This window comes from Tachypleus tridentatus, chromosome 6 (genome assembly GCF_004210375.1).
Source record: "Tachypleus tridentatus isolate NWPU-2018 chromosome 6, ASM421037v1, whole genome shotgun sequence".
Classification (NCBI taxonomy): domain Eukaryota; kingdom Metazoa; phylum Arthropoda; class Merostomata; order Xiphosura; family Limulidae; genus Tachypleus; species Tachypleus tridentatus.
This window is the reverse complement of record NC_134830.1, coordinates 133,980,381-134,052,469: the sequence shown is the minus strand read 5'-3', so window position 1 is coordinate 134,052,469 and position 72,089 is coordinate 133,980,381. Positions and strand designations below refer to the sequence as shown.

General features: G+C 34.9%; 1 long non-coding RNA gene across 10 annotated transcripts; it reads right to left on the bottom strand.

The window, feature by feature from the left end:
• Positions 1-26,105: 26,105 nt before the first annotated feature.
• On the bottom strand, positions 26,106-52,462 carry LOC143253718 (uncharacterized). Of its 10 annotated transcripts, none has more exons than XR_013029817.1 (7): positions 44,944-45,398; positions 42,185-42,304; positions 41,609-41,808; positions 37,570-38,043; positions 36,579-36,744; positions 36,024-36,140; positions 26,106-27,627 (listed from the first exon to the last, which is right to left on the bottom strand). It is a non-coding gene; the product is annotated as an uncharacterized LOC143253718 (long non-coding RNA). The 10 variants fall into 10 exon arrangements; XR_013029813.1 differs by having other exon boundaries at positions 44,948-45,398; XR_013029814.1 differs by having other exon boundaries at positions 37,570-37,871; positions 44,948-45,398.
• Positions 52,463-72,089: the final 19,627 nt, after the last annotated feature.

The window sequence follows — 72,089 nt, the reverse complement described above, 5'->3', positions numbered from 1 at the left end:
TTTTTGTAACTACTTTAATAAACAGTTTTTTATTTCTACAATGAAATTGAGGGGTCTCAGACTTAGAGTAAATAATGTCCCTTTCCCTCAGAAAGTCGCGTCCCCTTGATAGAATCGTTTGTGTGAGCAAAATTTGAATTCTGCAAAATAAACTGAAAGGATGTTTGGCTATTCTTTATGGCATTAGTCATCACTAGAGGGCGATGCATCAATGTGCTACACATTCACCTCCTCATGATTGCTAGGGCGCGCTTTGAGCTTTTCAAGGTCAAGGGGTTCTTGGAAGGAATAAGGTGTGTGTGAGGTTAGGTAAGTTTATAATCGGAGAGAAACAACGTGTACAAGTTTTTGTTGTTGTTGGATGAAAGTAAGAAAGAATACGTTACCATATAGTGTAGCTACAACAGCGCCATCCATGGAATATACTCTTATCTTTTATCTTCTCTGTCACAACGAAGGTCATTGGCTTATTGGCATAGCAGGTGGGTCGCGGATGTGAGGGCGAAGCTGTAATGATTGAAGGATAGCCTGACTGCTAGAACAAGTAAGGCACGGTAATGCTATTTCTGGTGTTATGAATGGTATTAATATCACCAGAGAATGGAACCACACGACTCCTCTAACTATATAAAACTGACACTCGTGACATACACAGAATGTTTTGTTGATCGCTATATTGGTCGTTGAAATATGTCAGCATTACTTTATCCATGAACTACTTATACTTAAGTCGGTGGTTTCTACTTGACCTGGGGCTACCTAAGTCAGTGGTATCTAATTGACCTGAAGCTGTTTAAGTCAACGATCTCTACTTGACCCAGGAATACTTAAGTCAGTGATCTCTGTCGGCTGTAATTATGGACAACATTTCCTGCTTAGCACAACGTAAGTCGTTTCAGGGGATATATAGAGATATAACTAGGCTCTTGGATGTCGATGTTCTTTACTCACACTTAGTGACAATTATTGTCAGCTATAACTGGATATCTGGTTAACAAAGCCATTAATTCATGTACACGATAACTGATTCAAGAAATACACTCACCAAGATTACAGACTATTATTTTTGCTGTTGAATTGTAAAGTAGTACAAACGATTTTGCAACGTTAACATGATAAAAAACCATGTGATGGGTCATATTTACAGACTGTTAGAACCCACGAATTATTATATTGTCTAAGATGATCAGGTTACAAATTGTTTTCTAATACTTTACATTTATTTTTTACCAATTATATGAACGTAACTAGTCCATGAAAACAAACAACAATCTTCTGGTCTATCACAATAAGGGACAATCTGTCTGATTTTGTATCCAATCGCTATTTTGATTATTACATATTAAGAATAGATTAAAACAATCACTTCTATTGCTCGCAAAATTAAACACAGATCACAAACTACTACATATACACGGCCAGGTAGTTAGGGCGTTTGACTCCTCGTTACACCAAACATGTTTGCTCTTTCAACCGTGAGGGCGTTATAATGTTACGATCAGTTCCACTATTCGTTGGTAAAGAGTAGCTCAAGAGTTGGCGGTGGATGGTGATGACTAGCTACCTTCCCTCTAGTCTTACACTGCTAAATTAGGGACGGCTAGCGCAGATAGCCCTCGTGTAGCTTTGCGCGAAATTCAAAACAAACAAACAAACCTTTTCGTAATGACGGGAGTCATTCCTATAAGTAAATGACATTACACAAATAAAGTTTAAAGTATTGGTTAACAAAAATGGAGTTTTATCTTCAGTAACACGTCAAGATAATTATTATCAGGTAGAAACCCACTTATATATTTAGAAGAAGAATATACACATACGTGAATATACAGGATCACAAAATAAATCGGAATAATATGCATTATCCTGTTGGTGTCTACTTAACAAAATGGAGTTAACATTCCATCTATATTCATTGATAAAAGCACGAAGCACGAGTAAAAATAAAAAGTAAAAGAACAGCTTTAAGGTTGTGTAGAATTTTCCAGCGAAGCGTAAACATTACTATAAGTGGTCCAAGACAAGTATTGCACCAGAGTTTTGTATTTTAGCATGTTGACTTGTTGACTGTAGGATAGGGTTACATCTTCAAATCTGTTTGTTGACGCATGACGGAATGAAAAAAAATATATCCATTTAGCTTCTTAAGTATAATTATTTTTAATAATTTTATTGTAATTTTAAACCAAAATGGTGTATTTACGCTATTTCTATACGATTTATATTGTTTTTAAGCTGCGTTATGAAAGAGGAACATAACCAATCGTTACGTGCGCATGCTCATCTTAGGTTGTCTATCATGGAATTTAATTTTTATTACAATTATAATAATTTATCATTTCTAACATATTTCTGGGAAACAAACCGACTATTCTCAAATATTGCAAACAAAAGAAAACCAACAAACAAAGTGAATTTACTCCGATTAAAAGATTTTATAACATGCCAACACAATCCTGTTTCTCAATTTTAATTTTAATATTGTGATATAAATATATTATTTGAAACAGAAATGGTTATGATTTCAATCTAATGAAACTATTTATCAGCTCTAACAATTTTTGTGTGTTGATAAATGTTTTGTATAGTTTTAAATGATAAATGAGTATCAAATACAAAGAGCACCTCCTCATATCAGTTGTACCTTCTTTTATGTTTAATGCACATTTGTGTATCCTTTGCTAGCTTATATCAATTGTATTGTTTACTATACAAACGAGTAACTTTATGTTTTGTATTCAACTCATAAATAAGTATCCTTAACAAGATGATATCGGTAGTATTTTGTTTTATGTTTAATACACAAATGAATATCCTTTGCCAGCTTATATCGACAGTTTTGTGTTTAATACAAAAATGAGTATTCTTTGTAAGTTAATATCAGTAGTATTTTTACCTTTTTAATACAAAAATGAACATTCTTTGATGGCTTATATAAATTGCATTTTGTTTTACGTTTCCTACACAACCCAGTATTCTTATGCGTTGTGTTTTATGAGCATCCTTTAATGGCTTACATCAATTGCATTTTTATATGCAAAAACGGCTCGTTTGGGTTGAGAAAATATTTTACATAGAAGAGCGAACAACGTTTCGACCTTCTTCGGTCATCGTCAGGTTCACAAAGAAAGAGGTAACTGACCGGAAGCTGACCACATGTTTGAAAGGGGTTGTGTAACTGTGTCGAAATATAGAGGGCGGTATTAGATGTTTGAATATATAATTTTATTTATTTTATTATATTAATATAGGTATAAAGGCGTTCCTTTATATTGGTTTATTTTGGGTTTAAGTTGTTGTATAAGTAAGGCTTCTTTAATTTTGCGTTTGTTTATGTTTGTTTCTTTATTTAGTATTTGAGTGTTTTCTATGGTTATGTTGTGTTTATTTGACTTGCAGTGTTCGAAAACGTGTAAAGGTGACTTTTTATGTTCTTTGAATCTGGTTTCCATTTTTCTACTTGTTTCTCCAATATAGAAGTCGTGGCAGTTATCACATTATATTTTATAAATAATGTTGGTGTGGTGTTTGTCAGTGTAGTTTTTACATAGTATAGACCTCAGTTTTGTGCCTCGTTTTTGAATAAATTTGGTATTAACTGGAATGTCATATTTTGTTACTAATTTTTGCCAAATGTTGGTTATTTGTTTGCTGATGCCAGAAATATATGGTATACAGCAGTATATGGTTTCGTGGTTTTTTGATTCGTGAGCTGATGAAGTATTGTTTTATTTTGTCTAATTCATTGTTAATTTTATCTGGAGGTCATAGTTTTATGGCTGTGTTTATTTGGTTTCTTAGTATGTTGAGTTTTTGTTTTGTTTCATGTGCTGAGTCCCAAGGAATGTATTGTCCAGTATGCGTGATTTTTCGGTGGATTTCTGTTTTGAATTGTGTGTCGGTTCTTGTAATTTTGAGGTTAAGAAATGATATTTGATTGCTTTCTTCCTGTTCACATGTGAAGTTAATGTTGGGATGTATAGAGTTAATGTGATTGAAAAAATTAAGTATGTGTTCTGTAGATTTGAATCCCGCAACCGTGTCATCTACATATCTGTACCAGTATAGTGGTGGATGTAATGCTGTGTTAATTGCTTGTGTTTCAACTTGTGTCATAAAAATATTGGCTAGAACTGGTGATACTGGGTTGCCCATGCTTAGGCCATTTGTTTGTATATAGTTTTGGTTGTTGAACATGAAGTTTGTCTTTATCGTCGTGAATTCTATGAGGGTTGCTAACTGGTTACTGGGAATTTCTATAGTTGGGTTAGGGTCTCGGATATAGAGTTCTAACGCTATCTTGCAGGCTTCAGTGGTTGGAACTTCTGTAAAGAGGGATATAACATCGAAACTGGCCATTAAGGCTTTATGATGAAGTTGATTTATATTAGACTTGAAATTAAAAGAGTCTTTGATGAATGAGCTGGCTGATGTTACATATTTGGAGAATGCCCATGCTATGTATTAACCAAGATTGCATTTTGTTTTATGTTTCTTATACAAGCCAGTATTCTTATGCGTTGTTTTATACATAAATTGGTATGCTTTGCAAGCTAATATCAATAGTTTTTTGTTTCATGTTTAATACACAATCGAATATACTTTACCAGCTAATATCGATTGTATATTGTGTTGTATTTAATACAGAAATGAGTATCCTTTGCCAGCTTATATCGATAGTATTTTAGTTTTGTGTTAACTGTACAAACGAGTATCCTTATGTTTTCTGTTAAATGAACAAATGAGTATTCTCCACCAGCTTACATCAATACTAGTTTTTGATACTTTTATGTAATCGATTTGCGTCAGAAACAGTCGTTTAATTGACATGATTGATACTGAAGTAATTACATAAAAATATATCGGATGATATTAAACAAAACTACTATATTGGATAAACAAACGTTTCGAGAGTAAAAATGATGAATATTTTCATGTTTATATTTTTGTATATTTCACAAATGGATTTTAAATAGACAAAAAGTAGACAATATACAAAATTAATACTTTGAACGATTTGCTGTGCTAGGACTTCAAGCTATATCACTTTGTTGGATACATATAAAGAATTAACCTGTTAATTTCAAGCTTTGTCTGCAACACAAGCTGCTGGATTAGGCGTTTCAAATAGCGAAACGAACAACCGAAGAGTAATGGCCTTACGGAATTAATACATTGAACAGTTTGTTTTGCGAGGACTTCAAGCTATATCACTTTGTTGGACACATATGAAGTATTAACCTCTTAATTTCAAGCTTTGTCTGCAACGTAAGCTGCAAGACTAGGCGTTTCGGATAGCGAAACGAACAGCCGAAGAGTAATGGCCTTACGGAATGGTAAATGCTGGTAAATTCGAGATACAAGAATTTATCTTGGTTAGTGGGTGGAGGCGAATGGCTATCAACTGTAATCATAAACCGAGCACGCTAGATGGCCTGGTATGACCGTTACAACTTCATTAAATTGGTCTTTGTGGGAAAAGGCGTACGTGTTGTCATGGAAGCGAATGAAATTGCAGAGTATAAAATTGGTACTGTTCAGTCCCTGAGGAAACACGGACTCTGGTGTTGATGGTAACCGCTAGAACATGATCTTGCAACTGACCGATAATTACCAACAATGATGGTTGGATAGATTCCAGTCGAATTTTATTGTTGTTCGAAGTCACGACAGCGGTCTCTAGTGTTGCGACAAGTGTTGAAAGTATGTTAGAAATAGACATGACTTCAACCCACGTTTGTGCTCTACATTACAGACAAGGTATGAGAACTTGTTCCACATCATGGTTTAAATATGTAAAAACGACAAAATTAATTAGATAATCAGGTAAAGATAATATGCCATCGGTTCCCCTCCAATACAGAACAATGGAATATTAACGAAGTCGTGAACTTGCTTGTTTTTCATTTGTTTGAAATGTATGAACTATGATACAATTATATGTAATTTCAATAGAAAAGATGTTACAAAATATAATTTAGAATCAAAGCTTTCACGACTTCGAAAACAATAATTCTATAACCCTCACTCTATAGCATATGAAAGACATGCTTAAAAGTATATTTATACTTGAAAAAGGAACACTTGGCAGTTTCCCAGTTGTTTACAAGATTACATCGATAATACCCTTGAAGACAACCAGTAGGGAAATTGCAATTCCAGATAGCGCCATCTAGTGACTAGGCTATTTTGATGATGAGTTCTATTAAAAATTGAACGAAAAAAAACCCACACTAAATGGAACAAGCTACTAGAAGACTTGAAGTTAGAGAAACTGGTTTCCACACATTCGTACGTCCTATTAATTTTCAACATGTTTTCTGATGACTATGTGAGACTTAAGAAAACTCACGAATATGCAAAATTAGTTTTCTAGTTTTATGTCTCATGATAATTTGTTCATTTTAGCCGTTTAGTTTTGTTCTTTTCATTAACATTTTCAACTCTTACACACGATTGTGTTTGATTATTATTGTATTAGAGTTGGTGCCGTTATTTATTTTTGAAATTGTGTTGGTGTTTTTATTATAATAATTTATTTTGATTTAATTAGTAAAGTATTCTTGTGTTACAGCACTTAAGCCCAGCTTAAATTTTCAGTTACATCAGACTTTCCAGTTATGTTTCATTTATTCTTTATACATTAAAACCATTTTATACTCTAAGTTCTCAGTAGTTTTATGCTACTAAAGAGAAGAACAAAACGGCCTTTTAGAACATACTATCAAACTGAGGAGCAAAATACCGATTTAGCACATAAGTTTTGTAACGGATTTACTATATATATTTATTGTATGTGTTAGTTTTATCTTAATATATATTGTAACGGATTTAATATTATTTTAATAACTATATCTGTTCCAGCTTAATATATATTTAGAAATGCAACTAACTTATTTTGTTAAATGTGTATAACCTGTTCTCTAAATTTGTAGAAGATTCTAGAGGTAAGAATCAACAATGTACGGTGTGTGTATGTAAAATCCTACTGATAGCCACTATTATTGCCAAATGAAATTTCTAGAGCCTCGCTTAATAATTATAAAAGGTAGCTATCGCAACACTCGAAAAGACAGTTTTATATTGTTGGTTTCTGCAGTTAGCATACTATAAACCTCGGAAGCTATAACTGTGATAAACGCTTATTAAACAGGAAACTATAGATATTTGACCAGAAACATTTATAGATTTTGATCATTACAAACTTCAGTAAATTAACTTTGGGAGCTAATATTTCTACGAGGACATTACACATCTTCGCCAGAGAAAAGTCAGCTTGTAAACGGCGTGAGACTAGCCATTAATTGAAGTTTAACAATATAGATTGAGAATTATTTCGCTCATAGTGAGCCGTCGCTAAAAGATCCAGTTCTAGATCTAATAGAAGACTCATTATTGTTTGTAAGTTTGTAAAGCTTTTGTATGTAAATCATTGTTTGTAATAACGGTTATTATAAATTGTACTATTATTTATATGTTGAAAAATTGTGTGCATCAATCTTATCGGCAAACATAATAATTTAGATACATATCGACATTCATTTAACTTCTAAATTAAAATAAAAAAAACGGTTATTTGAAATCGTAATACCTATCTAATAAATCGGAAGCTAGTTCGAGATAAATTATAATACGTAACAGTCTATTTATTAATTGTTATACTACTTAAGGGAAAAACAGAACGATTTATACACTTTCATGTAATAATCGAGTTCTCAGTAGGTCATTCACTTGAAGAAATTACTAACAATATATTCCTTAATAATGAAATCCACTACATTCATAGTGATGGAACCTTGTGAACAATTTTAAAATCAAGTAAACAGATTTACTTTTCTGCTGGCTGTTGTTTTCATTTCTGTACCAACCAAACTCCTCAACACAAAGAACGAAAACAATTTATCAAACGATAAAAATCATACACCTGGGAGAGAAAACTTGGCAGAATTTAAGTAAACCGACCTTTATAGTTCCAAATAGCTTTGTGTTTTCACGTTGAACAGCAACTTATGCAACACATGGGGTGAACAACTACGTCATAGCCCCCTAAGATACAGACATAGCCATCCCTAATATGGAATTATTGACCAAAATGAAAGCAACTGTGTGGTCAGCAGTATCCATCGAATAGTGGAATTGACTTTAATAGTTGTAAGTTTGACACAGCTTAAATTGCGTTTCAAACCTTGAACCTAATGATTTATTACCCAGACGATAGATATTAGATCACGCCTGTTTGTTTACAATTCCAAATGAATATTATCTGCTCAAGGCTTTGCCCAAGATTTTAATACAGTAGTAGTATTTCATAGTTTTTATATTTTGTTCTCATATTTTCCGCAACTACACGGTTAGGGACCATTTTCTTTTCATGAAACCGCATACTTTACCAACATAATTAAACTACGTTCACATTAAAAATTGAATTCTTTCAATCAACACAACTTACAAATATGTTTTGTAAATAGAAACAATCAAGCTCATTGTACACAAACTATTCTTCCCTTGCAGCTGAAGTCAAACATTTCTTCCTTTAAAACCAATGTTGATATAAATGAAATATAGATGGTTGGGTGCATTATGTTAACACAAGTTTAAATAAGTCACATACGAAACCGCAGATGATATAAAGTCGTGATAGAACAAAATTGATCAGAACTATATTTTAACACTATGGAAGATTTCTAGTTAAGATGGTGCCACTAAAATAGATCACTTTTGTGAAATTTATGTAACAGAACTTTCTGGCAGAGAAATATACATACACTCAAGTCATAAAGACCCATTCAGTTTAGTCATTCTGAATTTCTGAGACGTGAATATTCCTTATACTAATTGGCTTTGGAAAACAAATGAGTTTGGACACTTTGGGGTACTATGACCACTAAAAAGAGACCTGCAATAATTAACAGCGTGGACGTGGTAATCAAGGTTCGGTGACTTGTAATTGGTGACAGAACGAAGAAGGATGTCCATCTAAATATGATGGCAGCAGTGTATAGGTTCACCAACATAAGACTTACTTACAGTCACATCTCACATTTAACCATAGCATAACTCAAACAGCTGGATAATGAAATACTTATTTATGGTGTTCGATATGAAAACATACTGGTGAAGTCGTAGTGCATAGCTCCTACGGATTTCTGTGCAATCGGACAGTTGAAAAGGGTTCTATGAAACCGTTGTCTTTCTACACTAGATGATTATGGAAACCATCAGGAGGGAGTAGTCTTCTTTATCTTGACATCCTTACAAAGGACCTTTTTACAAACAAAACTACACTGCATAGCTATTAACACAGTGTATGATGTTCGGACAGAGCACGAATGAATGTGTAGACATGGGCTGTAACGACCTAGTGAGGCTTCAAAATCATCTTTTTAGTAAGTATTCGTGGTTTTAATACTTATGGTTAATGTGAATAACATGGCGAGACAAAAACCTTTTCATAGGTGTAAAACGTTGTGACAGAATTACAGTTTTTCAAAATGCTAGTTTTGAGAGAGAAAACAACTCAGATTTCTAGGATAGATTTTTACTCAATTGAATACACATTTTTTGTGTTATAGGACCGAATGGCGATGTCCATTCATTAATATTATCATCAAATTACAGTGTGAACGCATGACAGAATCAAGTTCGTGATTAAGATAATCAGATGGTGATATAGATTCGTCAAATGTTTTACTGTATCGAAGCATAAAACGATCAGATAATGGTATCTAATCATGAAATGGCCAAATGGTGGTATCGAATCATGAAATGGTAAAATAATAATATCTAATCGTGAACTGGTTAAATGATGGTATCGAATCATAAAGTGGTTAAATGATAGTGTGGGATCATGGAATGGGCAATCAATGGTAGTGGACGATGTTATGGTAGAAAATAATGATGGTTTATAGCATGCTGATGGTGGTTTACATACAACTGATTGCCGAGGTCAGTCTATCAAACGAGACAATCTTATCACAATTAAAGGAAAGAGAAATACCACCGATAAGTGGTTATTTTGTATCTAGTTTTAATAACTGTCAATTTGGCCCTTCTACAACTTTAAAATGAAAGTTATAAAATGGGGGTATAATTTATGGAAATTAACTTCTGCCTTTCAAGCAACCTAAGTTAGGAAAACGTACATCTGTGACTATTTCATGTGTGTATAGGTTTGTTGTCAAACAAGTTAACTTTGGTCCTGTTCACCTTGAATGTGATTACAAAATAACTACAGACTGTAACGTGTTTCTTTCTTTTTCAAGTTAGTCATAGTTGGGTTTCAGGAAGTTGTTGTTTTGAACTACACAAAATAAGTCATTCTCAGTCATTTTAATTTTTCTACTCACGTGGAGAACCAGTAAGATAAAACAAAACAATACCCAGTCAAACGCTGAATAGAACTGGGCTCATTACACCACCTCAAGTTAACACGTGTCATCATCCATTCCTTCTATTTCTAAGCGTGACTCCATGCTGCACAGTGGACGAATTTGTATATTACACCAGCTCCTGTCTATCGTATCTTGTCATCCATTTTGTTAACATGACCCAACGCCGTACAGAGTAGGTCTAGGTACGGTACACCAGCTCTTATTCAGTGCGTATTATGGTGTCAAGTGTTATTGAACGGTGCACAGAACGAGACTTTGTATGGCACGCCGCTTCAGTTGAACCCTTTTAATCCTATTCAACGCACACCTTCGTTCATTTCTATCTTCAGTCATTATTTGTAACGCGAGCTAGTGTTTACAATAGTAAACAGTCATTGTTTGTAACGCTAGCTAGTGTTCACAATACTAAACAGTCATTGTTTGTAACGCTACCTAGTGTTTACAATACTAAAACGAAATACTGTCCTAAACCTTCCTTCTGTACTATTTTTCATACTCTATTCTTACGGTTTCATTCACAATATTCCGGCATCTTCATATGTACTGCTTTGTTACTCTGTTTCCACACGATACCCAGGCCCCCCCGGAACTGTATACGAAGACGTTTGATTCATGGCATTCGATTTATGCCATTCTTAAAGGTATAAACAAAAAAAAAAAAAAAAAACTGAGCTATAGTTGGAACAATAATTCAAAATTATAGATAATTAAAAATGTAAGTTCCTAAGTTTGGTTTGTTTTGAATTTCGCGCAAAGCTACACGAGGGCTATCTGCGCTAGCCGTCCCTAATTTGACAGTGTAATAGTGGAATTGACATTCACGTTATAACACCCCAACGACTAAAAGGGCGAGCATGTTCGGTGTGACGGAAATTCGAACCCGTGACCCTCAAATTACGAGTCAAGTGCCCTAACCACCTAGACATGCCCGACCATCAATCAATAATAAGGGTTTGGAGATGACTGTGCTTGAAGCGTGTTTTTCTAATTGAACGCCCTGGTCACCTGACTACGATGGGCCAGTTTATAAGATTTTGAAGTATTACTAATTTGGTGTAAAAAAATAGAAAAATAAATGTTTTAACGTTCTAAAATAGGTCGCTACTTATTAAGGGTTAGAGCAAATTTGTTGTAGTTGTGTTTAGGAGATTTGCGCAAATCTACATAAGAAAGACCTTTGACAGACGTTCCTATTTTTTCCCTTGATAAAAAAAGAGAGGAGACAGTTACTTGATAACACCCACCGCCAACTATTGGGGTAATGTAGCTTAACAGTGCGAATTGACTGTCACTCTTATAGCGCACTCTCAGCCCCAAAGTGCAGAGAGCAATTTTACAGCAGCAAGACGAAGATCATGGACCTTCAGATTCACAATTCGGCACTCTAATCACGAGGCCACTCACGACCCTCAGATTAAATGTAACCAAACGCTCATAGTTGTTTTAACATACTCTTTAAAAAAAAAGTGATTAATCAACCAATCATGGACCGTACGGTTATTAGAAGTAAAAAAAAAAAAAAAACAGTTTGTATATTTGTTTGAGAGTTAAGCTACATTTGGCTACCTGCTGCGTCCATCATGTTTCAGAGCTAAGCCACATTTGGCTACCTGCTGCGTCCATCATGAGAAAAAAAAAAGACAAATAGAACTGATAAGTTATGAATATAAAAATAGCCATTAACACAAAAGAGTACGGATATAAATAATATAGAACTGTGAGAGAAAGGCCAGTTACTACCTCATTTAATTTCAAAACTTCAAAAAGAAGGAGAGAAAAAACCCGTTAAAATTTACGTTGAGGCAAAGAACAAAGAATTGGAACGTCAATATTTAATTGTAGATATTATATCGTTTTAGCTTAAAATAGGATTGTAAATATGGCACACAAAGGAAACCACTAACGTAGTAAGTCGCTTCATGTATAAGTGTAGTTAACGTTACGTTTTCTTAAATATGTGTTTCTCCACTGGATTACTGGTTATTTCGACTCCAGACCTATACTTAACCATATTCGTTGATAAACCTTTTGTATAACTTGTCTATTTATATATGTATGCAACTGCCTTTTTAAAAAAGTCATCTGAATTAGCTTAGGTTGTGCTGAGTTGACGCCTTTCATCAAATACTGTGTTAAAGATGGCCTTTTATAGAATCAGTCATTTCAAATATATAATTACAAGTTTTAGGTATTGAAGACTTTGGTTTTATATAAATATATAATCAAGGGGCGACGATTACTTATTCACTACAATGTACAAATTGGAAGAGTCTGATAACCGTCTTTTGTTCGCCACCGCTCTTTCATTATCAGATTCATACATCATTTTCAGAGGACAGTAATTAATGCTGTGAATAGTGATAACTTACAATGTCCGTGACCAGTTCATCACGTGGCCTTCTCGTGGCCAATAAAAGTATGTTTAGAAAATACAAAACGAGCCCAACCCAAATGTCCGTTTTCTTTCGAGCTAGTTATACTTTGTTTCCAATGCATCGGACCTTGAAAGAGACTTCAATTTTTCCCGCTCTTAAACGTTATTAAAAATCTTAACCAATAGTAAAGACATCAATGTCAAAACTGATCGATATAAAACAAAACTTCCCGTTAGTCTAACGTTTGAGATTTAACAAACTAGATGTTAACTACAACACAACAACAAATCATGTCATTCTTACTTAAGTATTTTCACATCTCTAGAGGTTCGTAAAGAAGTGAGTGACTAAAATAATACGATTTAATATCCAAGAAAGAAGAAGAAAGAGACACGGGGTATAGGTGTTCCATACATGTTGCCATACTCGTCAGTTTACAGGATGTATTGTATAAGCAAATGCATGTAATGCCAAGGTTATATAAACGAGATATATCATACATAATAATGTACATAATACTGTCCGTTACAGGAACAAGATTTATAATACGAATTGTACATAAAATATACATGATTAAATCCAATTTTCTATAAGTTTTTGTTTTTTTTTAATTTCGCGCAAAGCTACTCAAGGGCTATCTGCGCTAGCCGTCCCTAATTTAGCAGTGTAAGACTAGAGGGAAGGCAGCTAGTCATCACCACCCACCGCCAACTTTTGGGCTACTCTTTTACGGTTGAGTTGATCGTAACATTATAACGCCCCCCACGGCTGAAAGGGCGATCATGTTTGGTGCAACGGAGATTTGAACCCGCGAGTTGAACGCCTTAACCCACCTGGCCATACTGAGCCTAAGTTTGTTTGTTTTTTTGACAAAAATAACAATAATCAACTAAATGCAAAGTGTATACAAATAAAATATATAAACATTTACATTGACGACCGTGAAGTTAAACCGGTCATGACGGTTCTCTTTATAACTCATGCTAGACTCGTAAGATTGTTAAACACAACATTTGCCGTTTATTTACATACAGACAGTGGCGAATGACCAGAATCTGAAAACAACGCATTTGTATTTTGAAAATTAGTACACAAAATAATACATTCGTGTATATGGTAAGTGTTTATCATGCAGAAACGTATAGTATTATAAGACATCTTTCATTAAGTCCATAAATAATTCATTCATGAACGAATTTGCAAATTAAACACTCAAACTACGAGTTGCTCATCTTGGTAAAACCGAAAAATGGTAATACCCCTCTTTAGCTAAGGAGGGGTATCCCCAACATGTTTTATTGAGAAACTACGACTAATATATTTGTATAACTTGACAGAAAGATGGCGTCAACAAGTCCTTAAAAATATGTTATTCAAGATTACTACTTCTCCACTAATCCTACCGGTACTATTCAACCACCTGACTCAAACCATAGTTGATCAGTTTTACTGGTACTACTCAACCACCTGACTCAAACCATAGTTGATTAGTTTTACTGGTACTGCTCAACCACCTGACTCAAACCATAGTTGATTAGTTTTACCGGTACTGCTCAACCATCTGACTCAAACCATAGTCGATTAGTTTTACTGGTACTGCTCAACCACGTAACTCATACCATAGTTGATTAATTTTACTGGTACTGAACCACCTAACTCATACCATAGTTGATTAGTTTCACTGGTACTGCTCAACCACCTGACTCATACCATAGTTGATTAGTTTTACTGGTACTGCTCAACCACCTGACTCATACCATAGTTGCTTAATTTTACTGGTACTGCTCAACCACCTAACTCATACCATAGTTGATTAGTTTTACTGGTACTGCTCAACCACCTGACTCAAACCATAGTCGATTATTTTTGCTGGTACTGCTCAACCACCTGACTCAAACCATAGTCGATTAGTTTTACTGGTACTGCTCAACCATCTGGCACAAACCGTAATTGATTCGTTTTCCTGGTACTGCTCAACCATCTGGCACAAACCGTAATTGATTCGTTTTCCTGGTACTGCTCAACAATCTAAAACTAATTTAAATTCCCAGGAACTATAAATATTTATACCACATTAATAATTTCTCATTTTTACAATAAAAATAAACTCACATAAATGTCATGTCAAACAAAACATGTTTAAACCATAATTCAATCTTCTCACATGTAATTAAAATTACTCTAGCTAACACCAAGGCTCAGTTTTGCCCTACGCTTCGGCTTCATCTTTTTTTGTGTGGATTAGCGTTGTCAGGAGCATTAGCCACCTAGCAACTGAATACCACTTGAGCATAACCTTTTTTAATGCTTCACTCTGTAAACAGAAGAGCTGTTGAAGTTCATCCTGTTGACGGACGGTTGAGTTATATAATACCAGAGTTTACATGGAAATGAAATAAAACCATTTGTTGTTACCGCTGCATTTTGCTAGATCGTTTCTGTGTTGTTTCTTCAAGACTGTTATTGTAGGTAAAAAGTGTAAAATATTCATATACGGAAAAGTGTGCTTTTCTCGTCGTATACGATTCTAATTTTAAACTTAGACTTGTCACAGTACTTTACACGGATAACATGCTTTGCATACACGTTCAGTTGCTAATTCGAACCAACATTAGCAGCACCAATCACTAATGACAGCTGGTATGGGTGTTAAAACTTTCATTAAAGTACAGAACGACGTTTCGACCTTCTTACGTCATCTTTGTTAATGTGAAGATGACCTAAGGTGGCCGAAACGTTGTCTGCACTTCATTTTAAGTCACAGTGTTAATACCCATACCAGCCGTTTTGAGAGTACATCTTTTACTTCAAGTGGGTTTCTCCTCATCATGAATAACCAAATAGAGTTAGTTATGTTTATCTTTTCACCCCACAATAAACTCTTAAACGAACTTTAGAAGTTGTGGTTAAATGAGAAAAAAATATCTCATGATTCAAAATCATCTTAAGTTTGTGGATTTTTATCGTGTGCTTTTTTCTAGTTTTTAGTAGTATCCACCCGTTATAAGTGCTTTTGTATTTGAACTTGAAGATGGTAACTATTTATTTGTTTGTTATTAACATTGTCACTGTCTTCAGTATTAAAATTGATATCCCTGTAGTTCGACTGACACGTTGGTGTATCGTACGTGATACTCAAAACCGATATATTAACTATGGATTTTATGAAGTCAAGTGTACTGTTTATGATCTATTATTGCCACTAGTCGTGTAAAAAGAATGTAAGTGTCCCTTTAAACTATTACATAGACAAATATCGCCTAAGTAACAATGATGACGCAATACTCTAGAAGGTTGAGTTGTTGTGTCAATGAATCATTTATCATACTCGACACTTAGCAAGAGTAAAAAGCACCTTCGTCAGTTTGATTTTCACACGTGATAAACAGGTTTTGTAAATGTCATAGTTATGAGCATTCTGTAACTTACAAATGTATAAAAACTTTTAGTCCAAATTTTGTAATTCATATAAAAGAGTAAAAAGCGTCACAGGCTAAATCATGAACTTGTGTCAAACGGTGAAGGGTTAAACACGAATCAACACAATGTGTTATCTGTGCGATGTCCATCACGGAATCGAAATTCGGTGTTTAGGGTTATAAGCCTTCACACTGCACAATACTTTTTCAGAACATGTTCTCCATAATACAATGCTTCTTCCTAATTATTTATGAAAGTGTAAACTTTGACATAATAATAATCTAGAAGCAAGTCACAGAATTACGGTATTTCTGTGACCTTTAATAAATGCTTTAAACTTTTGATTATTTTTGTACGGTGCAATATTTATTTTCGAGATAAATGTCATTGCATATCTGTAAACGTGAAATTAGATGTAGTATCTTCAAAACAAATGCCATTGCATATCTATAAACGTAAAATGAGGTGTGGTATTTTCCAGATAAATGTCATTGCATATCCGTAAACGTGAAATTAGATGTGATATCTTCAAAACAAATGCCATTGCATATCTATAAACGTAAAATGAGGTGTGGTATTTTCCAGATAAATGTCATTGCAGATCTGTAAATGTAAAATGAGGTGTGGTATTTTCAAGACAAATGCCACTGCATATCTGTAAACGTGAAATAAGCTGTAGTATTTTCAAGATAAATGCCATTGCAGATCTATGAACGTAAAATGAAGTATGGTATTTGCAAGACAAATGCCATTGCATATTTGTAAACGTGAAATAAGGTTGGTATTTTCAAGATAAATGCCACTGCATATCTATGAACGTGTAATTAAGTGTGGTATTTCCCAGATGAATATCATTACCTATATGTAAACGTGAAATTAAATGTGGTATTTCCAAGATGAATATCATTGTCTCTATGTAAACGTGAAATTAAATGTGGTATTTCCAAGATGAATATCATTGCCTCTATGTAAACGTAAAATGAGGTGCATTGCTTCTTTAGTTGTAGCCATTGTAGGCTGTTTCAGTTTTGTAACTGTTTTGTTGGTCTTGTGACCAGTAAGGTTGGCGACTTAATGGTTACTTTGGGAGAAACAACTGTCATTTACCACATTTTCTTGATTACAAGTGGCTCAGCTACCAGATGTGACAGTATCTGTCAGGTCAGTAACGCTTTTAGAAGTCCGATGTTTTTCTTGTTAAAACAAACTGAATTTATATATAGGTCACATTAACCTTGCAAACATTTATCAGTGTGTTTGTGATTTACTTTTGTGTCATTCTAACAACGTCCACTTTAGTTTCGTCCAGTTTGATTTTGTAATTATTCGTTATTTGATTCGTTAACACACAACCTCGTGTGTCATTTGCGTGACCTGAAATCTATGTAGGCTATTTCCCATGACATCTATGTAGGCCATTTCCCACACTCACTCAACAACATTAAAATCACTAACCAAATCTAGTATATATCCTATTATTTTACTTTATCATCTACTGAATTTATCACACGTGTAACTCAGCTTGCCATATTGGACGATATGACACAACACTGACCTTTATTCGGGTTACAGTAAAAGAATATTTAAAGAAGACATTTAATATGATTTATGGGGCAACTTGCCTAAACGAATAACCAAATGATCTCTACTTTGCTCTACACAGAGATAAAAACACATACATGAACAAGTTTCTATTTATAGTTAATATACCAGAGTTTAGTCAGGGTGTGTGTGTGTGTTTTTATATAGCAAAGCCACATCGGGCTATCTGGAAATGGAAATCAAACCCCTGATTTTAGCGTTGTAAATCTGTAGACTTTCCGCTGTACCAGCAGGGGACGTTTCTATAGGAAATGACAAAAAGAAATAATGTCCAGATCTTATCTGACCAATTTTACTGTTGGAGTACTAGGAGTTAGTTATCCATATCAATAAAGGTTTCATGTTTAACGATTTCAATAAATAATTCAGGTTTAACACTCACTCTCTATAAAGAAATTATGTTTAATGTATTTATAAAAGAATTTACGTTTAATGGTTTTAGTAAATAATTTATGTTTAATAACTGTTTTTCTACATAACTCTAACAGTTATAAAGTTGAACAGACAAACGTTAAATCCGAATATGTTGGACTGAAAAAGAATTTTAAATTATATTTTATGGCAAGTGTAGAAGATAGAAAACAAAGGTCTCCTGGGAAATTAATGGATCAACAGAACAAATTTTACTTTTTATTGTTCAAAATTCGATCAATTCACAGGATCTATGTGCATTATAGCTTGGAAGTAGCACTTCTGAAATATACAACCAAAAATAGTAAAAAAAAACCAACAAAACAGACACATACACGCATGTAGCCATATTAACAGATAACGTGAAACGTGTACACTCACATGTCGAATAGCCACAAAAAGAAACTTTTAGTTGAAGTTAAGCTAAAGAGTAATTTTCAAAAAAACATTCAAGCCTAAAGCTCTGTCGTTTTAGATAAGATTGAGTCATTAGGGCGGAGCACAGAAGACTACTTAAAAAATACAAAGCGCAAAAGAAAATCGCACATTTTAGATTATTATAGGGCGCACTCTTGCGGGTAATAAGTATTCAGTCAAACAATCTAATGGCTAGAGCTTCTTAATCCTACGTGCGACATCTCTAGTTAAGAACTAAAGAGAGCTTTTTGGAGTGATTGTTGCAGATAGTGGATTAACTAAAACAAGCGAATCATTTGGAATAAGAAGTTAAACACATGTAATGGCACAGCAGATCTTTAAAACTATATTACATGTTAACTGTTTCTCTGTTAACTGCTTTTTACGAATGCAAAATAAGCTTCAACCGATACGAAAACCGAAAAACTATTGAGCTGAAAACCTACATACAAACAATATCTATGAATTGAGCTGAAGCGTCCAATATAATCACTAGCACCTTGAGTTCAATAGACACACCCGAAGTACATGCATAATTTATATTTAAAACTTAAACGTCTTCAAATTTCGAAAATAAATAGTTTACGTGATCTAAAAGCGCTCCAAACGCAAAAGTATATCAAACAGAGGAGTTTGCAACATTTAGTTCTACCAGTTTCTCTCAAGCACAAACATAAGTTGTATTTTAAATCAGACTTGTTTGAAAGTAGGCTCTAAAATTTCAGTTTCTCAAATAACAGGTTTTATGTTGGTTTTTTGTAACGTGTTAGCACACATGAAAACAACGCCAGTTAAGTATTTAAAAAAGAGCAAAGATTTATGTTTATCACATTAAGTGCAACGTTAATTATACGTTCTTATCCTTTCTAAGCTTTGATTGTAAATTAATACATCTATTAGTAGCCACTTGAAACAAGCATCGAGTAAGCACCAGTTTATATTACCTTTCTCTTCTCATGGATATAAGAGACTTTGGTGATTATATGGGTTCAATAAGCTTTGACAGTTAATACAGGTGATATCTTTAGCTCATGGGTCCCACATTCTTATGGAAAAGTATATTTTCAGTGCTTTTTCCTTCCAAAGTATAGTTTCGATAGTAAGTCCAGAGTTTCATCAGGACATGGTGTTGTTCTATAACAGTCGTTTTCTGTTTGTATATATAACTAAAGTTGTATGGTATAAACTATAATGAACAGTAAAGTGTAGGATTAAGTAAGTTCAGAGTCTTATGACGACATTAACGGCATCACATGTTTTCATTCATCTGCAAGTTAGATCCTTTCAAAACTCTTCTCCGTGGTGGCGGGATCTGCTGACCTGTCTTGATATCCATCCACGAATACCATGTACAACGCTTCAAAGAAATTAGTGTTCAAAGAAGGGTTTTCACGTCTCATTTATTGTCCTCTTTTTGATAATATGGTAAATCCAGAAGGCGATGATGTTTCATTTCTTATAATAATATTTTTTTACGACACTTAGATAAGCTTAGAAAACAAAACTGAAACCACGGATAAGGTATTTCTTGTTTACTTTTTTTATTCAAAAGTTACAATCATATTTTCCCTTCTCTTTGAAGCTCATTTTCTTTATTTTACACTTTCTGTGATCTCATTCTTCTTAATGTTCCGGTTTTTATATCGAGCTTTTAATGAATATTCCGTCAACTTGTGATAGTACACAGAATTATAACGATTCATTTTCCAACCTTAAATAGAACCTGCTGAAGTGACAAGATAACAGCTAACGATTTTATTTGGGAGTGAAACCCATTAAAAATTATATGAACTTCCTCTTGTTGGACGACAGTAGGGCAACACATTTTTTTTTTTTTTTTAGTTTTAATAATTTGAAGACGTTTAATATTCAAAGAAATGTCTTTAACAGTCGCAAATTATAAACTCTCCAAACGAGTGGCCTATCGTTCGATAAGCAGGTGTAGAACGTGCAGTATTTGTAATGCAAGTTGTCTATTTCAACCGGAAACTTTGTTCAATTATGTCACAACATTGATCCACATCTGGCAAGCCTCATCGCAAAACGTTTCTACTTTATTTGCTTGAAGGCTGTGTTTTTTTATTAGAAAATAGCTGCCAAACTTCGAAGACAAACTATATCTTTTACGACGAAAGCCTTAATCAATAACACTCACACGATGACGAACATTATATGATACTATATAATCTTTCTATTACACGTTTTTCGTTCCATAACTCAATACACACTCGAAGTAGGTCTAAACAGTTTCTTCATACTTTTATGGCTTGTTGCAACTTACTACATTAAAACCAAAACCTAAAACCTAATTTGCAAACCAGCCAAAGAAATCTGTGATTTATAACAACAGAGAGAAGGAATTGTGATGAAAATAGTACACAGACGAGATCAAACTTAAAATATGTAATAAATGGAAAAGAAAAAAAGACCCAAAACTCGATTGCTTTCGACAATTGGCTGTTCTTATTCACAAAAAAAGAATATTCAATTACTCGAAAACGTTCAAGTTTGTTGTTGTTGTTTTTTAAATTATGAGAGGAGAGAAAGTTGTTTTTTTTCTAGTTGATGACAAGTTAAACTCACTTAGCGAGTTCTAAAATACAAAAAAAAATATTATTTTACGTTTCAAATGCCTCTTAATCATAAAATAAATGCATACCTTACAAGCCTGCGCTAGCTATCCCTAATTTAGAAGCGATAGGCTACAGGGAAGGCTACCGACCGTCAACTCTCGGGCTACTCATTTACCAACGGGCAGTGAGATTGAACATCACGTTGTTACGTGTTCGGGAATTCGACCTCGCGACCCGTATATTGTAAGGCGAGTGCCCTAACCACCATACCATGTCAAGACTAACCTTTTAAATTCATCAATAATTCTGCATGTTGAAACAATTCGAATATTTTTCAAACTTGACAGAAAACACGAATACCTTTCTGAGTAAAACAAAATGTTAATATTATTAAGTAAGCACGTAACTGGCCCACAACGCTTTCGTCTGGGTACGAGTTATGAGCACATTCATGTATGGTCGTTTGGTTTGTTATGGATTTCGGACAAAGCTACACGAGGGATATCTGATCTAGCCGTCCTTAAGTTAACAGCGGTAGACCTGAAAGAAGACAGTTAGCCAACACCGCCTACCATAAATGTTCGGGCTACTATTTGACCCAGGAACAGTGAGATTGACCGTTATATTATAAACGTACTGAAGGCTATAAGGGCGAGTGTGTTTGGTTTGACGAGGATTCGAACCAACGAACCTCAGAGTGCGAGACAACCGTCTAAATTACCAAACCATAAGTATAGATAAAGGAATATTATTTCTAACAGCTGGCGATAAGGGATAGTATTTCTAACAGTTGGCGAGCCCGTGATAAACAATAAAGAATATTCACGCGTTAGGTACAATGTGACAGGGTTCCATAGACTGCAGAATCTAATATCATCCAAAAGTCTGGATATAAGTATATATACATGGATATGTGGGTATTATGACCCAGCAGAGCGTTCGACTCGCAATCTGATAGTCGATGGTTCAAATCCCTGTCACAACAAAAATGCTCGCCCTTTCAGCCATGGGGACGTTATAATTTGACATCAATCCCACTATTCGTTGGTAGAGGAGTAACCCAAGAGCTGGCGGTGGCGATGACAAGCTGCTTGTTCTCTAGTGTTTCAGTGCTAAATTAGGAAAGGCTAGCACAAATAGTCCTATGTAGCTTTGAGTGAAATTCAAAACCATATGTATATTGCATATAGATGGGCCGACGACAGTCAACACGATGTCTACCTATAGGATGCTTCAATGTCGTAGGACTGGAGGCAACGTGCCGGGAGTTTTAACCTTCTTTCAAGATTTATCTTACATGTCATAGACAACCACCGACAGAGAAGATGTGTAATATATCCTACAAGGTCCTCTATGTTTTTATCAACCACTAGGAGGCTTTGATCCACTTGCTTGCAACGTTTTTCCTGAACGTTATTTATTGGTTTCTTTCTTGTTCTTGTTATGGTTCGAGTTCAGTTAGTTACAAAAAAACTTAAATTTGATTTGCTGTATTTTTTTTCTTACAATAATATTTTTTTAAATATTAATTTGAAAACTAAATATTTTTCTATCACAAATTATTAATATTTAGCGTTCATTTTTTTCGCATTTTTCGAGAATCCCATATTTGAAATGTGAAAGAGACTAGGAAGGTAAAAGAATATATGGAAGGACATCCTGAGACACATACACGCATGGTTCGTTTAAACTTAGGATCCTCAAAACAAACTAGTTGTCTTGCCAGGCTTGCAAGAATGATTTACCGTTATAAATAATTCTGAACCTGGCTAGTCTTCAGTACATTTGAAGGTAGCGTTCAAATTCCAGTTTTGCTTTGATTTATGCGAGCTCCGTTATATTGAAAACTATATTCCAGGACCCTGCTTAAATTTAGGTTTTTTACGCGGATAATGTCCAAAGGCTGGTGAGAAATTGCAAATTTTAATACGTGAGATGACGTGAGACTATTGAGAAATAAATAAATATATTTAATATACATGACCTTCTATGAGCATTGGAAAACTTTAATAACCTTTTGAAAGCTAAGAGATTGATTTGTCGTTTCAAAACAGATCCTTACTTGTCCTATAATTTCATAACCACTGTGGAATATACGTTTAGTAAAGTATATAAAATTAATTTTTCTAAATATTTATGTAATGGGTTCTGCACCCAGTTAATGATATCTTTGTAAACTGGTTGTCGAAAAATAGTAAATATGAACATTTATTTTTGTTTATTTGAAGGTAAAGACGGTTGTACCAGTTCGACCCTGTGTCATCTTATTCTGGGTTCAGTTCAATCTCGAGGGAAGACACAAATATTTCTACAAGTTGTTGAACTTGAGGCTTTCTCTTTTGTGTATTGTATTAGAAATATTTCTAAACGGAAATGTTTCAGAACTGTCGACTTATGTTTATAGAACACACTGTTTAAATACATGAATATTTTAAAAGATGGATTTACATATTCGTATTAATCGAAGTATGTAACGCAGTATTTTTTAAAACAAGTTGACCTCTAATTGACGAAAAAGAGAACAATTATATTTTCAGAACGATCCAGTTATGTTAAAAACTATTTTCAAAGCTACAACTTCAGTACCTGAAAAGAGGAGAACCATATGTTTTAAATAAAAGATTTCTCTATTTTTAAAACAGAATCAATTACTATATCTTCTATCGGATGTCACTTGTACTTGGATATTTCTTCGTATCCTGTAGAACTAACTTAAACAACAAGAGGTATAAACATGCTAATGTTATGTCTGTATATTACAAACTTCGTTCATAATTACTTCATGGTGAAAACGTAAAGTCTACTTTAATAACTACAACCACACTTCGCTACTTTACATCTAGAAATGTTTCAAATTTTCCAACGCAAATCTCTGTATCTTTATATACATATATATATTAATTTTTAAATTCTGATTTAACAAAAAGTTTTCTAAGAGTGAAAAAGTAGCCTGTTAATAACCATACCTAATTATGTTTTCCTTACTTGTAATAACTGTTTTTTTCTGCAGTGTGAAGTTCAATCGAATTTTGAGCGAACGATCGCATTAAAGTGAATGTACAAAATATGGCTAATGTAGCAATAATAATGTCTTCACTAACTAAACATTTTAACAATAATGATATCCTAACTAAACATTTTAACAATAATGACATCCTAACTTACCATTTTAACAATAATAATGTCCTAACTAACTTAACATTTTAACAATAATACTATCCTAACTAACTTAGCATTTTAACAATAATGATATCCTAACTAAACATTTTAACAACAATAATGTCCTAACTTAACATTTTAACAATAATAATGTCCTAACTAACTTAACATTTTAACAGTAATAATGTTCTAACTTAACATTTTAACAATAATAATGTCCTAACTAACTTAACATTTTAACAGTAATAATGTCCTAACTAACTTAACATTTCAAAAATGATAATATCCTAACTTAACATTTTAACAACAATAATGTCCTAACTTAACATTTTAACAGTAATAATGTCCTAACTAACTTAACATTTTAACAATAATAATGTCCTAACTAACATTTTAACAATAATAATGTCCTAACTAACTTAACATTTTAACAATAATAATGTCCTAACTAACTTAACATTTCAACAATGATAATATCCTAACTTAACATTTTAACAATAATAATGTCCTAACTAACTTAACATTTCAACAATAATGATATTCTAACTAAACATTTTAACAATAATAATGTCCTAACTTAACATTTTAACAATAATAATATCCTAACGTAACATTTTAACAATAATAATCTCTTATCTAACTTAACATTTTCCTACTAAAATTGTAAACTTTTATTATGATTTCATGAGCTACATACAGGCTCTAATAAGAAAAAAACTGAAAGCCAATTTCTTGGAAAACCTTATTCACGCGCTCTACACACACAACATTTTCTAATGGTACAATAGATCGAAAAAGCTATCCACCATAAAACACGCAAATAAAGTTTTACTTTTATTAACGTTGAACTTCTCAAAACACAGTTTGAAATCGATACGAAATTGAGACGTCTGTGTCGAAACGACTTCAGAGCTCCAAGCAGATATTTAGAGATACATTTAATAAAAGTTAAATTTCGTATTAAATTGGCAAGTGCTATTTAATTCTATTTCTGCAATATAAAAATAAAATTGTTATATGAAATTTTAATGTGTTTGCTATGGTACTTTTGTGATAACGAAGGTAATTCGCGCAGAATTTTGGTTTGGTTTATTTTGAATTTCGCGCAAAGCTGAATTTTAATAATTATTTATTGTGTAATATTTTAACGGTGTATTGCTATTAATTGTAACTAAACAGTAAGCTTACTAAGTGTTTGATAAGTGTTTTCGGATGTATACGCTTGAACTGTTTAACTGTGTTTTATCTCCTCTGAAATATGTGGTTTAGTTTGAATTTCGCGCAAAGCTACACGAGGGCTATCTGCGTTAGCCGTCCCTAGTTTAGTAGTGTAACAGTAGAAGGAAGGCAGCTAGTCATCACCACCCACCGCCAACTCTCGGTCTACTCTTTTACCAACGAATAGTGGAATTGACAGTCATATTATAACGCCCCACGGCTGAAAGGGCGTGCATGTTTGGTGTGACGGGTATTCGAACCCGCGACCCTCAGATTACGATTCGAGTGTATTAACGACCTGGCCATGCCGGGCCAATAGGCGCAGAAGAATCTTTAGATGAGTGAATGTGGTTTCATCATGTGAACATACAATACAATACGTCATATATAAATATCAAGAAATGAGAGTATGACAAAGTAATTCTATTGTTAACGACAATAACTAGCTTTTAGAGTCTACATTCGACTCCATATTCATTGGAAATTACTGGAAGATCGTCGAACGACATAATAAGACGTATAAGAAAAAACAAGCAAACAACAGTTTCTCATTATTATTCAAAGTGATCATCAGGAAATTAAGCATAATTGTAAGCTGCGTTTATAATGGGAACTAAAGAAGAGACAGTAAACATAAACATAAAACACTTAGACCTGCTTGGAACACTGAACTCACTTGAGAAAGGTAATAGTTTTATGGTAATGTTTCTATAAAATTGAAGTCTGTTTATGGGAAATTTTTATTAACACACATACGCCAGAAACTCCCAAAGTCAACAAGTTCATGAACTCGTATTTCCAACGTTTACAGTGGTGGAAAGAAAATATTAAAATCAACTGAAATATTAATATGCGTAAATAACTGCTTGTCACAACGTGCGCCTTTTCTTCCTTAAAGACACCATAATGTAGGTGTTTAATGTGTTTGTTTAAAAATGTTCGCACAAAGGTGTTTAATGGTTATCTGCACATAGCCGTCACTCGTTTATATTGGAAGGAATTTAGTTAGCAGCACCCACTGCCGACTCTTATATGACCTTCTATTGGAATTTGACCTTCAGTGTTATATCACGCCCTCCGCTTCAAAGTTCGAAGCAAGTTTTTCCGATAATGGAACGTGAACCATGAACCATTGAATTGACAGCTTCACGGCCAGACGCTGTTCAGATACGTTTGTTTTGTTTTTAATTCTGTGAATAGCTACACAAGGGCTATCTGTGCTAGCTATCCGTAATTAAGCAGTGTAAGACTAGAAGGAAGGCAACTGGTCATCATCATCCACAGCCAACTCTTAAGTTACTTTTTTACCAACGAATAGTGGAATAGACCGCACACTATAACACTCCCACGGATAAAAAGGCAAGCATGTTTGGTGCGACAGGGATTCGGACCCAGGATCCTCGGATTACGAGTCGAGCGCCCGAACTACCTGACCATGCCGGGCCGTCAAATACGCTCCAGTAATAAGTGTGTGTGTGTGTTGTGTTTTTCTGATAGAAAAGCCACATCGGGCTATCTGCTGAGCCTACCGAGGGGAATCGAACCCCTAATTTTAGAGTTGTAAATCCGAAGACTTACTGCTGTACGAGCGAGGGGCCAGAAATAAATATATTTACAAATACGATAATACAAGGAATCGCGTATACAGTACACGTGTACTACAAGCGTACTTACAGACTTTTCGATAAATGGTTAAAATCACATTTATTATTTCCATTATTGACTTCCCTGCTAGGTGAACGAAACGCTCTACTGTATTTCTGTAAAGTTACTTCATTATGTAAATATCTCTAAGTGAAGTAGTGTAGATAACACAATAAATAATATGCAACGACCATAAAGATTCAGGGATAAATGTAATAGTTATTCGACGTTTCGCTTTGCAGTTTCTACGTGGTCATTCTGATACTATTCATTGGTTGACAATTCGCATACGGTGGGTTGCTGGTTAGAAGAAGGGGTCTTGTAGCCCTTGAGGATATTTAAGGGCAGCATGTGTAGGCTGCGGGTTAGCTTAGGTTGCCCGGCCATCATTGTTCTTTATAAACTCCACTTGATAATCTGTAGAGAAAAAATCTGAGTAAATATAATATATTTTATAATACATTGTTTAAGATAAGCTTCGTACTACAGAAGAATACTTTCATCCGTACTAATACATTATCAATATTATCTTCATGCACTGTCGAAATACAAGGCAACATCTTGATGTATGTGACAAAACTGGTCCATATGTCTCATTGAAAGACCTGATGTTTGTTTGGTTTGTTTTGAATTTCGCATAAAGCTGTACGAGTGCTATCTGTGTTAGTCATTCCTAATTTAGCAGTATAAGACTAGAGGGAGCGAAGCTAGTTATCACCACCCACCGTCAACTCTTTGGCTATTCTTTTGACAACGTATCGTGAGATTAACCGTCAAATTGTAACGCCCTTACGGCTGAAAGGATGAGCATGTTTCGGTGTGACAGGAATTCGAACCTGCAACCCTCGGATTACGAGTTTAGTGCCTTAACCACTTGGCCATACCGGGCTAAGACGTGATTGGCCTTTTCCATTGAAACTGTCATTCGCCTTTCGTTCTACTAAATTACAAGGTTAAATCCAGTTTGTTTGTTTTTGTTAGTGACTTAGCATGTTGGTGATGCATAAAAACAATCACTAAGAATTATTACGTGTCATGTTGTTGATACTGAAACAAACTTACCCCAAATAGAACATTTCTGTCACATATAAAATACAGTTTCGAACATTTAACTTAGACTTACTAAATTTTCATAAACAATTTTAATTAATTCCGTATTTCTAGACATGAATTAAGACAACAATCACAAAACATTACAGAAATGTACAAATAATTAAACGAATACATAGTGTACGTGGTAGCTTCATAACAGAAGTGTGAAAATATGTATATATTAAAATCCACGTGATTAGAATAGCTTCTTCCATCAACCAACAAACAAGAACTATAATTTAATCTTAGTGAAAAAATAACAAAAAACACAAAACAAACCTTGACTCGTTCGACACTAAACTTTAGACTTGCATTGATAACGTCCCCTAGTTAAATTTTAGCCATACACTAGTGATGTCCTCTGGTTAAATCTTAGCTTTATCGTGACATCGCCCCTTGGTTAATTCGTAGTCAACAGTGACAACATTTTTTTTGTTAATCGATAACCCTATAGTATAATATCTAATAGCTAATCCTTAACCTTAAATCAATAAATTTTTCTGAATAATTGTTAACCCGACAGTGATAACGCCCCCTGGTTAATCCCTAACTTTACATTGGTAATTTCCTATGATTAAACCCTTGTCTTACAGTATTACAGTATTACCTTCATGTGGTTAATCTCTAGCCACGCAGTGATAATACCTTTTTGTTACTTCCTGTAGTTAACCCCTCGCCTTACAGTATTAGCTTCGTGTGGTTAATTCGTGTGGTAATCCCTTTAAGATATTAGCTGCCATTTGTCTTTTGTTTTAAAAATTTTGAATGATCTTTGTTGTTAGGTTTTCAAAAAAATTTAAACGTTTTTTTTTCATTCCTCAGCTTTACATATTTGAGTTACGGAAAACTCTTATTAATCTGTGAAAGGTGTTACAAGGTTAAAAAAGAAGAAATAAAAGAAATGCGCTTTTGATTAATACAACATATTGCACTTCGAGTTAGTAAAATAAAGACCATAGGAGTGTAAATACTAGGTTTTACTAAGTTAAAAAAGAAGTAAAACAAATGCACTTTTAATTATTTTAAAGTATTATATGTTTTACAACGTTAATTCTTGATTTGTGATTAAAAGAAATTTCTTTTTAAAACTTTCGATTCTGCAGTTTTGTCGACAGCATTATAATTTCATTACATACTAAAACAATTGGAATATAAGTGGCAAAGTACGAGGAAATCGACTGTCAGGAACTTATGCAAAAAGTCGTTCTGCCATCTTACCACCAAGATATTCCTCAGTATCTAATATGTATATGACCTCTAAAATATTTTCACATTAAAAAATAATATAATAGTAAGTTTAGACTACTATGGTCTTTTATTTTACCAACTCTGGGTGCAATATGTATTATCAACTATTTAATAATAAAGACAAGTGACAAAGCTTAAATTAATGGAACGATTATCAGTCTGTTTGCCAGAACACACGAAGCAAGATTGTTTCAAAATACAGAAAGCATACAGATAAGCATTCTGTCGTCCACTGTTATTACAATATACATAGATGACCAAGCAGTGTAACAAAAGTAGTGTATTTCTGTATTGTCAAGTACACTTTTAAGGTGTTTATACTTTAACGTCACTGAAAAGAAGACTTGATAAAGTAAAATGTAATAAACGTTGTGCGGTTCGTTGTGCGAAATTTTTCAAACAGTTTTGTAGTTTTATTACTTCTCTTTCCGTAGGAACTAAAGCAGAGCTTGGAACTAACGTCGTAGCAGACGAATATGTGAGGTAAAGTGAAAAGCACACCTGACAGAAAGCCTAGTTCGTGGGGTCAGGAACATAGCGTGAAAGAGTTGAGGTTTGTGAGAAATATTACCTAAAGTATTAAGTGTTAGGCAATGAAAACGTAGCAACAGAAAGAAAGGATGTGCTGGGTTGTAGGAAAGAGCACAAAACACGTGGCTGTGAAAACAATAACAACAAAACAAACGTATTCGGAGAAGTAAGTACCTTTAAGAAAAGAATAAGAAACGATTTTTAAACACTTAAGAAATGAAGAAATAAAAGAGATGCGTGAAATTTAACAGCAGTCTGTGTATTTTTAAAATTACGTGCAATATATTACATAAAATGAAAATTAAGCAGATTTGACTGACTGTTTGTCTGGTATAACAGGTTGTTGTTAGCAATTAGCTGAATTAACTTCCACGAAATTTTGTGTGAAAAACGAGAAAAATTAAGATAAAAACTAGGTGTAGCTTTTTCGCAGAAGTCGAGTTATACAGACAAGCAATCGCACCAACAATTCCACTTTGGCAGCTATTTCAGTTTCATCACGTTGCTGCAAGAGAGGGTTCAACTGAGCGATGATGTCGGTAACAAAATACACGATGCCGACATCGAAAGAAAGTGACGTTAAATGCCGCGCGGAGCACGGGTATTTTGAAGTAGTAGAAAGCCCCCGCCACATTTATAGTACTACTTTCAATGAACGTTTTTTGGTTCTTTAGAGTAAAATAACTTAGTACTATGTACTCTGTTCACTGCAGAGAATCGAACAACTTTAGAACAACACTTGACCTTTAAATCTGTTACTAATACTCTCTCTTCAGAACAACACCACACCTTTAATCCTACTACTGATACTCTCACTTTAGAACAACATTTTCCCATTAATCCCATTACTCAAACTCTATCTTTGGAACAACACCTTACCTTTAATTCTACCACTAATACTCTCTCCTTAGAACAACACCACACCTTTACTCCTTTTACTAATACTCCGTCTTTAGAACAACACCACACCTTTAATCCTACTACTGATACTCTTTTTTTAGAACAACACACCTTTAATCCTACTACTGATACTCTTTTTTTAGAACACCACACCTTTAATCCTACTACTAATACTCTTTTTTAGAACAACACCACACATTTAATCCTCTTACTAATACTCTATCTTTAGAACAACACCACACATTTAATCCTCTTACTAATACTCTCACTTTAAAACAACACCACACCTTTAATTATACCACTAATACTCTCTATTTAGAACAACACCACACCTTTAACCATGTTACTAATACTCTATCTTCAGGACAACACCACACCTATAACCCTGTTACTAATACTCTATCTTTAGAACAACACAACACCTTTAATCCTGTTACTAATACTCTATCTTTAATCCTACTACTAATACTCGTTTTTAGAACAACACAACACCTTTAATCCTGTTACTAATACTCTATCTTTAGAACAACACCACACCTTTAATCCTACTACTAATACTCGTTTTTAGAACAACACAACACCTTTAATCCTGTTACTAATACTCTATCTTTAGAACAACACCACACCTTTAATCCTACTACTGATACACTTTTTTTTAGAACAACACCACACCTTTAATCCTACTACTAATACTCTTTTTTAGAACAACACCACACCTTTAATCCTACTACTGATACACTTTTTTTAGAACAACACTACACCTTTAATCCTACTACTAATACTCTTTTTTAGAACAACACAACACCTTTAATCCTACTACTGATACACTTTTTTTAGAACAACACCACACCTTTAATCCTACTACTAATACTCTTTTTTAGAACAACACAACACCTTTAATCCTGTTAGTAATACTCTATCTTTAGAACAACACCACACCTTTAATCCTACTACTAATACTCTTTTTTAGAACAACACCACACCTTTAATCCTACTACTAATACTCTTTTTTAGAACAACACAACACCTTTAATCCTACTACTAATACTCTATCTTTAGAACAACACCACACCTTTAATCCTACTACTAATACTCTTTTTTAGAACAACACAACACCTTTAATACTGTTACTAATACTCTCACTTTAGATCAACATTACATTTTTAATCCTGTTACTAATACTCTATCTTTAGAACAACACCACACCTTTAATCCTACTACTAATACTCCTTTTTAGAACAACACCACACCTTTAATCCTACTACTAATACTCTTTTTAGAACAACACAACACCTTTAATCCTACTACTAATACTCTATCTTTAGAACAACACCACACCTTTAATCCTACTACTAATACTCCTTTTTAGAACAACACAACACCTTTAATACTGTTACTAATACTCTCACTTTAGATCAACATTACATTTTTAATCCTGTTACTAATACTCTTGAGTCCTATTACTAATACTCTCCCTTTACAACTACAGTAGACCTTTAATTCTATTACTAGTGCTCTCACTTTAGAACAACACCACATCTTTAATCCTGTTACTAATACTCTTGAATCCTATTACCAATACTCTCACTTTAGAACAACACCACATCTTTAATCCTGTTACTAATACTCTTGAATCCTATTACTAATACTCTTGAATCCTATTACTAATACTCTTGAATCCTATTAGTAGGTTAAAGATATATTTCAACTTCCTTTTTCTTGACCATCAAGGTATGAATGTGAATATTTACAACTGGTAATGGTTAATTAACATCCAACTGGGAAAATTACAACGAGAAATAGAAACAAAATGCCAAAGGTCAAATGTAATTCTGTTTCTTAAATAAAAATAATATTGTGAAGAAAAGTATCTAACTTGTTATATTTATTATGTTCAGATTAAAATAAGACGTTTAAACTATCCAGTATTACTCAACTAGGACCTCCAAATGCATGACACACAAATAAAGTCAGATAATCCAATAACAATCGTTCATACATAATGATTATACCTGGTCACCAAATAAACAATTGTTTGAAAAGTTGATTGGTTTTATTATCTGTGTTGTCACCGTGTTTAACTAAAGAAGTAGTACACTCCGTCTTATTATCTGTGTTGTCACCGTGTTTAACTAAAGAAGTAGTCCACTCCGTCTTATTATCTGTGTTGTCACCGTGTTTAACTAAAGAAGTAGTCCACTCCGTCTTATTATCTGTGTTGTCACCGTGTATTACTAAAGAAGTAGTCCACTCCGTCTTATTATCTGTGTTGTCACCGTGTATTACTAAAGAAGTAGTCCACTCCGTCTTATTATCTGTGTTCTCACTGTATTTAACTAAAGCCACTTCGTCTTATTATCTGTGTTGTCACCGTGTTTAACTAAAGAAGTAGTCCACTCCGTCTTATTATCTGTGTTGTCACCGTGTATTACTAAAGAAGTAGTCCACTCCGTCTTATTATCTGTGTTCTCACTGTATTTAACTAAAGCCACTCCGTCTTATTATCTGTGTTCTCACTGTATTTAACTAAAGCCACTTCGTCTTATTATCTGTGTTCTCACTGTATTTAACTAAAGAAGTAGTCCACTCTGTCTTATTATCTGTGTTGTCACCGTGTTTAACTAAAGAAGTAGTCCACTCCGTCTTATTATCTGTGTTGTCACCGTGTTTAACTAAAGAAGTAGTCCACCCGTCTTATTATCTGTGTTGTCACCGTGTATTACTAAAGAAGTAGTCCACTCCGTCTTATTATCTGTGTTGTTACTGTATTTAACTAAAGAAGTAGTCCACTCCGTCTTATTATCTGTGTTGTCACCGTGTTTAACTAAAGAAGTAGTCCACTCCGTCTTATTATCTGTGTTGTCACCGTGTTTAACTAAAGAAGTAGTCCACTCCGTCTTATTATCTGTGTTGTCACCGTGTATTACTAAAGAAGTAGTCCACTCCGTCTTATTATCTGTGTTGTTACTGTATTTAACTAAAGAAGTAGTCCACTCCGTCTTATTATCTGTGTTGTCACCGTGTTTAACTAAAGAAGTAGTCCACTCCGTCTTATTATCTGTGTTGTCACCGTGTTTAACTAAAGAAGTAGTCCACTCCGTCTTATTATCTGTGTTGTCACCGTGTATTACTAAAGAAGTAGTCCACTCCGTCTTATTATCTGTGTTGTTACTGTATTTAACTAAAGAAGTAGTCCACTCCGTCTTATTATCTGTGTTGTCACCGTGTTTAACTAAAGAAGTAGTCCACTCCGTCTTATTATCTGTGTTGTTACTGTATTTAACTAAAGAAGTAGTCCACTCCGTCTTATTATCTGTGTTGTCACCGTGTTTAACTAAAGAAGTAGTCCACTCCGTCTTATTATCTGTGTTGTCACCGTGTTTAACTAAAGAAGTAGTCCACTCCGTCTTATTATCTGTGTTGTTACTGTATTTAACTAAAGAAGTAGTCCACTCCGTCTTATTATCTGTGTTGTCACCGTGTTTAACTAAAGAAGTAGTCCACTCCGTCTTATTATCTGTGTTGTCACCGTGTTTAACTAAAGAAGTAGTCCACTCCGTCTTATTATCTGTGTTGTCACCGTGTATTACTAAAGAAGTAGTCCACTCCGTCTTATTATCTGTGTTGTTACTGTATTTAACTAAAGAAGTAGTCCACTCCGTCTTATTATCTGTGTTGTCACCGTGTTTAACTAAAGAAGTAGTCCACTCCGTCTTATTATCTGTGTTGTCACCGTGTTTAACTAAAGAAGTAGTCCACTCCGTCTTATTATCTGTGTTGTCACCGTGTTTAACTAAAGAAGTAGTCCACTCTGTCTTATTATCTGTGTTGTCACCGTGTTTAACTAAAGAAGTAGTCCACTCCGTCTTATTATCTGTGTTGTCACCGTGTTTAACTAAAGAAGTAGTCCACTCCGTCTTATTATCTGTGTTGTCACCGTGTATTACTAAAGAAGTAGTCCACTCCGTCTTATTATCTGTGTTGTTACTGTATTTAACTAAAGAAATAAGCCACTCCGTCTTATTATCTGTGTTGTCACCGTGTTTAACTGCAGAAGTGTATTATTCCGTCTTATTATATGCATAGTAACTTCTCGTAAACAACAACAACAAAAGAAACAAAAAACATATATTTTTTAGCTGTTATATCAATTTTGAAAATCTACAGTGAATAAAGACTTATTGTTTGTATGCTTACAGTTCTGGTATTGTAGAATAGTGTGAAAAATGCGTGAGGAATAAAACATATTGATTTGTTGTTTCCTGCTTTATCAATGATCCGTTGTTTCCTGCCTTATCATATATTATCACCAGTTTGATTATCAGAGATACAAAGAAAACAGAAATAATATTATTCAAGGATTACCGTGTAAGATTGTGGTTATGTTGGAAAAAAGAAAGGTTAGGTTAAGTTAGGCTATTCATCACTATGACAACGGTCAATTGTGTTTTAACACTTTCTTTGTAAATTGGTCTATGTGGAGAGGACTGTTACAGAACAGACTTCTCAACTAGCGTTTACCAATAAAATTCCGCACCCTCTTAATGTCAGTCCATAGTTATTTAGCAAGGTTAAAACTGGTCCAAAATGACATCCAAGTCTTTTAGCAATGATCTATCGAGTTGCGAGCTCAGATTTAACGTCAGACCTTGCCCTGGGTAGAGGGATGACTTAGAAAAGACATAGCTAGTGTGTTAGCGTGGGTTCCAGCTGACTCTATCTTCACGTAACGATGATGATGTTATATACAACTGTTGCCAATCAATCCTATTTGTCTCTGTCAGTTTTGGCAGATGTGTCGTCAAGAGGTTGTATCGTCGAACATTCCTGCTCAAAAGAACATTCCTTTGTCTATATATAAACCTCAAGGCGACATCTTATTTTATCAGTTATTTGCTGCCCTGGGATACTATATAAAATCTACATAAAGGTTAAACTGCGCCCAAAAATACACATAAACGAATACTGTAGTTCATTTCATTCTTGTCTAAATTACTAGCTTGATTGGAAGTAGCAACAACGAAACATTTATATATACATACCACAAACTGCTTAGACACGGGATCAACTCTAACTAAGTGGGTTCTACTGGAAGCCACATTTTGCTCATTTTTTTGTACAAAATGAGGGATTTGAAGAGGGAAAGAAGTATCTGAAAGCTGTGGGAAGAAGAAGAGAAAAACATGGAAAAATACAAAACAGAAATAATGAGAATGAAATAAAACGAATTTCTGTTTAATAAATGATTAAACTCTGGATGCACCATATAGCTAATTCTGTGTGTCAACAAAAATTTTAATTATAGTTTTAAAGGATTAGCAGCAATAATGGCAGAATTTGCTTCGTAATGGACAGACACCAAAGTGTAGTTAGTGCTATTCTTTCTACATTCAACAAAGAGTGCACTGTCTTTGTGCGCATGTGCACAAATGGATGTTAATCTCAACTTCAGGAAACTTTTATACCCACTTTTGTACATATATGAGAATACCAGCAATAGAAAAAGGTCTAGGATTATCCACACAAATTGAAGAATACTCTAGACGACAGACGTTGATCTAAGACACTCAAATTAAAAGTGACTACGAATTACTTACGGGATCTTGCACACACACAAATATTAATGTAGCATTTTCTTATTTCTCTTTCACCCTTTTCTTTGGCTCAGCAGTGCACTTGAGCGCTTATAATTATAAGATTCGGAGTTTGATCCGTGCGGTGGGCGTAGCGTAGATGTAGATAACTCTTTACGAAACTTCACACCTAAATAAAAAAAAACAACAAAAAACATTAACATTGCCCAAGAATTCTAGGGAACCGAAGTAAAAGAGCTTATAATTATTTACAAGTCAACTCAAGGTAGAATACCAAGGTGCATACGACAGACCATAAACTACATAAAACCAAAAAGAAGGAAGAAAGAAAACCGCTAGGAGACACCCTGCTCTTTCCCTCGCCTGTGACCCTTTCTTCCCGGATATTGACATATCGTCAACAAACAGGTATACTACATGCACGTGCTTATCTTGATAATGCCAGTAGTTTCGGGAAGATCTTTAAATGATAAGAAACGTTTTACATTACTCCGTCTGCCTAGACCGGTTGTTTATCACGACGCTCACGTTACCAGGTCTGCCTCCTCCCGAGGAGAACCAGAAAGACTACGTGTGATTTACACAGAATTAAGTGAAATAAGTTCATTCCATTGTTGTGTAGTAAAGCTAACCTTATAGTGATAATTATACAGCAGGAGATAAAGTATGCACAGTTTGCAAGACGAGTAGAGTTTGTTGTTTCACACTAACGTGCAGTACGAGTTTAAACCTTTGTTGTAACGTTTCATGGCACTGGAATAATGAACAGTTCTTATACGAAATTAAGAGATGAATCAATGTAATTTATTTCCTAAATGAATTAATTACATACAATAAATTGCCACTCAACAGATTTACGATTTAAACATCACATGTTGTTACCAGTTTCCCAAATAAAATTCATAAAAAATGAGTTATTAATTCTGAACATAATAAAAATGCAAATAACAAATTCTGAGTACTGGCATAAAAGTATTTTTACGACGTTTCTTACTTGTATTAAAATGCCTCCCTTGTATTTGGTGTATCGAATCTGACGACACACTTTCGGTGCAACATGGCCCAGATGGTTGATCCATGTGCCCCAAGACTTAAACATGTACATCCATCCCTGATTTAGAAATCATGACAAGGAAGAGCAACAAGTCATCAGCATATTCTGTCTTTGTGGCTACTCTGGATTAACAGTCACAGTTACAACGTCCAAACGGGTAAAATGTATGGAGCTTGCTTAATGGCGCGTCTCGAATCTTGGACCTCTAGAATTAGTTTCCCACCCTGATTCAGTCACAAACGCTGTTGGAATAGTTAGGAAACAGGCTTGTTCCATTACTTTTTTTTTTTATATCGCAAATGTTTGTTTGAAGTTAAGGACGAAGCTACACAATGGGCTACCTGTGCTCTGCCCACCACAGGTATGGAAACTCTGTGTTTAGAGTTATATTTCCGCAGACATGCCGCTGTGCCACTGGGTGGAGCGTGTATGAAAAGAAAAAAACATACGCAATAAGACACTAGTCTATAAAAAATAAAAGCTCAGGTTTCCAATGTCGTGAAAAGAAAACTCTTTCACTTCAGCTCAAGGTGACAAACAAATTAAGGTTGTGAAATGATAACAAAAATAATCACAGGAGAAACGCCAAAACCGAAGAAAAAGTTGATTCTAAAGAAGATTGAACTGGAAAAATAATGATGATTAGTTTAAATAAAGAACATTTCCGTTTTTCACAATAATAAAAATACAATGAGGTCATCCTAAATTTAGAATAAAGATAGCTATGATTGATTTAACAGAAAAAAAAAACACATGCTGATTCGCTTTCTGTCACTATAGCAACACTGGAGTTTCTCCTTCCCCATGCTATTTTGAAGGATGCTTTAGACCTGGCCATGTTCCAAAGCGACAACACACTACATTATGGTACCTATTAAGACTGGATAATATTAGACAAGGCATTTAGAGGCTAGATGTTTTCGGAGTTTGCAGCCATCACACTGCAATAGTTATTGATTAACTATATAATACAGTGTGTTCTTACAAAGATATCATTCATTATTGATAATGTCGACTCTATAGATTACAAAAGAACTAAGTTTAAAGGTCTGTTGTTGTTGTTTGATCTAATTAGGTGTTATTAGGTCCTATTTGACGTATCTTAACATTATAAACTAAGGAAATGTGTATCATATTGTGAATTTTGCATTATGGGTGTTTCCACATCAGGCTAAGATGTGCACGCTTACAAATATGCACGGTTAAAAAAAAGGGAGAATTTCTTTCGGTGAGGAGGACAATGACCTTTGCCCTATCGGCACACTAGAGAATGTTATCCTCCTAGGGAGAGTTAAAGAATAGTTGTACGTATTAAGGACAAAAAGAATAAAAGAAAGTGATGTAAAGATAAAACAGGCCGGTTATGAGATACACCATAACTTGTAGTAAACCCTCCCTCCTCCAATAACATAATAAATCAGAAAAAAAACAGGAGAGAAATGTACTTGATAAAATTCACTAATAAAAGTAATTCCAGCATATTGTCGGTTTAACTGTAGTGTTAATGCATTACGTTACTTGGAGTAAACGATTATTGACACCTTAAAAATAAACGGATTGTTAACATTATTTCCAAAGTGGCGCCCCCAGTGGCACGGTTGTATGTCTGCGGACTTACAACGCGATAAATCGGATTTTGATACCTGTCGTAAACAGAGAACAGAGAGCACATTGTGCAGCTTTGTGCCTAACTTCAAACAAACAAATAATCTAAAGAGACCTTATTATGAGCCAAATTCTGTTCAATAAATTGTAAATTTTCACGTGAACTTATTTTTTGTGTTGAATTCTGAAGTAAAAATATATATTTTTCTATACATAAATTTCTCGAAAGTTTCATAACTATTTGAATCAATCATAAAAGGTAAATCTAAAAAAAATTGAAACGTTAGTGTCACTTTGATTCTTAATATCAATTTGTTATATTCATGTCGATGTCACTTGGATTCTTCGAATTAATCCCACAAGTCATTTGGATTCTTTGAATTAATCCCACATACCACTTGAATTCTTCGAATTAATCCCACATACCACTTGAATTCTTCGAATTAATCCCACATACCACTTGGATTCTTCGAATTAATCCCACATGCCACTTGGATTCTTCGAAGAAGCTTCACATGTTCAAGTTAAATGTTTGATGTATCTGGTGTGTCACTTAAACACCTAACTTACTTGTAAACTCCTCACTGCACTTGCTCTGATAGGTAAGATTTTAACGTGGTCTCGATTGCCTTACCACAATTATCGTTTTCTGTATTACTTTTGCTTCCCATTGAAACAAGATGTTTTATCGGATTTTCTACAACAACAACACCTAATGTCTATCACAACATATTTATTACGTATTCCTGAATTAGTTTTTAAATCCGTATGTCTTCTTGCAATGAAATCCAAACCGTACGTCAATGTATTTTTGCACTGCTTTTTTTTTGGGAGATACAAGAATGAAAAGTAATCTTTAAAAATCAGAAACAGCTTCTCACCATGTTTATTTGAACTTTATGTTGTGTTACGTGTTGTTAGGTCTTACAATGGTGTTTATTTCTCACCATGTTTATTTGAACTTTATGTTGTGTTACGTGTTGTTAGGTCTTACAATGGTGTTTATTTCTCACCATGTTTATTTGAACTTTACGTTTCGTTACGTGTTATAAGATCTTACAATGGTGTTTATTTCTCACCATGTTTATTTAAACTTTACGTTGCATTACGTGTTGTTAGGTCTTACAATGGTGTTTATTTTCTTTAATACTTTACGAAGAAGCTGTTTTAAGTTTTGCTTTACAAACAGATTATGGCACAAATAAAAGAAGTTTAGTCGTTTCAATTAAAAAGGAAAGAGCTCTTTCGGGTTAAGAATATCACAGCCCCATGTAACCAGGAATCGAGAATAAGTGCTATATTAAGAAGCTAGTAACCATTTATGGTGTAAAGAGTTCGCAATATTCTCTCAAAAGGAATAGACACTTTTGTATTAAGAGCAACCACAAGAAGTGCTACCAAATTAAAAATTTATAATTTCTTTAGAAGCTAGGCCCGATATAGCCAAGCATGTTAAGGCGTGCGACTCGTAATCTGAGGATCGCGGGTTCACATCCCCGTCGCGCCAAACATGCTCGCCCTTTCAGCCGTGGGGGCGTTATAATGTTACGGTCAATCCCACTACTCGTTGGTAAAAGATTAGCCCAAGAGTTGGCGGTGGGTGGTGATGACTAGCTGCCTTCCCTCTAGTCTTACACTACTAAATTAGGGACGGCTAGCACAGATAGCCCTCGAGTAGCTTTGTGCGAAATTCAAAAACAAACAAAAACAATTATTAGCTATGTTTACAGTTTACGATTAAAGTATAACTATTATCTTTATCCAGTCTTATTTTATTTTTATATTTTTAATGAAACTGTTGATAATTCATGAGGAAATTTCTCCCCCAAACTAATAACAACAAAAATGCTAAGCCATTTTGAAAAACGACTGATAAGAACACACAAAATTAATAACAAAAATTATCAGATATTTTCTTCATTAATTTAGAGTTATTTTAGAAACACTATTGTTAAAGATATAAACCGCAAAGTTTGGGTTCTCTGAAAACTGTAGTTTTTCTCATGTAGCTACAGTCCTTTAATAGTAAACCTACGCGAGATATCTTCCCGAGTTACACACAAGAAAGTGGGTCAGTTAAAGTAGCGCACAGGGAAACGAAATGTTATTTTCGATTTTTACAAATATAAGAGCAAACACAAAATTATAATGTGAACAAATGAGAAAGCTGTTTATAGAGAAAATTGGTATGTTTTCCATACTCTGAGCACCAGTAGATTATAGCCAACGAACGATTACATTAACAAGTTAATATCTGTTAGTTGCCAACGAAAGGTGGCGTTCAACGCAACTATAAATTAATACTTTGATATATGCCATTATTTTAGAATAAAGTGTTGTATCTCGATCAATATCAGCTCATATCCAACTGTACCTGTTTTCATTTTGTTTTGACGCTATCCAGAACAGACTTCATGGGGAAGAAGATTATCAAATAACAGACTTTTAGATGCATAAAAGTCAACAGTGTTGGGATACATGTTTAAAACATGGTAGTGGTAAAATTATGCCTTGTTGTACTGAATGGGTAATTTCTTCAGGTTTGTTTCACCACGTTTCACGAGGACATCTTTTCTGGAAAGGAAAAATCAAACGTGTGGAAATATCATTTTCTTTCCTTTTAATTTAGATCAAAAGTTTTGTAATTATTAATTATTAATCCATTATTTTAGCTGAATTATGTATTGTCTTGAACTTCTACATTTAAAAAAGTTGTAGCTATTATGTGTCGATACATGCTAAAATACCATAAGTTATACACATTAAATCTGTTAGTTTACACGTGTCATTGACTATGTTTATATCAGTGTAGTCTTGATTCCGACAAATACTACAACAAGTTTCTACTCATATGTTTGAGGCCCTTTGAGAACAGTGTCTAATGATGAAGGTAAAATAATAAGAATGGATAAAAAAGTATAAAATTAACTTTGATAAATAATGAACTTACCTCAAAATGAGGGTATAGAGAGAATGTTTCTCTAATTCTGATCCAGAGCTGGAGATACAAGTATCCGAAATGGAAACAAAGGGCTTCAACTGCGGTGTTCTTCGGTCTCATCAGGACAGTCTACCATTCACAACCAACACACTTGGCATTAATTACATACAAGAGAAACCTGCCAGAAGTTCTTCGGTCTCATCTGGACAGTTGTACCATTCACAATCAACAAATTTGGCATTAATTACATACAAGAGAAACCTGCCAGAAGTTCTTCGGTCTCATCTGGACAGTCTACCATTCACAACCAACACATTTGGCATTAATTACATACAAGAGAAACCTGCCAGAAGTTCTTCGGTCTCATCTGGACAGTTGTACCATTCACAATCAACAAATTTGGCATTAATTACATACAAGAGAAACCTGCCAGAAGTTCTTCGGTCTCATCTGGACAGTCTACCATTCACAACCAACACATTTGGCATTAATTACATACAAGAGAAACCTGCCAGAAGTTCTTCGGTCTCATCTGGACAGTTGTACCATTCACAATCAACAAATTTGGCATTAATTACATACAAGAGAAACCTGCCAGAAGTTCTTCGGTCTCATCTGGACAGTTGTACCATTCACAACCAACACATTTGGCATTAATTACATACAAGAGAAACCTGCCAGAAGTTCTTCGGTCTCATCTGGACAGTTGTACCATTCACAATCAACAAATTTGGCATTAATTACATACAAGAGAAACCTGCCAGAAGTTCTTCGGTCTCATCTGGACAGTTGTACCATTCACAATCAACAAATTTGGCATTAATTACATACAAGAGAAACCTGCCAGAAGTTCTTCGGTCTCATCTGGACAGTTGTACCATTCACAATCAACAAATTTGGCATTAATTACATACAAGAGAAACCTGCCAGAAGTTCTTCGGTCTCATCAGGACAGTCTACCATTCACAACCAACACACTTGGCATTAATTACATACAAGAGAAACCTGCCAGAAGTTCTTCGGTCTCATCTGGACAGTTGTACCATTCACAATCAACAAATTTGGCATTAATTACATACAAGAGAAACCTGCCAGAAGTTCTTCGGTCTCATCTGGACAGTCTACCATTCACAACCAACACATTTGGCATTAATTACATACAAGAGAAACCTGCCAGAAGTTCTTCGGTCTCATCTGGACAGTTGTACCATTCACAATCAACAAATTTGGCATTAATTACATACAAGAGAAACCTGCCAGAAGTTCTTCGGTCTCATCTGGACAGTTGTACCATTCACAATCAACAAATTTGGCATTAATTACATACAAGAGAAACCTGCCAGAAGTTCTTCGGTCTCATCTGGACAGTTGTACCATTCACAATCAACAAATTTGGCATTAATTACATACAAGAGAAACCTGCCAGAAGTTCTTCGGTCTCATCAGGACAGTCTACCATTCACAACCAACACACTTGGCATTAATTACATACAAGAGAAACCTGCCAGAAGTTCTTCGGTCTCATCTGGACAGTTGTACCATTCACAATCAACAAATTTGGCATTAATTACTTATAAGAGAAACTTGCCAGACGTTTCTCGGTTTCATCTGGACAGTTGTACCATTCACAATCAACAAATTGGGCATTAATTACATACAAGAGAAACCTGCCAGAAGTTCTTCGGTCTCATCAGGACAGTCGTACCATTCACAACCGACAAATTTGTTGTTAATTACATACAAGATAAACCTCCCAGAACGTTGACATTGGCCTTCATAACAATACATAGCTTGATCAGGAGAGCATGCACAACTGTGATTGACACTTTGCCTTAATTAACTAATTAGTAACGTGCATTCTCTGTTAATTGGCGAAAGAGGATTACACGCGGTCGTCAGCCACAAACAAACACTTAATGGACGTCCGCGATTGTTGCTATAACGCGCTGGGTTACCAAATAAAGCGCTGTGCTGTCACAAGTAAATTGTCACCATGACAACTTAAGTTTTAATAAATATCGGGAAGACTCAGCCACACGTGAAACTACTAAAATATGATGGAACAGAGAACAACACATCTATTGTATTTCACCAATCATACCATATTAAACCATTTTCAGTACAAAAAATCAGGAGCTTCAAAGACCTAAGAGATATTTCTGCAGGAGACAACAGCTGTAGGTTTATTAATCTCGCCACCTCTCGTGATCATTTTAACGCTTGAGTGATCAAAATGTGCATCCCATCATCTCTACCGATTATTTTCACGTGCGATCTGATCGCAATATGCAACGCTATAGATATATTTAATCTCATGATCAGTTGATTTGTTTCTGTTCAAATGCAAAACTATATAATATATGCCTGCTGGGATCGATTTCCGAACTTTGTCGTTTTAAGCCCTCAAGCTTGCTGCCGAGTAACGACAAAAATCAGACATGAGTGACAAAAAGTGAACCACACGGAGAAACCATTTTCTCTTTTAACAAGTCAGTTATTTTCAGAGCTTCTGAAACGTTTAAAAAGAATGCTTAACTGACAGGAAAAAAAAAAGAAAGACATACGACGTGAATTTAGAGATTCAGTTAGTGAAAAACTTGAGTTGAAAGTTATTTTCAAACACTGATTTAAATGTGATATATGACAGCATATTCATAATTATTAATTTCGCCTATCAATAAATGCTAGTCAATCAACTCTGTAAAATATCTAAGAAAATCAGTGAAATGTATGCCATATAATATCTCTGTGTTTGCTTACATACTTACTTACTGTATAAGACATGTAACAAACAAAGGCACAAATTCTACCACTTGCTCTGGAGACGCTTGTCCACAAACGACAAGACAGCACGTCCAACCACATGGAATCTCTTAGTTTCGTGTGTTTTCTTATAGCAAAGCCACATTAGACTATCTGCTGAGCCCACTGAGGGGAATCGAACCCCTGATTTTAGCGTTGTAAATCCGAAGACATACCGCTGCAATAGCGGGGGGCACCTCTTAGTTTCGTTTAACAAAGTATTTACGTTAAATCCAATCAACTTGAAGTTAGAATCTCGTTTTAGATTGAATTTTTGACCTAAATAAATAATCAGATATATAATTTCTTCATAGTTATGTAGATAAATATACACATTTCTTTTCCAAATAATTATTAAATATATTTTTTCACAATTTTACTTCAAGAAGTAGGTTTATATATATGGTCTTAGAAGACCAAACAAAAAATGTTTAGACACATGGGCAAGTGGTTAGAGCGCCCGATTTGCACTCCGAGGGTGGTCGCAGGTTCGAATCCCAGTCACACCAAACATTCTCGCCTTTCAACCTGTGGGGAGTAACTATGTGACGATCAATCCCACTACTCATTACTAAAAGAGTAGCCCAAGAGTTGGCGGTGGGTTGTGATGGATAGCTGCCTTTCCTCTAGTCTTACATTGCTAAATTAGGGACGGCTAGCACAGATAGCCCTCGTCTAGCTTTGCGCGAATTTCAAAACAAACAAACACGAAGTTACAGCGTCTTCTAGCTCGTTTGGTATTACATAAATATCTATATATATATATTGCTATTATACACACACATTATGTCAAATAAGGACATGTAACGCTATTCCACACACGTGTGACATGAAACAAGTATATATAACACTGTTATTACACACACGTATGACGTTAAACGCGTACTCTATTATTACACACACGTGTGACGTTAAATAAGTACATGCAACTCTATCATACACGCGCAGGATATTAAGCAAGTATATGTAACGATATTCTAAACACATGTGACGTTATATTAAGTATATACAACGGTTTTCTACACAGGTATGACTCTAGATAAGTATTTATAAGGAAATTCCACAAACATGTGATGTTAAACATGTATACACAAAGCTGTTCTACAAAAGTATGATCATAAATAAATATGTATAACGTTATCCTACACGTTAATCAATCGTACGTAACGCTATTCTATTCAAGTATATTTGAGAAGACAAAATATTACTACATGTAACGCTATTCTACATGCTTAAGACGTTAATGAATTGTATGTAACGCTATTCTATTCAAGCGTATTTCAAAAACCAAAGTATTACTACATGTAACGCTATTCTACACACTCAGACGTTAATGAATTGTATGTAACGCTATTCTACACACTCAGACGTTAATGAATTGTATGTAACGCTATTCTATACAAGCGTGATGTTAAACAAAATGTATCGCTAGTCTACACACGTGTGATTTTAAACAAATAGATTTAACGCTATTCTGGAAACGTGTTAGGTTAAGCATATAAACGTAGCTCTATTATACACACATATGATGTAAAGGAAGTACATGTAACGCTATTTTTATACACGCATGGCTTTAAAATTTATGTGTAATGTTGTTTTACACACGCGTGACGTAAAACAAATATAATGTTCTTCGATATGCGCGTGATGTTAAAGAACTATACCTGAAACTAGTTCGTGTAACGCTATTATACACACGCGTGACATTAAGTAAGTTCAGGTCATGTTCTTATACACAGTCAAGACCTTAAACACGTGTACGTAAGACTATTCTACACGTTCGTGATGTTAAACAACTGGATATGACACTATGCTATACACGCTTGATTTTAAACACGTACATGTAACGCGATTCTACATATGCGTGACGTGAAACAAGTATCTATATAATGTTCTTCTATTTACGCGCGGTATTAAATAACTATCTATAGCTCTATTTTACATAGCGCCCCCAGTGGCACAGCGGCATGTCTGCGAATTTCCAACGCTAAAAACCGGGTTTCGATTACCGTGATGGACAGAGAACACATAACCCATTGTGTAGTTTTGTGTTTAATTTAAAACAACAACACTTTTACTTAGCGGAGTGTTATATAAGTGTATATGACGGTATTCTACACACGCAAGGTGTTAAACAAATAAATATAACGCTTTTTTTTACATACCTCTGATATTAAACAAGTACATGTAACACTATTCTACAAAAGCGTGACGTTATATAAGTATATAAGCTAGTCTACGCACGCGTGACATTATACAAGTACAAGTAACGCTATTTTATACATCTGTGACGTTAAACAAGCATGTGCAACGCAATTCTACAAACACGTGATGTTAAACAAGTAGATGCAACGAAACTATACACACGAATGTCGTTGAACAAATATATGTAACTGTATTTACATGCGCAAGACGTTAAATTATACATATAACCAGGGGCGTAGATCCTGGGAGGATGGGGGTATACATCCCCCTTCATTTTAGGTGGGGGGTATGGTGCATACAATCATCCCCCCTACAGTTTGGTCTGTTGAATTGTTTTATTGCATCACAAGCCTACAAATTTTGTGTTTGTTCTTGTGTTTTTACCAATCGAATTACATAATTAGGCCTAGATGTAGGCTTTTTCAGCAGCCGAAATGTACATCTGTAATGTAGGCGTGCTTCTAAGCTTTTCGATCTAAGCGATAGTTCGTAAGTACTAGTCAGCAGGCCTAAGTATACATGCAAGTATTGTGACTGCATGTTTACAGCTTTCAGGTTCACGTAATCAAAGATTACCAATTTGCAAATTAAACAGTCCACATAAGTGGTTGCAAAAATCAGCCCACCCATCGGGTGTAAAAGAATCTACGCCCCTGCATATAACGCTATTCTAGAAACACACAATGTTAAAAAATATATCTAATTCTACAAAAACATGTAACGCTAATGTACAGATGCATGATACTAAATTAAATAAGTACATGTAACACCATTCTACACATATATAACAAGAGATACTGCTATTGCACACATGCGTGATTTTAAAGAAGTACATGTAACATTAGTTTACAGAATTATGATGTTTAATAAGTAGATGTGACGCTATTCTATACACGCGTGATTTTAAACAAGACGCCAAGCAACAAGTCTTAGCTTTATTCTACACACGTTCATATCAGTAGAATCTGCTAAAAGCGTGAACGCTGACCGGGGTTTGGAACTCTGCTAAAACAAAGAACATCTCTATTTTTAGAATATATAAAATCTTTTCTTTACCTTTCAGCTACTGGCTTTCTTCGTTAACATAAACATAAGCAATTAAAAATACATATACCGAAATACTCTCCAGTAAAAAACAAAAATAGAACAATTGTGTAGTACTGTATAAAAATATCACGTACAATGAACAAAAGCATCGAATTAACCATGCAGTTAAGCCAGGTACAAGTCGTTTTTGCGCCCTCTGCTGGGAGTAAGCTGAATCACTAAAGAAGTATTCTTGTGAACGAAGTAACTTATGGCTTGAATGTATTTTGTTTCTATTATTATTTCTGTCTCTGTTCATGTGCTCTCAATGAAAAGCTGTTTATTAAAACCTCATACGTTTCTTTGAATGGTTTCAATTTATAGGTCCATTTTATAAATCAAATACCGGCTATATGTTTTGTGGACCGTTCGAATCGTGTGGTGTTCCTGATGTATCATGATGTACAGTATATAAAGGTCATGTTTATGTCTTATAAGTTTTGTGCAGTGTTCGAATTCTGTGACGGTTTTCTAGGACAGCAAAACCGTTCTTCTGCAAAATGCCTTTTCTGGTATGTTTCTTTCTCTAAGATTTTCTAGGTCAGTGAACCTGTTGCACGTGTCTACCGTAGGTGGCTCCACATGCTATACATCTAATCATTCTTCTTATTATATTAGTCTTCTAGACCGCAGTCAAAACGGATTTGTTTCGTGTAAAAGTTATCTTGTAAAAATGCCTTCATTTTTAACTACTGTATTCTTCAAGTTTTTGTTTGTCGTTGTTGTCATTCATATTTCGCTCAATGCCACTAGAGAGCCATCTGCGCCAAACGTTCCTAATTTTGAAGCCATATGCTAGAAGAAAGACTACCATTCGCCACTGTCAGTTGTAGGAATACTCTTTATCAGTGAATAGCTAGCTGTAAAGCTGCCACAAGTAGTAGGATTCGAACCTTGAACTCAAAAATCGTGATTCGAGTGCTCTAATTACCAGGCTATGCCAACCCAGAACGAAGAATAGAGTTCGCAGGAAGTTTTGAGCCATTGGCAGTGTGAGATGAAGGTACTCATTGGTGGGTAATGGTAAAGTGACAAAGTACACCAAGTGAGAGGTTTGCGGATTGCAGTCATATTTGGCACACTCTTACATTACCAATATTTAACTCTTGTCTGGAACTCTAAATCATTAGTAACACCAGCAAACAAATCTCTATGGAAAACGAATATGCGAATGTGGACTGGTTGACTACTGTAATGTAATCACTTGTTCAACAGATGGAGCTACCTTTATTAGAGAAACAATTCTGCTTGTTTTTTTTTTTTCCAGAGAGTCGCGCATTGGGTTTCTACATTCTATTTGCTGCTGAGAATTGCATCCCGGATTTTAGCATATAAGTCTTTAAACCTACTATTCACCTATAGAGGGACTAGAGTTTGTTTGTTTGTTTTTGAATTTCGCGCAAAGGTACTCGAGGGTTATCTGCGCTAGCCGTCCCACGAATAGTGGGATTGACCGTAACAATATAACGCCCCCACGGCTGAAAGGGCGAGCATGTTTAGTGCGACCGGGATTCGAACCCGCGACCCTCGGATTACGAGTCGAACGTCTTAACCCACCTGGCCATGCCGGGTCGAGGGACTAGAGAAACAGACAGTGAAATGCGCAGTGAAACCATATTAGACGGAGAAAATCTAGAAAAAAACATTTTGCAAATCAACACATCTTTTTTATACCAGAACATTCTCTCATGCCTCGTGTATGATTATTCTGCAACTGTTTAGATTGGAGATTGAAACAAGTTATATCATTGTTTGTTTGTTTTGCAATTTCGCACAAAGCTACTCGAGGGCTATCTGTGCTAGCCGTCCCTAATTTAGCAGTGTAAGACTAGAGGGAAGGCAGATAGTCATCACCACCCACCGCCAACTCTTGGGCTACTCTTTTACCAACGAATAGTGGGATTGACCGTTACCTTATACGCCCCCACGGCTGGGAGGGCGAGCATGTTTAGCGCGACGCGAGCGCGAACCCGCGACCCTCGGATTACGAGTCGCACGCCTTACGCGCTTGGCCATGCCAGGCCCACAAACAATCAATATCTAAAGAAGTGCTTAATGTCTACTACTTTGTATTATTGATGAACGACGCGTCATCTCGTAATATAGCGCGAGACTGTTGGCAAACATTCACGTTCTTTCTCCTTTTATATTCGAAGGTATTTCATTTCTATGTGTATTTCGTATGCTCTAGGATATCGGAGAATGAAAAACGAAGTGTGTTTTTTTTCTTATAGAGATAGGCTTTAGTTTTATTTTAATATACAGCCTATTCTATTCATACTTCAAAATAAGTATACGTTGATAATGACACAATAACAAACAAAGGGAGAAAAATATGTCATAGAAACAAAACTGTCAAACTGAACAGCGCTCGGTTAAACGGTCAGATCAGAGACCTCTTGGATACAGGTAATTGACCATAATTTTAACTTATTTTCCAGGTGATTTGAGAACACACTTTTCATTGTTTGTTCATTGTTGTCACCAATATTGATGTGCATTTATTATGTGTCATTACACAACAATAGTTGTTTGTATATTAAAACAAAATTAAGGAATATATTATATTATAATGCTAAGTGAATAAACGAGTGTCATTTAATATCAATGTTTATATCACGTACATTTGACAACATAGGATCTCAGTGAGTGTTTTCGAAATCTGCAAAACCTCAGAGTGAAAAAAAAAAAAAATTAAATGTGGCCTTGGACTCTCTCAGTTCGTTGAACTGAACCTTTGAAGCGCGTGTAATAAGTACCACAATTTTGCTCCCTCCGACAGTTAATGTATAATTTTGTCAAGGAAATATATACTGAGAGCTAATTAACTACCCGCAAAAGGTGGTAATGACCACGCCACCTGCTTGGTAGGTAAGGCACAGTTGCTGAATCAACTGTAAAACACTTACATAATAATACAGTCACACGTTGAAAATATTCAAGTGTTGGTTGTTCCGAATTGTCAGACAATTAAAATGTGTAAGGGTTAGCAGTGCACACCTACTTGTAGTCTTCTCTGCTGTAGGACAGTAATAGTATCTTCTGTGTTATCACATCAGAGACGCCCATGTAAAGTAGTTAGCCTGTTTTTTATTCATCAAATTAGCTGAAATGTTATACAGAGGCTTAGTTATTCAATGTATGAGAACCAACAACAACGTGAGCAAAACATAGCGAGTTATCTTTACCGTGAAACCATAAAACTCATGGGCAAAACGTACCAAGTTATCTTTATCATGAAACCATAAAACTCATGAACAAAACATACCAAGTTATCTTTATCAGGAAACCATAAGAATCATGAGCGATACATACCGATTTATCTTTATCAGGAAACCATAAGAATCACGGGCGATACATACCGAATTATCTTTATCATTAATCCGTGAGCAAGAAAACCATCAACATTATGAAACAATCGAATTATCATGAATTCATGAGCACAAATAATTCATACTTCCAATTTTATGCCAATATAGTTTCAAGTAACTTCGAATTGTTTACGCAGTTAAAACAGTTATTTTTATTAATTTCATGTACATTCTATAGTTTGAAAAAAAAAGGAAATGTTATAACTTAAGAAGTTTCTCAAATGGATTTTAAAATGGTAAGGAGTCACGATGTCTTATTTATGGTAAATGTTCACGATATATATATATGAGAAGATAAGCGAAGTTCAACAGTTAATACTGAAATATAGAAAATGTTTAATATATCACTTCTGCTCAGTCTCCAGTTACATATTTTACAATATATATAAACTTTAACGATTATTTGTGTAGTGCAATGGGTCATTCTTAAGCGATGATAAGAAATCGACTGCTATTCGAAACGTTCACAAAAAACAGTGCGTCATAGAATATTTCTCATCTTTTATAATAATTTTTTATTAGAGTGTAAGTTGTATAACTCCTGATAAGGATATAGTTTAGATCACTTACCATCCACTAAGGTATATAAATTTACCTTTAAACCAGCAAGACATCTGTCAGGTCAAATCCAGTAGTTATACAAGTTTATTCATGTCTTCCTCACTTAGACAGCCTACTGATATCATGTTTCCCCCATAGATTTAGACCTTATCTTGAACTCAATCGTAAGTATACCAGAAGCCCTCTAAATCACTCGCAATTTAGCCCACAAATCCTGGTAATCTTTATTCCTGCTGCTACAGGGGGAGTGGAAACCGATAAAAATGAAGACTGTTACAACGTAAGGAGTATTATTTAAACATGTTTAAAATGTGACCAGACTGTGCACGTGATTCGTGACGACACTGAAAACGCCACTAAGAACAGGACACACAAATACCAGAACAATCAATATAAAAATTATTAAATAAAAATTTCATGTCTGCTGAGAATGTAACTTATAGCTCACGCTTTGCATTAAAAAAAAGAAACAGAGAAAAAATCAAACATGAAAGCTCTAAGCGATTCTTTTTTAACGTTCTATGGCCTCAAAATAAAAGAGAAAAATAATACTTCTTAAAAAATAGGGAAATAAACGTAACAAAGACACTAACGTCTATGGGTGCGTAACAAAACATTAGACTACCGTTACTTTCATTACACAAAACGTCAGGCGGTTCTGTGCATACAAGGTTCTGTTCAGTTTTCAGTACTGTGCACTTAATCACAATACGACTGTATACTTCGGTAATAAAATAACAGAAAAATAGACAAGTGTGGCCCCCTCCAGTAATACAGCGATATGTATAGGGACTTACAACACTGGAAACTGGGTTTCTATAGCCTTGGTGGGCAGACAATATATATCCCATCGTGCTTTGTGTTTAACTTCAAACAAACAAGCGTGAGGCTTGAAATAATAAACGCCATCTAGCTTTTAAAATACCCGGTTGCGAAGAATCGACCCAAATTTAAGAAGAAAGAAACAACAGATCCGAAACATGAATTGCAACTGTCATACAATAATACAATACGAAAACTTTTTTCTTCTAATTGAAAAAATATACTCGTAAGTGAAATATGTAAAATGTGTAGTCAGATGCATAAACATAGAAAGAAAGGAAACTGGTTCACCTATGGGGTTTGTAGATGTTGGGTTACCTTTAGATTCATGCTTGAATAAAGTAAATCATATTAACTGGAAATGAAGAAATAATACTGAAAGTACAGAAAGAGAGGTCAAAAACTGGAATTAGATTAGATGTAAGAAAGGTGTATAATATTGAATCTGGAGAATGTGAAAATACTGAAACCTCTAAAACCATTACTACCATAGACAACTGTATCTTTTTTCATTCTTCATCTATTTTTAATCTGAAAAAAGTTTCTGAAAATTAGTGTCAAGTAGTTTATTTTTACCAATCAGCTTCGCTTCTTCTTTGTGGGTATTTGGGTATGTTTAATTTTTAAATACTCAGGAGGGTCAAGTGCATAAGACCTCTTCCTCCATCCCTAGCTTTCATGCCGACTGCAAGTAAGAATTTGTTGTTGTAGTGCTTTTGGGCTAGAGTATCCCACAGTACTCCAGCCCTTTTCAGGGCAATGTCCATGTATTGTCTTGATTTGCCCTTTTTTTTTCTCCTTTATCCATTTATTACTTTTTTTCCTCTTTTATTCCATTTTTATTTTTTACCAATCAGCGTCTTCTGGAACATAATATTTCAAAATTTCCCGCGACGTCAGTTCCGTTATTCGTGACAGAAGGTCTTAAAATTTCACAATGAAACATAATGCAGGTTGTCCAGAATGTCCTCTTCCGGTTTTAAAAGTTTATTACAAGAAAACCAAAAGAGTTAGAATAATTCAGTTTTCAGCACCTTGTTGATTAGCTAATGAAGTTTTTTTCTAATTGATTTATAGATTGTAATCGGAGTGTCCAGTTGCACGTGATACACGTACAGATGCAATCTCTTGATTTTGCTAACTGAATCTCACTTAGAGAACAACGTATCGATTTTCGTTGGACGGTTTCTTCAGAAACACCTGGACGTCCTCTTCGAGGCAAGTCAATCACACTTAGAAACTTGTGACACCACCTCCTAATGCTGGGAATAGATGAAGGATCCTTGTCTTACTGAAGGTGGTAATTCCATTGACCAGTGGTCGCTGATCTCAACATTGAACTTTCTCTTGTGTAGTCGCCATATTCATTCATACTCCAACACTCCAATTACAACCTGTAAATTAATAATAAAAAAATGTCATTGGTTAAATAACAAGGTGCTAAAAACTGTATGATTATAACTTTTTTGTGTGTGGCAAACTTGTAAAGCCGTAACAAGATTTTGTATACGACCTATTGATAGAAATATTGAAAATGAACGAATCGTTTTCTCAACTTAAAGTTGCACGTAAAAGCAACAAAATAGGTTCCAAAATAACAGATAGGGGTAATACTTGATTAGTCAACCCCTAATTCTACAACTCAAGCCACGCATGGCTGGGTGGTTAGGAGGCTCGATTCGTAATCTGATGGTCGCGGGTTCGAATCCTTATGAGAACAAACATGCTCGCTCTTTCAACCCTGGGGGCGTCATAATGTAACGGTCATTCCCATTGTTCGTAGAGTAAAAGTGTAGCTTACGAGTTGGCGGTGGGTGATGATGACTAGCTGCCTTCCATCTAGTCTTACACTGTTAAATTATAGACAGTTAGCGCAGATAACCCTCGTGTGGTGCTTGTGTGCGTTTTTTGTCATCTTGCTACTTAAATTCATTTTACGCTTACTTGCTTCAATATTACAGCACAGGCCTCAATAGTTGAACGAAAAAAACTGTTGTTTTCCATATATGTTTCTTGAAATGTAATCTAAGAAGAGACATTTCACTTTATTTCGACTAAAACATAACTAATGAAAGGTTTTGTTCATTGGTTGGTTTTAACATTTTTGTGCATTTACAATGGAGTTAATTATGTATAGTGTTCTTAATTTGAGTTGATAGACAAGAGAGGAGGCAGCTAGCTGGTTCAGGACATTTGCTGACAACACCTGTGGCTTTTGTCACTAATGTGACCCAAATAATATGATTTAACCTTACTATTACAGCTCATTCACGGCCCCAAAGCATGAGGTACGTTTTGCGGCAAAGGCACCCAAACCAGGAATTCTTGTATTCACATTCTGGGTATATTAACATGCAAACCACATCCCGTCTACTGAGAAACATGAATTGAATGCTCTGTTAACTCGAGCAGATTGTATCTATGAAATGTGATACGTATCTATGTTATGATGATATATTCATTGTATAATATATTTTCTGAACTTCTTATGGGTAAAATTCCCCCCGATGGGACAGCAATAAGTCTTCGGATTTACAACGCTAAAATCAGGGGCTCGATTACCTTCTATAGACACAGCAGATAGCACAAAGTGGATTTGATAAAACAGCAGACAAAAATATCAACAAATATATCATTTTTAATTAAACAAACTATAAGGTAAGCCATAAGATTACAACATTTTAACTATATTTTATCTTATAGCCTCGTGTAATGGAAATAAAACGAAAACTTAACTATTTTGGAAACTCTAGGATTGAAAGTGGTGCACTAGATGTAAGAAAATGTGTCGCAGGTAGAATAGAACACTAGGTTCAACAAAATCACAAAGACCTATGTCAAATATCCTCCAATGGCATTCCGTTGTGGATATAGCTTTCTATTATACTTTGCCTGCTGTCAAACGTTTCATTTGAAAATAATGCTTTTATACGATTTACTTTCAGTTTATAATGAGGGGTGGAAATAAATACGCAGAACACTAACCCCCAAGTTATGGGGCAAGGTTACTCTCGTTGTTTCACAAAACGCTTTTGTTCGAAGTGTTGTCGAATCGAGACAATAAATACATATAAAAAGCAGAGAAGAAATTTATTGTAAGAAGTGATCCCTCTGGCTTTTGTCTTACCCTACCTCCATCTTTGTGTGTTTGTTTGAAATGTAGCACAAAGCTACACAATGGGTTGTCTATACTCTGGTCACCACGGGTATCGAAACTCGATTTCTAGCGTTGAAAGCTTATAGACATACCACTGAGCCCAATACCAATACCAGTTTACAGAGCCCAAATAAACTAAGTCATATTACTAAATGATACCGTTAGAAATGTTTAACGAACTCGTGACCTTACATGTGAGCTTTTTTGTTTCCAATAAACAGAAAGACTGTCAACAGTTTTATAACAATATTCGAGTTTATTCTGTCAAAAACACTTTCTTACATCATTAACATAACGGAAATGCCTTTAAACATTCACGTGGTTCTAAAAGTTAAAACTAAATAGTGTAATATCTGCAGTAAGACAAACGGTGTTCTGAAAGCCACATCAATCATAATAGACAAAGTAAGCAATACAAAAATAAGAATAACTTGAAAAAATAAAATTAGATATAAAAGTTACGTGAGTCTGAAATCATACAGGTGTAATATGTGTGTGGGATAGGAGAGTGATAAACCATATTTTGATAATGCTGTAAAGTTGTGATATTACTCTATGCAGGAAACCTTATAATAAGATTTAAATGTTTTATCAAAGCTGTTTTTGTTTTCCTACGTCTTTTACTACGGTGTTACAAAGCGGAGAACCTCGCGAAATGATAGTTTATGCTAATGTGTTTTTCACTTATGCTTGATTACGTGGTATGTCTGATAACTCTACGATGTAGGGCGTGAATAAAGATAAAAATTGTGCAAAAATCACTCGAAGCTGAGACAGATGTTCATCCACTTTTGCGTTGTAATATGACGGTTAATCCCATTATTCGTTGGTAAAAAAGAGTAGCCCAAGAGTTGACGGTGGGTTTGGTTTGATTTCATTTTAATTTCGTACAAAGCTACTCGAGGGCTATCTGCGCTAGCCGTCCCTTATTTAGCAGTGTAAGACTAGAGGGAAGGCAGCTAGTCATCACCACCCACCGCCAACTCTTGGGCTACTCTTTTACCAACGAAGAGTGTGATTGACCGCAACATTATAACGCCCCCACGGCTGAAAGGGCGACCATGTTTGGTGTGACAGGAATTCGAACGATGGGTGATGATGACTAGTCGTTTTACCTTTAGTCTTACATTGCTAAATCAGGGACGGCTAGGGCAGTTATCCCTCGTGTAACTTTACGCGAAATTCAGAACTAAATTAAAAAATCTAGTGTAATCTCGACTAAATTTTTACTTATTAAACCAGATGATAAATAAATAACAAAAACATGCTCTTATTTTCGAATGTACCATAAAGAAAAAGCCTCACCCAAGGGGCTCAGGTGTGCTTAATGGTTTATACATTAAAAATAGAAGTTCAACACTCGTGTTGAGCACAGCGCAGATAGCCTATTCTATAGCTTAGTGTTTAAAGAGATACAAATAACACAAATAATTCAACTACTATATTTTAGTCTCGATCAAGCGAATCAAAGAATGACTCTGGGGTTTTGTTTTTTGCTTCTTTTTTTTTCCAAGTTCAAATCTTTAGCTCGTAGTTCCGTCACCTCTTGACCGATTTGAAGTCTAATTACAGTTCTATATTCACGAGGTCAAACCCTTTCGATTTATGAATTTGACAACACCCAATGTTACAAAAATTAATCTACTGCCTTAAAAGCCCCCCAGTAGCAAAGTGGTATGTCTGTGGACTTACACACTAAGAACCGGGTTTCGATACCCGTGGTGGGCAGAGAACAGATAGCCCATTGTGTAGCTTTGTGCTTAATTCAAAACAAACAAACAAACTGCCTTAAAAAAGTTCAATGCTGTCAGCTATTGTTAGGGGCTTTCTTAGTCATTCTGGAGCCACAGGCAGAATTCATGTATGTAACTTGGGTCCCATAATGATAAGAAGAATCGTAATGAAACAAAGGTCTCGTAGATTAATTTATTTCAATCCTTTACAAACAACGATTTCACAAACTTCTTGTGAACTGAAGATTGTAAGTTGAAACCATCTTTCACAATTTGTATAATGTATTTATTACTGACATAAAACAAGCCAACACAACATGTTTATCTACAGATTAAGAAGCGACTCCGATGGATGTACAGTTCTTTGTCACTTACTGAAAATGGTGCTCATAAGGTCGTGCGTTACAAGGATGATATCCTTTTCGTAATATTTTGAGTTACACCGAAAACATTCTACTCTGTATCGAATTTTTTTTCCCTCTTGCCATTAGACCTGGTTTCGTTTTGATAGAGTATGAAAGATCGACTTTGCTACACCTGTCGTAATAGCCTGCCTCGAATAGCAATTTGCTATAAGATATGAAAAGACCGAACATTATTGTGGTTCTAGACCCCATAAAACATACACACTTTCTGGAATGTCCAGCATATACATCATACAAATTTTGTAAAACTGTGTTAGGCACTTAAGTGCACATGTTAGCTATTAAGGTGGACATAGACAGCCTGAAAACTAACTTTGGTAGCCCAAATTCATGGCTTCGCCTTCCACTTAGAAAAATCGAGTTTATAACAAACATAAGAAATATAAGCAGTGGAAAGTAGAATTTTTTAATATAGATTATATGTAAACTCATATGCATGCACATGGTGTTGTACGGGAGCAGCTATGTATGTTTACAGCACACGTAACATGGTGAAGAGACGAAACTTGATTATAGTTTGGTACAACACATTAAAAACCTTAGCGGAAAAGTTTTATGGTTTTACAGCTTGGTGTGACGTGTGAAGGGTCACAGCGGAGACGTTTCACGTGACCACAGCTTATCGTACCTAGGACTTTACTAGAGCACTTCTATACGGGACTGCTTGGCGTGTGCTTTATTGTTTTTGTTTTGAATTTCGCACAAAGCTACTCAAGGGCTATCTGTGCTAGCCGTCCCTAATTTAGCAGTGTAAGACTAGAGAAAAGGCAGCTAGTCATCACCACCCACCGCCAACTCTTGGGCTACTCTTTTACCCACGAATAGTGGGATTGACCCTCACATTATAACGCCCCCACGGCTGAAAGGACGAGCATGTTTGGTGCGACGGGGATGCGAACCCGCAACCCTCAGATTACGAATCGCACGCCTTAACACGTTTGGCCATGCCAGGCCAGCGTGTGCTTTAGTGAGCAATTTTATATTGCACAACTTGACGTGCCAATGGCTTTAGTAAAGCACTCTTATATTGTACAGATTAGCGTGTCATTAAGTCTTACTGGAACAATTTCGTGTTTTCACAGCTTATTTTGTCATGTCAAGAGGCTGTAGCGAAGTAGTTTATTGTTTGTTTTTGAATTTCGCGCAAAGCTACATGAGGGCTATCTGCGCTAGCTGTCCCTAATTTTGCAGTGTAACACTAGAGAAAAAGTAGCTAGCCAACATCACCCATCGCCCACTCTTGGTCTACTCTTTTACCAACGAATAGTGGGATTGATCTCGACACATTATAACGTTCCAACGGCTAAAAGGACAAGCATGTTTGGTGTGACAGGGATTCAAACCCACAACCCTCGGATTACGAGTCGAGTGCCTTAACCACCTGGCCACGCAGGGCCGAAATAGTTTAAGTTTAGAGCATAGAACAGATGTCATTAGAACAGATGCGACATGTTGTTGAACGGACGCATGGGGAATGGTAAGGGAGCAGTTTGACACCTTTGCAGCGGGTATATTATAATTTTGGTATAAGTTGACATCATGATTCCTTTTATTTAACAATAGGAGTTATCATTTGGCCATATTTTTACAATAAATGCCAATAATTTTTATTTCTCTTTTATGCGATGCAACATAGGATACTTTTCACTGAAACGTATTATTGAACTTCATATCATTTAACTTACTTAGACACAAAACAAAAGCACAAAAAATTTTCATAATTTTTACATTCTTTTACAGCTCCTTACCATTGGTCCAGCATGGTTACGTGATTAGGGCGCTCTACTCGTAAACTGAGTGTCGCGAGTTCGAATATTTGTCCCACCAAACTATACTCACCCTTTTAGCCATGGGGGCATTAAATTGTACCGATCAATTCCACTATTCGTTGGTAAAAAAATAACCCAAGATTTGGCAGTGGGTGGTACTGACTAGCTTAGCTGCCTTCAATCTAGTCTGCTAAACTAGTGATAGGTTGCGCAGATAGCCTTTGTTCAGCATTTCGCGAAGTTTAAAACAAACAGACCTTACAGTTTTTCCAGCTGTTATGTTATGAGATTAACTTCATTTGTAAAACTAAGACATTATCACAGTGTATAAAATCAATAATAGTAAGGTGAAATCATTTTAAAACGACACTTGTGTAAAAGTTAAAATCTTAAACAATAAACATGTGTAGAGTGTTTTGGAGAAAATCCTTGAATTTTAATAATTATTTATTGTGTAATATTTTCACGATGTATTGCTATTAATAGTAACTAAATAGTAAGCTTACTAAGTGTTTTCGGATGTGTATACTTGAACTGTTTAACTGTGTTTTATCTCCCCTGAAATATCTGGTTTGGTTTGGTTTGAATTTCGCGCAAAGCTACACGAGGGCTAATTGCGCTAGTAGTCCCTAATTTAGCAGTGTAAGACTAGAGGGAAGACAGCTAGTCATCACCACCCACCGCCAACTCTTGGGCTACTCTTTTACCAATGAATAGAGGGATTGACTGTCACTTTATAACGCCCCCACAGCTGAAAAGGCGAGCATGTTTGGTGTGACGGAGATTCTAACCTACGACCCTCGGATTACGAATCGAGTGCCTTAACCACCTGGCTATGCCGAGCAGTGAAATATGTGTATATTATATAATGAGCATATGCTTCTCAGGTTTGAGATAACACTCACTTGACGAGGTCACAGTATTTTAAATTAAGAGACAACTTTTATAGCTCAAAGTCTGTGTATAAGAGAACAAATATGTTCCAGAGCTCGTCTTAGGGTCATACAACCTCTTTGGATGAGGATTATGTTTTGTACGTTATATTCTTTTTCCTGGGAGTAATATTTCTAATTTTGATGCATTTTTATGGTGACAAACTGAAAGTTGGGGATTATCCTCCCTTCCCCACTTCATACGATATAGCAACTCTTGTTATGACTTCCTCTATATTTTCTTTTATTTCAGATATCGACTCGCGATACGTCGTCACACCCCTTTCAATAATTTTGTTACAGATATTAACGTCTGTGATGAAATACGCGTTCACTCTTTCACAGATGGCGCGTCAATCTAAATACATGCACTGGCACACACCACAAAAAAAAAAAAAAAAAAGAAATACTTAAAAACGAAGTGTTTTTCCCCTTTCTTTCCTCACAATGGATAATAAGTTCTATAACACGATCGTTCCTGTTTCACATGACTCATCAGCTCAGTGTGATCGATTGATGATGTACGATACAAAATGAGCGACCGATCAATAGTGTTTACGATAACCCAGTGTAAATATTCAGACTAGTCTGGTTATAATAGTAGATTCTGCCTTTTGTGTGTGTTCCAGTGCGCGAGCGACGTACTAAAGGCTGTGATAAGTATCATTGTTCTAGAACCTTGTCGGAGTAACAGCATTACCAGAGAAACATCAACGACTTTGAGCCAGACCCGAAACAACTATCAATTCGTCAGTTTCTCAAGCCTTCGATTTGGTTTTCTATACTATATAAACTAATGCAGATGCTCCGATAACTGATTTAATTAAACCTGCATGACAGTGATGACGTACGTTGGCGATATTCGTGTAAACAAATCGAGCCTTCCATTTTCTATTTTTTGTATTAAGAACCATTTAATTATTAAAACGTTTGGAATATTGTTTATAGTCATCGTATTTCGATTAGAGAAAGAGTGAACATATACATTTAATTATTTATTTGCGTACATTTAGAGTTGAGTTAAGGACTGACTGGTTCGCAACTATAATAGCCCGTATGCAAATATAGCACGTGAATACTACATAAAGTATTCCAGTTTTCAGTACGTTTTGATGGAAAATTTTCATTTTTTTTAAATAAAAATTAAGAACCGAGTCACGTATGACTCTTGAATTATTGAGAAAATCTGATTAAAAATAAAAAGGTACAAATAGTTTTGGTTTGTTTGGAATTTCCCGCAAAGTTGCATGAGGGCTATCTGCGCAAGCCGTCCCTAATTTAGCAGTGTAAGACTAGAGGAAAAACAACTAGTCATCACCACTCACCGCCAACTCTTAGGCTACTCTTTTACCAACGATTAGTGGTACTGACCGTCACTTTATAACGCCCCCCACGGCAGAAAGGGCGAGAATGTTTGGTGTGACGGGGATTCGAACCCGTCACCCTCAGAGTAGAAATCGAACGCCTTAACCATATACGAGTTATTTTATAGAATATAAATGGGCTTGAAGATGTATTACATATAGATATACTCACTGACGTATAAAAATTAATCTACGCAACTTTACAGAAGAAACCGTTATGTATAAAATGAGGCCCCACGACACGGAATGTTACAAACATTTTTTCAACCTCATAATTTTACCCACTATGTTGCATGGATTTCGATAAAATGTGTACGTAATATCAAGCCTTACTCCATTTACACTATATTAAAACGTACAGTTCTCTACTACAGCAGAAATAAGGTCTTTAAAGTGTGTCATACACGGAAGTAACAATTTACATTTTATTTTCTCTTTGAGGCTGGACGTAACTTACTTACTAGCGTGCGGGCTTCGGTCCTACTAGTCCAATGTTCAAACCGCAATGCGCCACCGAATAAATTCCGAACTTTCAGCTGTGGGCGTTGTGAAGGTGACACTCAACTCCTCAATTCGGAGTTTTGTGGGCGGCTAGTTGCCTTCCTTCTATTCAGCAGTTCCAACTAAGAACTGATTTTGACGGAAATTAGTTTACAGTTCAGACAATGTGTAGCAAAAAGTGTCATTCATGATAAAAATACAAACTTTTCTGATATTGAATTAATCCACATTTGAGTGGATAACACAGCAGATTTTCACAAAGAGGACAAAGGATCGAATCCTGCACACAACCAGCACATGAAATAATCCTTCTCGGGACTTTCCGAAAGATGGTAGCCGTCGAAATCTAAAAAAACAAACTAGTTGGTAATTATTCTCAAGTTCAGAAGTCAATTAATTAGGCTTAGGTTATTGTATTGTAACGGGGTAAGGAGTAAATGCTTTGCTTCTTTTAAATTTTCGGGCAAACTGTGCAATAATGTTAAATTAAATGGTTAGAATCACCGCCACTCTTGTTTCATAACATAGTGGGAGTTGATGGTCACTATTATAATGCACACACTACTTCAAAGTGCAGACTGCGTTTTCACAGCAAATGGTCGTAAAAACTGAATCCTCTGATTTACAGTCCAGGGTTAACATCAAATAAAACAACAACTGGAAAATAATCCAATGAAATTTCGCATGATTATAGCATTATTCCAATATTAAAGGTTTAGAATCTTATAAAAGCTAAATAGAGGTAAAAGCATCGCTTGCATACTATCCATCAAATAAGAAATTCATAATATTTTTTTAAATCGCCAGAGGAAGTTTTCACCCAAGTGTAATTAAGCTAAGGAGTGTTATAATTTTATAAAACCGAATTATTCACTGTAGGTGTCTCTGATGTATTGGTGATAAATTTTAACAATAAACTGACAGCATAAAATACAGTCGTTTTAAAATAATATATGTTCAAAACGAGTTAAACTTATGCACAAAATTGTGTTACACTATTGTTTCATCACGGTTGAATATTGAGTTTTACATACGTCAAAAGTCCACGCAGGCCTTTTCAATTACTTTAAGGCCCAATTGGCAACACACAGTATTTATTCTCTTCTCTGTTGTCACAATACAATCAGTGATACATTCACTTACGTAATCCCATGGGTTGCCACTGTTGTATTGAGAGTTCTAAATAATTGTCTCCTTCTTGTCCATGTCCACTCAGATGGGTTCAGTTGCTTTCAAACAGTCCTTCTTAGTGACGAGATACTTTATTATTCTCTATCTCTGTTGTTACATTCACTTCAGAAATCGCCCGTTATATAGTTCAAATAAGAACCACACAGTCTAACTTCACTTTTTTCACTTTTACTTTCACTAACTTACCTTATTCTCTCTCTGTATCCGTCCGTATTTATAAACGCGACATAAAAAATTTAGAATTACCTAGTTTTCTAGTAACAATATTACATGTAGAGAGAAGAACTTGGAACCTTCGTGTAAGATGGTCCCCCGCTGGTACGACGGTAAGTCTACAAATTTACAACCTTAAAATCAGGGGTTTGATTCCCCTCGGTGGACACAGCAGATAGCCCGATGCGGTTTTGCTATAAGAAAACACACACACATACACACTCGAGTAAAATAATAAACTTTTGATACTCTTGTTATGAAAACTAAATAATCGTTAGATATTGAATCACTAAATAAACTTAAAAATGCTCTTAAATCGAGCAATCTTGTATATCCAACAACGAGTATAAGGTAATACATAACGATCTTCTTAAAACTCTGTCAGAGCTGCATCAGTACCTATAAAAAACAAAAAAACAGACATCATTTGAAGCAAAATAACTAACACATTGTAGCGTTTTCAGGTTAAAAAGTAGTTGAGTATGGCATTCGAAGTATTCTGTGTAAAAATAAGTTTAGTCTCATATATACTGTGATAGCGAACAAGCTATATACGTGTAGTTCGTTGTACGGTTTATATATGGAATGTATAGCTATGAGAACAGTACCACTTAGAACTGCAACAACATTTAAAAACATAGAGCCAAATTTGAAGGATATTAAATAAGGGTATATTGTTTTAATTCAAATACAGTTTCCTACTTACAATTCTCGTTTCCATTATTACAAATAACTTTTAAATCGTGTACTCCTGTTGAATGTTCTAAAAAAGTCCGAGACAGATCAGTGAACACGAAGTGCTGTCTGCCACAGGCGGTTGTGGATAATGTCAGGTTTTATTATGTCATGGTTTAAAATTCCCTACTCTAAAACAGGTACTGAACGGTCACAGATAGCTGTAGAGTAAGTGTAAATTTTAATTCAATATGACGAGTGAACTGCGTGAAGGTCTGATTGGATTAAAACGTCATCTGAAGTTTATCAGATGACTAGCACATTTCCGAAATGTAGTCAGAACCTGTCTAAACCAATATTCATGTAAATATCCGACGTAAATTCAGTTCCTATAATTCAACTAATGAAATATCAGGGAAAGTAACGTCAGACAAGTGGTAATTGAAAAAGAAAAGGAAAAGGCAATATCACTCATTGTATTATTAGGGTACCTGTTTTTCAAATATGCGTATATAGCAGGTTTCGACCTTCCATTTAAAATGAAACCATGGCTCAGAAATTACCATAAATCCATTTTCAGTTTTCCCGGATGAGTTCCAGCCATCTCCAATACCATTACATTGGCCAACAACTAATAAAGGAGAGAGAGAAAAAAAAGTTCATTTCTACGACTATCTATCTACATGATTCCACAGAGAAACCACGCAATCAAAGGGACACGCCACGTGTGCCCACTGGAATTCATGAATCTCAAATTTGTGGCGTACGAGGAAATTAATGGACCGCACTTCCATATTCGACCAGCTCCTATCGAATATAGAACGCATGTCTAAATCAATACAACGACCTCATTAATATTTAAATATCGCAAGTGAAATGTATTCGCTATCAGATACCTCATGCGAATGCGTGCTCTGTATAGCCAATTTTGTTAGAAGAAAATTTAATATCTGATCGCTTCTCTTTTATGAAGATTCGAAATTATTGATTGTAAGGCAAGTCCATACAACATTGTAGTGCATGGGTGGCGGGTCACCTAGCAGTTTATACAGTTTTTTAGTTATTGTTGTTGGAAATGCTCGCTTCTCTTCTTATCCTTTATGTTAATGTTCTTAACTGTCATTACCCAGAATATACGCTGAAGTAATTATCCTTACATACTGCATATTCGTGATGTTAGAGTAGAGAAGCTTTGTAAAAGCCTTTAATAATTCTGCAACTAATAACAAACACAGTCATACATAAATTAAGTTTATGGAACTTTATTTAAATAACAAATTGTTAACTAGAAAATTATGACATGATTCTATCTTGCTTTTCCTCACACATAGAAGATAAACGACCATTTCCAATAACAATTGTCTGTCATTCATTCAGAAGCGAGCTAAGACGCAGAAAATCGAATTCAATCAAATTCGTGTATCTCTATATTAATACAAGCCATCAATTAAAATAGTAAAACACAAGTACCAGAAGCTTAAATAAAAGATTTTTAATAGAAATGATGAATTAAAATTTAGTTTTGGTAACATAATTAAAACATCTGTTTTTGTCCAATTTTTACTTTACACAAATGACGGATTATTAAATATATAATATTGTAGTTCAGATATTCAATGTGTGTCATAATGAAAGGTAAAACACGATTCACAGTTTGTTCAACTAGTATTTGTTGTCTACTAATTTACTCTAACTATAGAAAAGTAGGTAATGGAAGCAGTATATTGAAGCCTCATCTTAGAAGCCAAAATGTAATCAGTCACATTTCTCATAATGGAAGCAGTATATTGAAGCCTCATCTTAGAAGCCAAAATGTAATCAGTCACATTTCTCATAATGGAAGCAGTATATTGAAGCCTCATCTTAGAAGCCAAAATATAATCAGTCACATTTCTCATAATGGAAGCAGTATATTGAAGCCTCATCTTAGAAACCAAAATGTAATCAGTCACATTTCTCATAATGGAAGCAGTACATTGAAGCCTCATCTTAGAAGCCAAAATGTAATCAGTCACATTTCTCATAATGGAAGCAGTATATTGAAGCCTCATCTTAGAAGCCAAAATATAATCAGTCACATTTCTCATAATGGAAGCAGTATATTGAAGCCTCATCTTAGAAGCCAAAATATAATCAGTCACATTTCTCATAATGGAAGCAGTATATTGAAGCCTCATCTTAGAAGCCAAAATATAATCAGTCACATTTCTCGTAATGGAAGCAGTATATTGAAGCCTCATCTTAGAAGCCAAAATGTAATCAGTCACATTTCTCAAACACAGAACATTAAATCCAACACTCTATTCTGTCTATGTCTCAAGACATACTTGTTTTTATTAAACGTGGCTATTTACTGATCTTAAAGAATGTTTATTTCTGTTAAACGTGACTATTTATTTATCTTATCATAAGGGCATGTTTACTTTTTTTATTAAACTTCAGTCTCCAGTTATTACGAGAGTAAACTGGTTTCTATTAATCTTATTTACTTCGTTATCACAAGCGTTCCGTTGTTTCCATTGAACTCGATTATTTAGTTATCCCGAGTGTACCGTTGTTTCTAGTAAACTTGATTATTTAGTTACCCCGACTGTACCATTGTATCTAGTAAACTTGATTATTTAGTTACCCCGAGTGTACCGTTGTTTCTAGTAAACTTGATTATTTAGTTACCCCGACTGTACCATTGTGTCTATCAAACTTGTTTATTTAGTTAACCTGAGTGTACTGTTGTTTCTATTAAACCCGATTATTTAGTTATCCTGAGTGTACCTTTGTTTCTATTAAACTCGATTATTTAATTATCACGAGTATACCGTTGTTGCTATTAAACTTGATTATTTAGTTATTCTGAGTGTACCGTTTGTTTACGGTAAATTTGATTATTTAGTTATTCTGTATGTATTGTTGTTTACAGTAAACTTGATTATTTAGTTATCCCGAGTGTACCGTTGTTTACAGTAAACTTGATTATTTAGTTATTCTGAGTGCACCGTTTTTTTACGGTAAATTTGATTATTTAGTTATCCTGTATGTATTGTTGTTTACAGTAAACTTGATTATTTAGTTATCCCGAGTGTACCGTTGTTTACAGTAAACTTGATTATTTAGTTATTCTGAGTGCACCGTTTTTTTACGGTAAATTTGATTATTTAGTTATCCTGTATGTATTGTTGTTTACAGTAAACTTGATTATTTAGTTATTCTGAGTGTACTGTTGTTTACAGTAAATTTGATTATTTAGTTATCCCGAGTGTACCGTTGTTTACAGTAAACTTGATTATATAGTTATCCTGTATGTATTGTTGTTTACAGTAAACTTGATTATTTAGTTATCCTGAGTGTACTGTTGTTTACAGTAAACTTGATTATTTAGTTATCCCGAGTGTACCGTTGTTTACAGTAAACTTGATTATTTAGTTATCCTGTATGTATTGTTGTTTACTGTAAACTTGATTATTTAGCTATCCTGTATGTATTGTTGTTTACAGTAAACTTGATTATTTAGTTATCCTGAGTGTACCGTTGTTTACAGTAAACTGGATTATTTAGTTATCCTGTATGTATTGTTGTTTACAGTAAACTTGATTATTTAATTATCCCAAGTGTACCGTAGTTTACAGTAAACTTGATTATTTAGTTATCCTGAGTGTACCGTTGTTTATAGTAAACTGGATTATTTAGTTATCCTCTATGTATTGTTGTTTACAGTAAACTTGATTATTTAGTTATCCTGAATGTACTGTTGTTTACAAAAAACTGGATATTTAGTTATTCCAAACACATATATAGTTTTCTTAATTGTTACGAGAATACTTCTTCTCATAAAACAGTTTGTTATCTTTTGTTTGTTTGTTTGTTTTGAACCTCACGCAAAGCTACATAAGGGCTATCTGCACTATCCGTGCCTACACCACAGCCAAACCTTGGGTTACCCTTTTACTGAGGAATAGTTGGATCGACCGCGCGTCATAACGGGTCTCTCACAAAATACACTCCGTATAAACATACAATAAGCACTATATTAATAGTAATGGAGTGATATTTTTTCGTAATACTATACATATCAATGCCACATTCTTACTAAGCAGGTGAATATCTGAAGGTTTATAACGCTCAAAAGTGGGTCTCGATACCCATTGTGATTACAACACAGATAGCTCATTGTGTAGCCGTGTGCTAATTAATAAAGAAGGAGAAAAAATGAAATTCCAAATTCATCAGTTCTTCTAAATGTAGTAAATCTTAGACACTTTAATACCAATTGGACACGAAGTTGCAGGAATTGCTGAAAACCCTGGTGTATGATTTAGAGGACGTCTAAGACAGTCCATCTATTTATCTGACTACTACATTTTTAGTTGTTAAATAGCTTTTGGGAAAAAATAAATAATGCCTACGAATAACTGCCTACTTTGCTAAAATATTTTAAAACAGTTACTTTATGTTATTTCAATACATGATAAAAAACGTCATGTGTAGGCTTAGCTTCATTTACCTTTCCATCCAAAAGTTGCCTTTTCCTTGGACTTAAATATTCTTTTAAATCATGAAAAATATATGTTAATAACAATTACTAGTTATATCTTGATACTGTTGGTTTTCACATTTCCAGTTTTTCCACAAAAGAAATAGTTGGATTAACACCTATCAGGGCTTCCGCCATGTTAAAGTAATATGACATCCTGATGTTACATTGATGCCTTCCAATGACATAGCGGTATGTCTGCGGACTTACAACGCTAAAATCCTGGTTTAGATAGTTAGTTGTGTTGGGCAGAGCACAGGTAGCCCATTGTGTAGCGTTGTGCTTATGCACGAACAACAACAACAGGTACAGTATTAATAAAATCTAAAGACAGTAATTTGTACAGTCCATGGATAGACAGATATAAAATGGTCGATATTTACCTACGAACTGATTCTGGAAACAACTTATTTCACAGCAAGACAGCTGTTTAGATTAAAAGACATCAACTAAATTCGTGTGACCATGGAAGTTTACACTTCGTTAGTAGTTTGTAGTTGCTCGCATAGGACGTTGTTTTGCTTGGTTTAATTTCTAATGTGTTCATTAACAGCCAGTGAACAGCACCACAGTTCAGTTAATTAGTGCACGTCATATGAAAATTTACACTCGTTCGTATTGCGTGTACTGTTTTTAATGTCATTTTCATCTCTAAGTTCGTATATAGACAGCAGGAGAGAGAGAATCCAAAATAACGCAAAACACTCTGCAAATTGTTCTCTTGAATACTTGTGTGGTTAGCCTCGAAGTTTTGTTTCCCACGATTAGACAATCAACCAAAAGAGTGTGAAAACTGTAACTAAATGGAGTTAGCTGTTAACAGAAGTGTACCTAATCAAGTATAGCGAGTTTAACGACATTAGGAGGGACCTTGATGATATTCTATAGAACATTAAGACTTTTTTTTTTTTTTCACACAGATGTGAATTCGTCATCGGATTATTTTCTCTTTGAATCGCAACCAGGAAATACTTAATTTATCCTTGAAACTTTCTGTGAAGAATAACATCTCTTTCAAAACCGACGACTGGCTAGTGTTATGTGGTGTTCACGATCCATATGGTACTTTAACGTAGTTTTCTAGTTGTTTTGCACTTCGCTATCGTACATTATGTTTGTAAGTTTTTATAAAGTTTCTGATAACATAACTTAAGAAGAAAAACAAATAAACAAACACAAACACGACAAGATAAGCTATCAACTTCTAAGACTACATTATCCGTCACGTCTACATTATGGGTTCAGTAACGACAAATTTAAAAAAAATGATTTTTTCCTTCAGTTCTGCCTATATATGTGTGTGAATACTCGCACTATACAAACGCACAAATCAGATTTACGGTCATTACAAATAAAACATTTCAAGACATTTAATTCTTCTAAACTCTGACCCTAGTTTAGAAGTGTGTTTTTACGTTTAAAAACAGAAAACATTCTCTCTGTAAATATATATATATTTAACGTATCTCCTCGTTCACGCTAGCTAATTAAGAACTAAACAATAAGTATTATAAGATTCAATATTCTTCATATGTTAACAGACTCGTAATTTGTACACTTTTTCATACAGCTGTACGAGATTAGTTTTATTTATGTTTGTCTCGGGTTCTTAAAGATTATTATAAACAGTTCTCAAATGATGTAAACCTCGATAGTTGAGATGTTTCCACAAAGTGGAAGATAAGAGCAGTGTTCGAGGCGTCATCAAAGTGAGAAATGGTTGAATATGGGGTACGTGTTGGTGGATAAAAGCAAAGCCATTGTTATCAAGCTCTGGAAGGCCGTGTGTTTAACTAAACATGCAAGTAAAGACGACAAGCAAGTAATGGCTGTCAAGACTAGTCTGAAATTGAAAACTTTCTAACGGCTACTGTACTGGGAAAATCAAAAATTTCAAACTTATAAATTTACAATAAACTTTATTTGAACGTTTTGTCCCCATTTACGATCATTTAGGTTTCGAAATCAACACTGGTCTGAATCAGTGTTCATCGTAACAACAGGTGTGAAGGTTTGAATCAGTGTTCATCGTAACAACAGGTGTGAAGGTCTGAATCAGTGTTCATCGTAACAACAGGTGTGAAGGTTTGAATCAGTGTTCATCGTAACAACAGGTGTGAAGGTCTGAATCAGTGTTCATTGTAACAACAGGTGTGAAGGTTTGAATCAATGTTCATCGTAACAACAGGTGTGAAGGTTTGAATCAGTGTTCATCGTAACAACAGGTGTGAAGGTTTGAATCAGTGTTCATCGTAACAACAGGTGTGAAGGTTTGAATCAATGTTCATCGTAACAACAGGTGTGAAGGTCTGAATCAGTGTTCATTGTAATAACAAGTGTGAAGGTTTGAATCAATGTTCATCGTAACAACAGGTGTGAAGGTTTGAATCAGTGTTCATCGTAACAACAGGTGTGAAGGTTTGAATCAGTGTTCATTGTAACAACAGGTGTGAAAGTTTGAGTCAATGTTCATCGTAACAACAGGTGTGAAGGTTTGAATCAATGTTCATCGTAACAACAGGTGTGAAGGTTTGAATCAGTGTTCATCGTAACAACAGATGTGAAGGTTGGAATCAGTG